Raw genomic sequence first — 72,089 nt, 5'->3', positions numbered from 1 at the left:
ATGACCAGTCCCCCAATCAGTTTGAGAGGACTTTAATTACATGGTTATCATATATATGTGCTATATAACATTCTTTAACCTAGGACCGTGGGACCCAACAAGCAAACTCTTCCATGCAAATCATAACTCGTAAGGGTTCTTGACCTTTGTCACATTTGGTGCTTCTTTGGTCTTAGTTGATGACTTGCATGAATCAAATCTGCAAGGGTCAGCTTCAATCAGCAGCTGAACGACCTTCTTCATGCTCGGGCGCAGCGAAGGCGCCTTGTAGGTGCATCGAACGGCAATGCGAAGAACCTGGATCATCTCCTCCTTGAATGAGTCCGATAATCGCTTGTCCAGCACCTCCGAAGCTCCTTCTTTGGTGTCCACTTTGGTTGAAACCCAATATATGATGTTCTTGTTGTCTCCAAACTCTGCCTCCACTGGCTTCTTCCCTGTTATCAGCTCCATCAAAACTACCCCAAAACTGTAGACGTCACACTTAGTTGTTGCTTTGGATGAATATGCATATTCTGTCGCCAAAAACAAATTAATCAGTTAAATTTAGTTAAACATGATCTGGATTAGTTACTAATTTAAGTCAAAACACAGCTTAGTAAAAGTAAATCAAGATATAGTACTTGTTTAGCCTAAAAAGGTAACAACTACGAGCAACCATCAAAAAGTGGCTGCACAAGAGTTACCAAGGACAAATTTGATACAATAAGTAACACATAATGTGTCTTTTTTTTTTTTCTTTTTTTTTTTTTTTTTATCTAAGTGATATTCTAATCTAATTTAAAACATTAGGAGGGGAATTCAAACTTGGGTGATGACGAGGAAGAGCACTGCTTTAGACAACCTGACTATGCTTAGGTCTACACAATACATAATCTTTTTACTAAAACTGTAAATGTTTAATTAAATCTTTAGAAAGTTGGATCGGGAAATTACCTGGGGCTAAGTAACCATAAGTCCCAGCAATAACAGTGGTGGTGGAATCTTTTCCTGCTCTTGCTTGTAAAACCTTGGCTATGCCAAAATCTGCAACCTTGGGTTGGTTATTGACATCAAGCAGGATGTTGGTAGACTTGATATCTCTGTGAATAATTGGAAGCAATAGATCATGGTGGAGGTATGCCAAACCCTGCGCAATCCCGAGGGCAATCTGGTGACGAGTAGGCCAATCTAGATGGATCCAACCTTTGTGAAGAGCATCCCAAAGGTTACCATTTGGCATATACTCATAAACCAAAAGGTTGCAGTCGGAGCTTGAGAAGTAGCAGTACAATTTGACAATGTTTTTGTGCCTTATACTTCCCAGCGTCTCGACCTCAGCTTTCAACTCCTTGTGTATGAACAGCTGATCTTCCGCAGAATCTTTTGCTTTTCTACTCCACAGCCTCTTCACTGCAATCACATCCCCGCTGCTCAGCTCAATCTTGTACACTGTCCCTGATCCTCCATCGCCTACTATGTTCTTATCAACCATGGCTTCAATGACCTCGCGGTGGTCAAAGCTTATTCGATGGAAGCTCTTTACATCATATGAGAAGAATGATGAGGACAGGATCCCATCATGTTCCACCTCTGCTCTTCTTCCAAACCGGCGCTTTAGGAAGAGCAAAGCTCCAATGAGGAGGAAGACTACTGAAACTGTAACTACCCAGAAAGAATTCAACTTTTTTTTGTTAAGAGATTGTGAACATATGGGAAAATTATTTTGATCTGATGAAACTTTAACACAGAGGCCTGGGTTGCCGGAAAAGCTTTCCACCAACCCGCCTTTTATCAATGAGAGAGGAATTGGACCAGAAAGCTTATTGTTTGTGAAGTTGATGGAGTTTGGTAATAATTCAACGAGACTCTCTGGGATGTTTCCGGTCAAGAGGTTGTCGGAGAGATCAAGAACATTGAGAGATTTTAGTGAAGAAAGAGAATCGGGAATGGAAGAGTTGAGCTTGTTGCCTTGTAACATCAGTAAATTAAGCTTCTTTAAGTTTCCAATTGCAGAAGGAATTGGACCAGAAAGAAGATTATTACTGATGTCAATCTTTACTAGGCTGATTGCTCCAGAGACTGCAGGTGGTAGAACACCTGAAATCTTGTTGCTTTGTATAAACAATTCTGACAAGTTTCTAGCTCTTCCAATTGTATCTGCAATCTGACCACTCAAATTATTGTAACCCAAATCAAAGATCGAAACATGGGGAAGACTAAGAAGTCCTGCAGGTATTGAGCCCTCCAGATGATTATGGCTAAGTCGAAATCGAAGAAGAGACTGGCATTCTGAGTAGCTCTCTGGTATCTCTCCGGATAACTTATTGTCCAGCATAAGAAAGTAGAGTAACTCACCTCCCTTGCAAACCTCCGTTGGCAATGGACCGGAAAAATGGTTCTCGGACAAGTCTAGGACAATCATTGGTGATGAGTGCCCCAGATTTCGAGGAATTTCTCCTGTCAGGAAGTTGTCATAAAGCGACAGCATGCTCAGTGTTTTCGAGTCTGCGATGGCACTTGGGATTTCACCTGAAAGACTGTTGTTGTAAAGCTGAAGGACTTGGAGCTTGGGAAGGCGACAAATAGATTCCGGAATCCTTCCAGTCAGCTTATTGACTGACATGTCTAACTCTACCAGGCCAGTGAGATTTCCAAGCTCCTCGGGTATAGTTCCAACAAGTTGGTTGTAGTAGAGCTCCAACTGTTTCAAATTCTTGAGCAAACCGATCTCAGCCGGAATTTCACCACCCAGGAAATTGCCGCTCAATTCGAGATCAACAAGAGAAGTCATTTTTCCAATTGATGCCGGGATCTTTCCTTCAATCATGCACGTTGTCAAGATCATAGATTTGAGCTTTGTCAGCCGAGTGATGTCCTCCGGAAGCTGCCACAAGTTGAAACCTTCGTTTTCGTTGAAGTTGAGTACCTCAAGATTGGTGAGGTTGAACACTGACATGGGGAACTTGCCTATGAACAAATTGTACGACATGTCAAGAACCTTCAGAGATTTCATGGGTGAAAAATCCGGAAGCGTCTGACTGAGGTACAAATGTTCCATGTTGAGCTCTTCCAAGAATGAGCAGTTGGTGATGCTGTCCACAAAGTCACCCCGGAGATTGTTACGTCCAAAACGGAGAACACGCAACTGAGGCAGGTAAGAGCAGATGCCTGCAGGAAAGTTACCGGAGAGTGACCTACTGGATATATCAAGCTCGACAACATACCCTTCGTTGTTGCAGGTGACACCGGAGAAGTTGCAGTAAGGTTTCCCTCCTTTGACATCCCAATCTGACAGGGAGTTCCCGGCGTTAGCTGAAACAGACTTTATTATGAGCACAAAAAACTCAGACTGGCTAGTATTTGTACGGATGACGGCTTGAGACGGATTAAAAAGCGAGTAAATTATAAGAAAGATAGAAAGGACGAAGGTGGTATGATTATAAGAAGCCATGTTTGAAAAATCAAAGATGGAGAGAGAGAGAGAGAGAAGGTAGTTTTAAAAAACTGGTAGGAATTGTGGCAGGGAAGAGGTATATAAATGTGACAATTGAGGGGATCACTGGGTGCAGCAGTAACATGAAGCCTTGACGGTCAAAAAGGAGGGATTGTTTGTGCACGTGTACATAGTAGTACTGCTGCTGCTGATGTGTGGTGTGTGTGTGTGTGAGAGAGAGAGAGATGGCATATATCTATTTGCATAAAGAATCTTTACGTTTATACTCCACAAAGATGTACATAGTAGGGGAATAACATCGACCAGTGGCAACTGCTTTATACTGAAAGCCACATGCCCCAGATTTTTAAGAGAAATTGTATTCTTCTCCTTGAATCTCATTCTTATTAGAGGGACCCCTACCCCCACCCACCCTCTTCCTGTACCATTCACAAAGTTGGACATCGACGCCCCTGATCGATCTTTATATATAATGTTTTGTTCGATTGTTAGACATAAACCCAATACCCAATACTAATGAGATATAAGATAGACCTTTCTTTTGAAATGGATATCAATTAGCCAGGATATGAATGACACCCAATACATGACAACCTGTTAGTGGTCTTTTTAATAATTGTGACACAAGTGAAGTATGGACTACATGCTGCTTCTTTGGAGTATCCAAACAATTAGGGTGGGCAAACTGGCCGAACCGACCAATTCGAACCGTCGGAAAAAGTTCATTAAGGAAGAAGAGCACAATCAAAAGGCCATTACAAATACAGTACAATCCTTCAGTCACATAAGCAGAGACGGAGCTAGGATCTTTTTTTTCTCTCCGGTGCGCTATAGGTCTAGGCTACATAACCTGTTAAAGGAGTCTCCTATCCTCGACTAAATTATACATAATAGGGAATAATTAAAATCTTTATAAACAAAACTAGACGACAAAAGTGAATTTCATTAGTAAGTAAAAAATATATACCTAGTTAGGGGGCCATAATGAGCCTTCCCTCAAAATGCATACAAAAACATACAACGAAAGCAAGAAAGTAATACGCAATACAAAGATGTACACAATAATCTACTTAAATAATATCTTAACATTATGAGAATACTTCAAATACTCAAACAATGGACACAAAAAATCTTAAAACATAAACAACCTAGTGCGATTCTCAATCGCATAACCTAAATTAAATAAAACACGTGAAGCATTCAAGCAAGAGAGAGGGAGAGAAACAATTGAATTACAAAACAAAAATATAACAGAGAGACTCAACAGCTGAATTTTAAAAAGAGCAACGAAAAATCATCAAAATTCTCATATGTTGAAGAACCGTATCAATGAGGAAATGACTGTAAACTTTTCCAAACAGTTAGGCTTTGCCTTGGTTGAATCCGATGAAACCAAATGATTTTCCCCCAAGGCACTTGGATATCAAAGTTAAGCAAGTGAAAATAAGCCTCTTTAGCTGTAAGAATACCAAAGAGATAGCCAGACCAATATAAAGCGTCTGAAGATATCTACAATGAAAGAGGAGTAGCTGTAATTAAAGTAGCAACTTGAGGAAAAATAGTAATGAAATCCAGTGACAAATTCCAATGAGAATTGCATATAAAGTCTCTCATTGGGACTCTAACCGTACGAGCAAGAGTATCAAGGTTCAAGGATGTCAAGATAGGAAATCAAAGGCCTACCCAACTAAATAACAGAGCAAAAAAAAAAAAAAAAAAAAAAGATATTGAGGACCATCATCCACAATCCAAGTCGAATGTGAAGAGATAATTGGCATAACATTTTTAAAACCCAGCCACACTTAGATTTTTTATAAGTGGAAAGAAGAACCAAACCTCTATGCAAGAAGCAGGCAAGCATGTAGATAGCCACTAGAGATGAAAAATCTACCATATCCCAACAAAGCTTCATAAGTAATGAGCGATTTTGAACACCAAATCCTTTAACCCTAAGCCACCAAGCTGTTTTGGGCGACATCAAACATGCCAAGAAATTAGAGTACCACAAGGCACGAGAGTCCGAATCACCTGATCTGAAAAAATTCCTTATCCAACGTGGAACTTGATTTAAAAGAAGACAAGGCCAAGCGCACACTTGAAAACTATAAATTAGAATGCTTTGGATAACAGACGAGATAAGCTGTAGGAGACTCGCTTGAGAAATCATAAGACGCTTCCAAGCTGAAAATTTACATTTTACTTTATCCGTAATGTATTAAAAGTAACTCCACATAGGCCGGCCTTGGAAGAGGAGAACACCTAATAAATATTTGAATGGAAAATAACCTACTCCAATATCAAGAGATTCCTGATAGATCTATACCTTGATTACGCATATTTACCCAAGAAAACCAAAAATTTTGAATTGTTGACTACTTGAACTGAGTTAAGCCCATATTCCATAATAAATCTCATAAACCGTCCAAGATGAGCGCAGGTGCCTCACAAAAATATCATAATATCATCGGAAAATAAGATAGGAGAAGGGGTACATAGAACGCATTAGGTGCATGCCCATTCCATTCAGTCTGATACCACATGAGACGACAATGTACTTAGGCCCCTGGGTGAAACAGTATGTGAAAGCAAAGCCGTTTGCCCTAAGAAATGCATCCGTGGAAGTTCGAACTCAAATTGGAGATTTCAATCCTTTTCTCACTTTCCACTCTACCAACCCCTTGAGTTTTGCTCTCTGCTATTTAGATTGGTCTGTTCATGTTAAGTGTTATTTATGAAATTTATCGAGTAGCTCACACTTTTACAGTGGAACACTATATTTTATGGTGCATATATATACAAGGTTAATTTCCAATAATTACGTTGCAATTTCTTTATTTTGTCATGTATTTCTTCTTTTAAATATTTATTATATAGTGAATAGTCTAACTCAATCACTCTAATTTCCAAAATAGTGAATAGTATAACAAATGCGCAGACTTTAGCTAGTTGTGGCATACCGACTTCTTGGAGTTATATTCTAAATAAATAATAGCCATTGCCTCAAAGTAATAGCCATTTTCATACTATAATACTTCTTGTATTGTGGGATTGATTCGATCTTGTATACTTTGTTCATCGATAGTTTAGTAGTTCTCGAATCTAGAGTACTACAATATGCTAATAGTTAAGAAAACACTTGCACTACAATATGCTGAGCCTGATACACTGTAAACTTAAATAGTAAGCTAGTCAAATTAATAAATATTAGACTAATCATAACACTGCAGTAGTGCTTAAGCATCACCTGGTCTGATTCTGCTAGTTGGTTTTTGGATGCTTTTTTTTTTTTTTTTTTTTACTGTTTCCAATCACTCGAATTCAGCCGGAAAGAATTAAGTAAGGGGTGTGCTATCCACACATCCCAAATTACTTCTCACACATCCCTTGTTAATTTCTGTATGTTGATCTTCTTTAATTCATCCGATCCGACGGCCGAAAATTAGAAGGGTGTGTGAGAAGTAAAATGGGGTGTGTGGAGATCACACCTCTTAAGTTAAGAGTGTTATTATTGACACTTTAATAATTTATTGTTTACTCATTAAAATTGTAGTTCTCTTTAAATATAGAAAATTTGGATCGCACAATCTATTTTTTTTTTAACAAATGATATTATCTACATTAAGGGGGCATGGTAGTGGGCTAAGCCTTATAATAGGTTAACAATAATGTGGTTCAAATTTAGAGCGCACAATAAATTTAGGGTGGTACTATCTACAAAAGATTTTTCAATATGCTTGAAACATGGACACATATGCTAAATATCATTATACAAGTGGAAGGACACTTTAAGAAAAAAAAATTCTTCTATTTGTATAATAATATAAGACGTACCATTTTGTGTTCCTGACACATTAAAAAAATCTCACACTATCCACATACCTTTTTTACTTTCCACACACTCTATTGATTTCTGTCTTTTAATCTTCTTGAATTCGATCAGACAATCAGCAATTGAAAAAAGTGAGTGAAAGACAAAAAGAAGTGTGAGGATAGCAACACGATAAATTTTTTAAAATGTGAAGAACAACGCCCTTAAGTTAATTCAATAATAAGCATGTTGTGTATGGTAGTACTTTTGAAGCCCTTATGCATGTAGTGTATGGTTGGGACATAACTTATACCCTTTCCCCAACATCCTGAGGGGAAACGAGTATATGTGTCTTAGAAATTAAGGTAATGAAACAGTTATTTGAAGATAAAAAGCAGCACATAATGGCAAACAACCCTTTTTCAAGTGACCATTTTAGACCAATCAAAATCTACATGGTGGAAATCCTACTGTCTACATGTATAAAAAGAATAAAGAAATTAAACGAGTGAAGTTTTATTGAATCTTTTTGTTTGGTTGCAGATATGATTAGTATAATAATCCACAAATATTCCTAATTGGATGGAGGTGGATAAGTTGGGTAGGTGAATTCACACCAGGACAGTACATAAAGGTACCAAGAGAGTGCATCATTGTATTTTTGTCTTACACAACCTACATAGGCCCATTCTTTGAAGAAAAACCTAATCGGTGGACATTGCAAAGTCCTTTTCTTTCGAATGCAAAAGACCTTTCCCTTTTTTGTTTTTTTGTTTTTTTGTTTTTTTCTTCTTTGATATATATATGAGGATACAATAATATAAATAAAAATCCTTACACATTTTGCATGAAGCCAATGTCATTCCATTTTTTTTGCAATTTTAGCTATGTGGTTTTGTTTATTTTGACATGTTTGAAAATGTTTTTAAAATAACTGAAAATGATTTTAGATTATTAAAAGTGTTTTCGTTTACATTTGGCAAAAAAGTTAAAAAGTGTTTTTGTGTAGATGGCCTAAGTCTAAACTAAACATAAAACTTACGTGAACAAAACAAGACATAAAAGAGAAGACAAACACAATCAAATGAGAGCTACAACCGGAGACATAAAGAGAGACCCACACAGACTTAGACCTATAGTCAACAATAAAATTAAAAAAAAAAAAAAAAAAAGCAATAGCTAAACCCTAATTTCCAACAGCCAAACAGCAGCCACTACTGCCGCCGCTGCTTCCTCCGCAAAGGAAGACATCATCCCAAACTAAAAATAGCACCCGAACCAAAAACTAGATTTGAGAGTGTTGCGCAAAATCAATCTACAAAGAACCAAAGCCTCCACAACCACACTTGCAAGGAAGGTCACAAAATGTAAAAAGAGGAGGGGAAGGGCAAAGGGGGTGTGTGAAACACCCATGTTTCGATGTGAATCGTTCCACACTTCGCCTAATTTTTTCGACAAGCCGAATCGCAATGAGGTGTGAGGGTTGGGTCTTGTATCAATATAGCCCTACACTCTAAGATCTAAATCATGATTACGGTTGGAAAAGATGGGGGCAAGGGGGAGGTAGGAAAGAAGGGTGTGATCGGGAGGGGAAATGGGGCAAGCGTGAGCTACATTTGAGTGCGTAAAAGGGATAAAACTAAGATAAAGACTCATATAGCTGAGACAAAGCACGAATTGAAAGACAGATAAAGAAATAGAGTAGAAGACAAGACGGAAGCCAAAGAAAACGGGGGGCTGCCACCGACCCTAAAGCCAAAGGCTAGGGCCAGCTGCTGAGGATGGTTTTTTCCTTCCGGGGCTTATAGAGAAAGGAGAGGGACAAGAAAGTAACGTAGCTGCGCTAGGGTTTTTGGGTTCCTTCCAAAAAAAAATCTTTTTAGATATAGAAAATTTTGAGTGCACAATAAATTTTGGGTGATGCTATCCATACACTTTTTTAACTCTCACACAATTTTTGTTAGTTTCTGTCATTTGATCTTCTTCAATTCATTTGATCTGGCAACCGAAAATTAAAAAAAGTATGTATAATGTAAAAAGAAGTATGTGGATAACACCACCACAAATTTTCAGAGTGTCAAAGAACAACACCCTTAAGTTAGTTTAATAACAAACATATTGGGTATGGTAATAGTTTTGAACCCCTTATCCATGTAGTGTATGGTTGGGAGTCGGGGCATAATTTTTACTCTTTCCCCAGCATGCAAACGGGAAACGAGTATATGTGCTTGGTAATTAAGACAGTGAAACAGTTGTTTGAAGATAAAAAGCAGAACATAATGGCAAACAACCCTTTTTCAAGTGACCATTTTAGGCCAATCAAAATCTACATGGTGGAAAATTCTACCGTCAACATGTTTACAGGAGAGTAAAGAATTTAGACGAGTGATGTTTTTTTTTATCATTGTTTACATTTTGGATCGTTTTTGTTTAGTTGCAGACATGATTAGTATAATAGTCGACAAATATTCCTAATTGGTTGGAGGTGGATAAGCTGGGAATTACAAACATTATAAAATCGCGTTAGGGGAATTCACACCAAGAAAGTAGATAAAGGTACCAAGAGAGGGCACCATTGTAATTTTGTCTTACAAAACCTACGTAGGCTATTCTTTGTTGAAAAATCTGATTGGTTAACAACTTGACATTGCAAAGTTCTTTTCTTTGGAATTCAGAGACCTTTTCCTTTTTTTTCTTATTTTCTTTTTTACTTCTTTAATACATATGAGGATACAATAAGATGAATAAAAATCCTCGCACATTTTGCATGACGCTCATATCATTCCAATTTTTGGCAGTTTTAGCCATGTAGTTATGTTTATTTGATATATTTGAAAGTGTTTTTAAAATAATTGAACATGTTTTAGATTATTAAAAGTTACGAAGTGTTTTTGTATTAAAAAAAACAATTGTATTTTGATTAAAAAATTTGTAGTGCTTTTTTAAAAATGCAATTCCAAAAAAGTCTGTTGTCAACAAGCCAAAATTGTTAAATAAAATAGACAAAATTGTTTTGTTTTGCAATGGTTGCAAAGGCTTTAGACCAACTGACTCATTTTCTACTAAATTTCGTGTGGCTTTGGTAATAAGCTCTAACTATCTTGAAGAGCTTAAAATTCTAAGGGCGTGCTTGGTTGAGATTCTTTTAAAACCCAAGAGGTTTAAATTAAATGAGGAATAAATACACTACAAAACATTAGAAGGGATGAAAGCAAATGACCAGTCATTTGAAAACCTCTTTCATATTGTTTGTTATGCTCATATTCGTAGTGCATTTACGATTCCTCTAACATTTTGTGATCAATTCCTCATTAACCAGACTTCAATCATATATGACCAACCGAAAAAAAAACCTTGGCCTCAATACCGTTGGACTTAACGTCCCTCACCTAACATACACTAAAAGCTACCTTATTAGGTTAGAAGTTTCAAAAGGTTCACCTCCTAATCCATGACTCTAAGTCTACATATCAAACTAAATTTCTAATTAACCTACTCAACAAGGTTGACCTCCTTCCTTCCCTCTCATGCGCGGTTCTAATCATGGCCACAATTTTCATGATTTTGTAATCTTATTTTGAAAAATAAACAATCCTTCCCTCCGTTGTCACCGTGAATTTGTAATATATTTAAAATAAACAAAAGCAATACTAAATATTAATCCCGGTGATCAGCTAACTTTCCCGGTGATCAGCTAACTTTCTATCTACTTACAAAATGAAAAACATCAAGAATACAATGCATATTATAGATCTGTAGGATGCATACTTGGTCAATCGTTTTATGAAGTCTTAAATTTGTTTCCTTTCAGAGACTAATTCATAAAAAATACAGCTACATTTTTCAGTGATAACAGAAAATCACCACAGTGCAAATTATCCATTCAATCTCTGTAAAAAACATAACACAAAATCTCTTGTGTTAACGCTGTATGAGACACAAATAAGTTCTGTCTCTCAAGAACTCTCAAGTGACCAGGAATTTCGAAGAGCTTGAATGTATTGAGGCGGAAGCTAGGGATACATATGTCAAAGATGCGCACCTCTAAGTGTACCGAACTTCTCTTTATCTAAGTAAACAACATATTATGGGAGAATTCATATCTTGGCAGAATTCTGAGAATGACATAAAGAGAACTTTGGTATGATGCAACATTGTCCTTGTATTGTTCCTCCTAAAGGTTATGGTTTAGGGTTTAGGATTTCGTGATTTTACGTAGGCTATGTTGTAGCATGAAATCATTCTCCAAGATATGATGATAGCAACTAAAATATCACATTTCTTTTGGCAAAGCAATCACTTTGTTGTTTATATGTGTAAGTAGAGGTGCCATTTAGCATGCATGCTCGACTCAAATGAGGTAGCTCTTAATTTAGGGAAAAAACCCAATCCAGAGACCTCTTCAACAACAACCACCCAAATGAATAACCATGGCTGATGGAAATCTCAGTTGGGATATAAAGGATCGTACTATTCATACGAGTGCTCAATGAAGAAGCGCAAAGCAAAGATACTTAGATACCCCCACTCTTTAAAATGCTATATACAGCAGTTTTGGATTCGACCAAAAAAACAAGGGCAGTTTTGGGAATCAAATCTGAGTTGGCAATGCCTTATAAGCTTCTTTTGCTTTTCATGACTATCAACTTTCTATTTTCTTGGTGGAGACGCTAACGTGCGCCTGAATCTTGAGCGCAAAATAGCAACTGCATGCTTTGCTTACAAATATATTGGATTTGGACATGCTAGGGTTCTGTAAAAAAGTTACCATCTACATATATATTGGACTTACTTTTCTTTTTGGTGTGTAACAAATTGACAGCCACTTCAAAAGAGTGCTGCAGATGCTCATGGCTGATTGGCTAAATTAATTGAAGCAAATAATTAAATCGCTAATTGAGATAATCAAAGTTGTAATTAAGGCCTGCAAATGGGCACACACATCTGTTTAATATGATCATTCATGCTGCAGCAGGCCGCGTCCCACTGCGTTGAGAAAGTTAATATTCCTCATAATCTTTATATCTTATAGGATAGAATAAAGTCTGCTTTTTTGGTAGTCAATTATCTCTCAATTTTTTTTGCAACGTGATCCTTTTTTATAGGATGGAATATGAAGCAATATAGAATAGAGGTCTGCTATGAACTTTGGAGGATTTGTTTATTATAGTATTCACATTTAGAATGTAATACGAAATAAATCATTACAAGTTCATCATAGCACTCCGCGCACCAATGGCAATATCTCAATTATAAGAAATTAGGATCATTCATAATTTAGGGTAAGTAATTGAATTTTACTAGTGAACAATGTTGGCCTCAAAAATCAAATGGAATTTGATTTAGGTTAACACGTTGCTCTGAGTGTTGCTTTCATTCTCAATGCCACGAGATGACTTCATAAGAAATTAGAGATCATTCATAATTTAGGGTAAGTGATTGAAATTTACTATTGAATGTTGGAGTAAAAAAATAAGATAGAATTCGATTTAGGGCAATACGTGATTTGTTTTGAGCGTTGCTTTCGTTCTCAGTATTAAAACATGATTTGAGTATAAGTATAAGAACACGCTTGTCACTGTTGGAGATTGCCTATAGTCCATGACTGTGTAGTGATATGTAGGATTTGCACTTAGATGTGACTCCTTAATCAAAATGAGTTTGCACACAATGAGACAATGGTTTGGTTAGGTTATTTTTTTTAATACTTCTAAGACACTTGAAATCTAGTGTGATTTGTTTCCCTAAAAATGTAAAGGAAAGAGAAATGAAAGCAAAGAAACCGAGCGTAATCATTTCATGATCGAAGCAAGATTACTAACGTTTAGGAAAGAAACTTGTGGACTGATGAGCCACTTTACAGAACTAGAAAGTATGTTAAAGTAAAGGAGCCAATAAACTAGCAAGATTCAAGCCATAGAAAGCAGGATAATGCTAGGAGAACCTAGCAATATAAGTGATATCGAACTGAAATAGGAAGGAAACATTACCTCAGAGAGGTGATCAGGGGTGGATGGAATGATCTGAACCGAATCATTCTACGGGGTAGTAGAATTGTACGTAAGTGTTTTAGATCTCATGAATCTTAGCAAAGATGCTTTAAAGAAAGCTTTGAGTTGATCTGAAGAGCTTTGGGTTTTTGGTGAAAAGCATTTGAGGGTTTGATTGAAGAATCTCCTGAAATTTGTAATCGTAGAAATTGAATTTGGCGAAGGTCAGCTTGCCTCTGCCTCTGTTTATAGGAGTCCTGGAGAGCATCCTCGATCTCATCACTAAGCTAGAGCGGGGCTAGACTGGTCATTTGGTCCATGACAATAACTACATTTCGCGGTAGGTGGCCTGCCTCTGCGTTTTTTGGCGCTCATACAGTGTTGCATTGTCATCTTCACGTCGAATGACGCGTCCCTTGGTCATTTAAGCAACTGCGAGATTCTTGGACTTCGTCGCTTACATGGAGGTCTCACTTCGGGAACATATGAGTGCGAGCTCCTAAATGGTTGTCACATGTTGGGCCCCAGCTAGGCTTCGCTGTTGGTGAACCGATGTCGCACGCATTTGATAAGATAAAAATTAGATGGCCCCATAACAGGCTTAAGTTTTATTTTAGCCCAAAAAGTGAATAGTGTGTCTGGGGTTAAATGGCCCATATCAATTTAACCGTCAGTGCACTAGATTTCATAAGAAATCTCAATGGCCGACTTTTTTGAAAGGAAAATGAAAAAACAAGGGGAAACTTGATATAGGTTTAATTTTTTGAGCCAATAGTAGAAATAGTCTAATTTATTAAAATAAGTCCAATTCCTTAAATCTTATTATTTTATTATCAATAATTATCTCAATGATAAGATTTATTATAAAAATCAAATTTTTTTTCTAATTATCTCTTTGGTTCTTTATTTATTTATTTATTTTTTTTGTTCTTTCTTGTTCTTTTCCCGTTTTAAACCCCATTTATATATTTTATTTTTTATTTTTATAATCAACCTATATCACAGGTTAATTATATTTATCTACCTATATGACAGATTCTTTTTGATAATCAAGTAAGATTCATGTGTCTTGCATGTAGATATATTATGTTTTTTTTTTCTACCTTTTAGTTAGGTTTCATATCTTACTTATAAGTATGATATACATTCATATATTTGTTATTTGAGTTATGATAGAATGATTTGCAGATAGATTTATGTCAATATATTATTTTTTTTGTTATATGATATTAATTATATTTTTTGGGGTTGAAAATGCATAATATTAGAAGATTTTAATTGATTTTTAATATTTTTAGAAAATATAAAATGAGCATTAAAAATATAAATACATATAATTAGGTAATTGGACTCACTCCTAAAAACCATCTATATTTTTGGACCTAGATCTAAAAGCCAAAAAAACAAATCCAATCCACCTCAACTACCCAACTGTATAGTTTGTAATAATAGTTGAATATTAGAGTGTGCATACCACGATGAACGAACAAATGGATTACAAAACTAGAAATATTATTGATATCAAACACTAAAAAATGGCCAAGACAACTACATAAACTCCAAGATGTTGCATTGTGACTAACTTGTTATTCATATTAGATTATAAGTTATATTTATAGAGAGCAAAACCAAGAAACCCTAATTCTCATAGGCTATGCCTAAACTAACAAGCAAGTCCAAATAATAAAATAATCACAAAATACTAATATTTTCCTACACAAATAACTGGCACAAGGCCACACGTCGTCTCCCTCATTCCTACTACTTCCTTCATCAACTGCTCACCAAATAAGACCTTCATTAATGGCTACTGGAACTCCACATAACCACCCAAATCTGAGCAAATCCAAAGACCACCTGCGCAAAAAATGACCTGGGTTAATTCCACTTTCCACTGGACGAAGGCAAAAATAAAAAGATAGAATACGACGGGTTTGCTGGTGTATAAAGAAAGAATGACACGATCAATACCCCTTAAAGCAAAGAACTATACCTTGACACAAAGATTGTATTTTGTCAATCCACAAAATTCGTATTTTTGTCACATGTATGTATCAAGCATTTTAAACCATTTCTATGAAAACTACCAAATTATACATGTATGCATTTTTGTCCTACTAAATCTGTCCATTGTTAGTACACTAAGGGTGCGTTTGTTGCATCGGACTATTTCGGACTGGACTAACTTCCGGGACTAAGCTAGACTGTCTTGGCTTGGACTAAGCTGGATAAGAATAATGAAGTGTTTGGTGTACTATCGGACTAAATCTCAGACTAAAATATTTTACTATTATTAATACACTTTTTTATCTTAAAAAAAATAAACAAATTACACCTATTTTTATTTGACTCTCTCTCCCCTGTCTCTTTTTTTTCTGCTTTGTTCATTTGCTCTGGTTCTTCACGCCCAGATTTGCTAAACTCAAACCAAAAAGAATAAAACCCATATCTTCTCTTCTTTTCATTTACTTTCTCTTGAATTCAAACCCATATTTATCTTCTTTTAATTTACTTTTCTCTTCAAATCAAACCCATAAAAATCCCCAATTTTTTTTTTTTCAATTTGCAGAGGCTTCATCGATCATCGGATCTGCAAATCGACGAACTTGAGCTTCATTTGGTCCAAAGGGTTGAGCTTTGGCTCCTCCCTGGAACTGAAAACAACCCATTTCTTGAGCCTTAGAAGGAAATTTTGGGTTGTGCAAGAAAGTGAAGGAAGAAGACGAGTGCGAGTGAGAAAGAAGGGGGTAGTGTTGGTGGTGAGGGAGAGAGAGAAACCGTCCATTTCTAGAGAGAGAAGGGAACAGCCAAGCTCATCCGACAAAGATCTGGGTTCTGGGCTTTGGGTTCTCCGCGATTCGAAACGAGCAGACGAAGAACTGGCAATTCTGGGTTCTCCACAATTCGAAACGAGATGACTTGATTCTGGATTCTAGGTTCTCTGCAGTTCTGGGTTTGTGGGTGTAGGTGATGTTGGCAAAGCGAGCAGGCAAGGTCTTAGCAATCCCATGGTATTTGGGGGGTCTCGCTAAGACCTCCTAGTGACGGATATAGTCCACGCGAGTCCGGCTTTATCCCATTAAACTTAGTCCGTGTAAGTAACAAACACAGGATTGCACTAATGTGTAGTCCAATCCAGTCCAGTGAGGGTTAAGGAGCCCAAACAAACGCACCTAAGGGTAATGAAAAGATTGTAAGGGTTCTAAGTTGTAACGCAATTATTGTTGGTTTGCGGTAGCAACATTATTTGGTAATATCTATCAAAACTAGATAATAGCTTTCCTCCTTAGCCATCGGCCTCTGGCTAGGGCTGGGGGACGGTGGTAGCTTCTCCTTCTCCTCCTGGACTTCCTCCATTCTTCTTGTCCTCCCTTTCCTCCTATTCCCCTTTCCCATCCCAGATTTCCCTCGCCTCGCCATCCACGCCCTCTGTTTCTTTACGCCATCTTTCCCAACCCAGTCTTCTCAGTCATCCACATTCCTCTCCCTTCCCGTTTATTTCCCCCAACCTTCAGATCCGAATCTTGCCTTCTCAAGATTTTCTTTGTTATGGCGTCTGTGCTCTGGGTGTAGGGGTGGGTCTGCGAATGCAGATGGGTCTTCTCTCCCACCATTTTGACTTAGTTTTGCGCCTCCCCCAGATCCGGGTTATGCCTTGCTCAATGCCTTTTCCCTGCCTCGGGGTATGACGCGTGATCTGGGCTTGGAATTGCGACTGCAGGGGGGTTGAAGCCACGCTTCGTCACTCTGCTTTGGTGTTGTGGACTTGCTGAAATCCACCCTCGGATTAGAGCGCAATGCCTCTTTGGTGCTGTTGCTTGGGTTTGGGCATGCAAATCTGGCGGTGGCTCTGTTTAGGCTTCTTGTCGGTGGTTGTATCTGGAACCTTTGCCGCCTGCGGTTCGTTGTTGTTGTTCCACTGGATTTGTGGATGTGGTAGTCGGACCCATCTTGTGCCATGGCACCGCTGTGGTACTTACCTGAGGGTCCTATCCTTCCATCGGGTGGTGTCCATTTTGTGGTTCCCTTCTCGGATTAGCTTATTTTAGCTTAGTTCAGTTTATTTTAGGTTAGTTTAGTTTTAACCTAGCTTAGTCTAACTCTATTGTCTCGCCTAGCGAGTGTTGTGGCTACGCCACAACGATGGATGTATTTGGTCTTCACCTTGAGCATTGTATTATGTGGTCTCGTCTACTAACGAGGAATTTATGTGACCTCACTCCTGCGATGACTTTACGTGGCCGCACTATTTGGCGGCGACTGTTTGCAATCACCTATACAAATATGTTATATATCATTTCTGTGACAGGTTTGTAAGGGTGTTGTGGGATGTTCTCATATATGTGGTAGCTGCTTAGGGGTTTATTATGTCTCATTTGCGCAAATTAACCTCCAAATCATTTCTTAGTCATTGGAGGATTGTACCCAATTAACACCTACGTATTGCTCTTAGTTGATTAATGAAATACCAAATATCATTGCTTGTCATAAAAAAAAATTAAAATTAAAAAAAAAAAAAAAAAACTAGAGGTGGAAGTTCAATTGAAAATTCCTAATCAAACCCAAAATTTTCGTTCTGAATCCAAACATTTTTTATTCTGAAAATTTTCTGAAAAAATTGAATGGCAATTGAAATGCACCCAATGTTCTAAAAGACATTAGGCACTAGTCTAACGGCTGGCCAAGGAGTAAGGCCTAGCGCCTAGGTGTTATGCGGTGCCTAAGTGGACTAGACGGATTTAAATATTATATATTGTATAAAGGCTTTTTTTATTAGCACCCCACATAATGTTGAATAAACTCCACATTAAAATTTAATGTTAAATGACTTGTATGCCTTAATATGCAATGGCTATTTCGACCTCATAAGATTATAAAAAATTAAAATAATTCTAAATACACCCCAAATAACACATCCCAATATTATTTATCTTTTTCAACTCTCAAAACCATTCACTCTCCATTGTACGTAGAATAAAACCCTAATCAATAAAACTACAAAGACGCTAACTAAAAAAATTATTCATAAGAGAATCTTAATCCAAAACCAAATACACTTCACATTGATAATTGATATTCAATCAATTAATCCCAATTTTTGTCCCCATTTTCATATTCCTACTTGGGCAATTTCCATCTTTCTGAACCTGATTCCTTTAATCAAATCAATCTTTCATACCAAATCAAGTAACCCTTTAATTAGTCTTATTAGTTGGTTGTTCAGCTCAGAGAAGCAATACAAAGGCCCTCATTTGCAAGTCATGTTTTAAGGATATATGGTTTCCACATATTTTCGAGGAGAGCTCGAAAAGGTTGTCCATTTCTTTTGCATACATATCTTTTAGGTTTCGTAACATTGTCCTGCTTATCCGGGGTTGAAGTCCAAACAAAAAGAAATGGAGGAACTGAAGCACTGGCCCTTCCTTTAAATGTTGTGACCTCAAGTTTTTAATCAAAGCAATGTTACTCTTTAATCAACATTTGGCGTGGCATGGAAGAAGAAGAATAATTGTGGCTGGTTCTTGCCGAAGAAAGGGGAGGGCTAAATTTTTTCTTTTTAAAGATACAAAGAGTGTGGGGTATATGTAGAAAATGTGGGGTGTATGTTAAGGTGTGGGGTGTGAGGGTATTATAGAAAAGTAAGTGGGGTGTATTAAGTTTGTAGGGTGCATTCAACAATACATGGGGTGTTGATAAAATAAGCCTTGTATAAATAAGTGTCTATTTATACGTAAAAAAAACACACATAATTATATTGGGATATATAAATTGCAAAATAAAATGACATATAAATTATAAAGTATTAGAACATATTGAAAACGTGGGGAACAAGCATATAATGAGTGTTCATTCAAGGATTCAACAAGTCTCGTATATTTTATTAAAAAATTAAAATGCAAAATGAAAGTTATCAATTTTCAGTCTAAGCCAACGTCGTGAGCTAGGCGGGTTTAGGTGGCCTAAGTGGGCTAGATAGACGCCTAAGCGGGTCTAGGGCACTTTCTTAACTTTTAAACGCCTAGGGACAAATCGGGACAATGACCAGCTGCTTTAAGCCCGCAGCTAGTGCCTAGGCAAGGTCTAGGCACCTCTAGGCAGGAATTTTTAGAATAGTGAATGCACATATCTGATGGGAAATTCTGCAATTCGGATTCGAAACTTCTCAAACTTATGAAAAAAATATGGATATTCTGATTTCATCATATTAATTGTTATATTTAGATGTGCTTTATTTTGTATTTTGTATTTTTTATGTTTAATCATACTATTATATATTAAAAATGAAGAATGTAACTATACATACGATTTTATCTTGTCTAATAATCGCTCAACGGGATGATCCACAAAGCCATTATAACTATAAGATATAAGAAGTAGAAAAAAAAAATGATTTTATGTCATACACACACATAACTGCCTACAAATGACGCCTATATTGAGAAAACAAAATTAATGGTGGATACGTAAGGGTTTGAACATTTTCAAAGTGTTCCAAAATGTAGGAGATCAGAATTATGTTCCTAAATAAAAGCTATCCCAAAATTTTCAATACTCTGAAATTCTGAATTAGATTATATGGTTCCAAAACTTTTTTGGATTGGCATTGGAATGTTTGTTTCCAAGGAGATCCGAATTATGCTTCAAAAATTTCAAAACAAAATGATTCTAAAAAAAATTCGATAATTCAAAATTCCGAAATTGAAACTAATGTTTGATTCTAAAAGTTTTTTGGATTGACACTCGAATGCGTTTTTGTGATCCAATCTGATCAAAAATCACCTATAATCACAACTGAGCAGTAGTAATAAGTATACTCATACTACTTGAAAATAATAATATTTAATAATTGTTCGAAAGCGTAAGCCTTTGTGACCGACTAATTTCCTAGACAAGTGTAATGTGTAATGTGTTCAATTTACTTGCAGACCTGTTTCTCGCATCCATTATATGCTGCTGGTTTTAAAGCAGGTTTGCTATCTTTTTCCAACAGTATTATGGCAAGGAATTTGTATATATGCAAGAATAGAGGAGTGAAAACCGAGTGAAACATTTTCTTCTAGCATTCATGTCATCATACGAATTGTTCTAGCGTGCAAGCGAACCTTCATGCTCTGAGGTGATCACGTTTCAATCAAGAGGAGACGAAGAAAAGCAAGTACCACTAGAAGAAAAGCAAGTACTATTTTCTAGTCTAAGTACGAACTAAAATTACTCTCCAACTCCGACGTACTTTGATGACCAAGTAATTGTATTAGATATAGCATCCTCCAGGACACGGAATTCACTTGTAGGGCGGTACAAAGATATATTCTCCACTTTGACAACAGTTACCCAAAATTTCCAACAATCAGGACCAAGCACCGTGTGATGAACTTTCACCTCAGGATTTGTTAATTCTATTTCTCCAGTTAAAGACATCAAGACAAATTAAACAAAATCAATTTCATACCTGGGGAGATGATTTGGAAACCTGGTAACTAGAATTGGGAACCTGTTTTACACCATTCTTACTTCTTTGGAGATCTAACTGCCTCCTTGAGATCTATAAAGCCCAAAATCTAACCCACAGGTTGTGCATTTTGTAACTGCCTCATCGGGGACCTAATAACAACAGTAACAAAATAAGAAAGAGGGCCAAACAGGTGTTGATAACAAATTTCAATAAGTTCGCAAAATGAATGATAGAGAGTTCATTAGAGATTATTCATTGAAGGAATACATTTGATATTCATGCACGTTTGCACAGAGAAATCAGCTGGCATTACTTCACAACAAAACACTACCCCTCGTGCAAGTACACTACTCATGCCTATTTGATGAATATGAAATACAGGCCCGCGTCTAAAAGTTCAGGCACATAAGTCAATCTCTGCAGTTTACCACCCTACTCAAAATGAACACATATATAACTGAAACACGAAATGATTAATCCAGCCCACCTTTAGTAATTTTCACATAGAACCAAAGCATCACATACATCTCACAACAAGTTTCAATGTTTATAGATCTCAATAATTTCCAACCTGTACAGTTGCAGCAGCCACTGCATCCAAAAGGGTGTTGGCAGTGTAACTATTTAACTGCAATCTAATACGCCTTAGCTCAATATCCATAGAGCTCTTTGACCAAAAGGTGAAGGTAGATGAGTCGGTTTTTTGCATGAGAAGAAAAATAAACATACAAATTACTTTTACCTCAATACATAAATTAAAAGGTCCTTAACGAATTTGATGCTAAAGTAAAATGAACTTACGTCACATGTTGTAGGGGATATGAGAGAAAACATCGTTCGAATACATGTCAGAAGCTTGTGAAATGGGTTAAATACACAATATGAGAAAGATTCATATTTGAATCATGCCATGCTCAACAAAGTCAATATAGAGTTGAACTGTTGGGGGGTTTCAGTAAACAGTTTGAAAGCATCTTTCTATGTTTCATTATTCTTACATGTGCGGAACAAAATTGTTGATTTTCTAGCTTTAAGTTTCAATGTATTTCATATATTCAAATGTACAAGTGATAGGGTATATATGAGAGAAGAGAAGAGGAAGAGGACCGGATAGTTAGCTGCAACAAGCAGCTAACTAGAAGAAAGAAAAAAAGGTTGTCTATCACAGCCAACAAGATCTAACCCACTTTACCCAATCAGTCACCTTCGTTAGATTAAGGAAAAGAGTTTTATCTACTTTACATTAATCAGTCACTTCCCTTAAATTAAGGAAAAGCTGATTTACAACAATATGGCCTTAAGCTTACCCTAGAGATACACCTATGGTAGTTGACCCTAGAAGCTAACCCTAAACCTATCAGAACACACTTCATTTTTTCAACAAAAATGTTACTAGAGAAATCCTTCTTCTTAACAGAAATCCCAGGAAGAAAGGCAAAAGCCAAGGGGAGAAATTAATACCAGCATTCACAGAATCTAATGTACCTTGCCTATGAAACCTGCTGAACCACCAAGTCTTGCGACTCCAACAACGACATTAGCAGGAGCACCACCAGGAGCTTTCTTAAAAACAGGTGCTTCACCAAGTGAAACTCCACCAACGGTGGGCACAAAGTCAATTAGCATTTCCCCAAAGCAAACAACCAGGGACTTTTCATCTTATGACCCTCCTTTTTTTATGGGAGGATGCATCTTTAGAATCTTCATGCAAAACCAATTTTTTGTCCAGAGCTGCAGTCACATCATTTAAGCAGTATTAATCAAATTGCAAAATAGTTCAACAAGCTATGTCTACGCCTCAATGTTGCATATGCAATAGTTCGCCATGGACATATGTGACAGCCCGTCTCGGACTTTTCGTACCGTAGGGGTGAAATGACGATTTTGCCCCTATCGTGTTTGTTTTATTGTGTGGTTGTTTTTGGATTTTGTTTGGCTGGTTTTGGACCACACACACTCTCCCATACCCCCTCACCCTTTTCCCTGTCCCGTATCCCTGTCTCTTTCCCTCTGTCTCTTCCATTTCTATCCCCATATGTACGGACACACCCAAAAACCATTGAAACCTTCACAGATCGAGGAAACAAATTACATATTCATGCTCGTGAGGTCCGTAGGAGTTCAACCATACCCATTTCAGATAAGGATACCTTCGTTTTCACGTCAAACTTGGGATACCCCGATTTGGTTACTGTTCATGCACACGTTAATTCTTGTGTTTTTGGGAATTTCAAGCTTGTAGGAAGCTTGGTGAGGTCCTTAAGAGACTCGGGGTGGTTCGTTTGAAGGTTTTGGACGTCGGGATCGTGAGTTACAAGCTTGGCCGGAGTTGGTGGTGTTTTTCCGGTGAGATTTCGTGGGTTTTGTGCTTGAAAGTGGTATGGATTTGTTCCTCTTGTTGTAAGCTTCATTTTGGTACCAATTTTGTGAAATTTGGTTGAAAAACGAAGAAGATACAAGGTTTTAAAGTTTTCTCGGTTTTCCGGCGCCGGAGTTTGGCCGGAGAAGATGACGGAATATTCCGTCAATTTGAACGGAATATTCCTAACGGCGTTAACGGCATCATTTAGATTTAACGGAATATTCCTGACGGCGTTAACTGACGCCGTCAGTGTGCCAGGCACGTGCCTGCGCGTGGGCGGCGCGTGTGGCCGTGCCTTGGCCGGCGCGTGGGGGCGCGTGCGGCATCGGAAAATTTTTCTAAAAATATGGGGATGTTCCTGAGGTTGAGTAGATCACGTTGGTGTATTCATACACCCCATTTGAGCATTGTATGAGAAGTTATTTCGTGATGTTGGTTATGTGTTTTAAAATTAACGTTTCTATAGTTGTTTCGCATATAGGTGAGACCTATCCCGAGGACGAGCGCGGTCACTTGAGGCAAAGGGATTACGATCCTTCTACATACCAGTGAGTGGGCTTTTGGTTTTCCGTATATACCTATATACTTACATTTTTCCCAGAAAGTGAATGGAAACGTTTATACATTTATATGCCATGCATTATGTTTGCCATTTGTTTATGTATTATTAGTAGCATATATATGTTTGTATGTTGGTGCTGCGAGCGCACAGTGCCAGGTGAGTATGGTTTATGCTTATGTTCAGTAATGATTTGAGATGCATAGAGAGCTCATAACCTGCACCCCCGGTGTTAGTGTTCCCGCCCAGAGTTGGGCACAGTCCTTCACGTGATGTTCACTTCCCGCACCACACGCTCATCTTGGATCCAAGTTAGGTGCACAGTCATGTCATACAGACCACTTTAGGTGGTTCCGACTCGTAGGTGACCCGCGATTACTCGCCCAGCCTTCACGTGATCGTAGCACTTGAGCGTACTTATTATACACCCAGTCCTGTCGTACAGACCACTCTAGGTGGTTCCGACTCGTGTGCAGGTATAGTTAGTGAGTTGGAGATTTGAGCTCTAGGTTCAACCGTACAGGTCACGTTAGGTGACTGTGGCTGATAGATTACATGGCATTGATTTGACATTTCCCGAGCATTTGCATTCTATTTAGAGACCTTTGACATGGCATATTTCCGAGCATGATTTATATATATATATATGTATATATCCTATTTTTCTGGGAAGTATATAGGTTTTACGGCGAGGGGTTAGAACTTTGTTTATGCAATGGTTTTTGAAAAACTTTGTTTTTGCCCACTCACACTTTCCGTTTTGCGCCCCTCCAGGTTCTAGTTGGCTAGCACTTTTGGTGGCTCCCCAAAGGATTTCCCGGCATATCTGACAGATTATCACCAGTGTAGGACCACCTTTGGGTGTGTTTTTGTAGCGTTGTTTCTCCCGGACTGCATTAGGTCTTCATGCTCTGAACTTTGTTTTCACACTTACGCTTGCACATGTATTTTGCACTTGTAGTTCTTACGTTGTCTATAGCTGGTTTTTATTTATTCGTACTTTTATTATTATTTTATTAGCTTTCGCACTGTGCACATGGTTACGTCACTTCCACGTGACGACCAACATGCCCTGATCTCGGTCGGGGTGTGTCAACATACATTTAACGTTAATTAATACGATAATTTTATCATCGTCTATGCAATTAAGTAAGCTAAAAAACACACAATTGCTCCAACTGGGACTATGTTAGAATCAATTCACCTTCTTTTATCCAATTTTGGTACTAAAACTAAAACTACAGATTAACTGATTCAGAAACTCGAAAATGCATGTTTAGTAAACAAAAATTGTTCGTCTTTACAAAGCATCTGTTACTCGACTAATCCTTTATTGTTTTAATCGTGATTTTTCAAACAGATAACAGATCAACTACCAAACACACGTGCAATGTAAATCGTAACACACAGTGAATCCATACGAAGCAAGAAACAATATTTTTGTTGGAGAACAATTTAGAAACAATAAAATAACAGATGTACAAAACTAAAATACTTATACTTTATTATTCACAAATACTTGCAATATAGAATGCAATAACACAATAATTACAAAAATTAATTTGATACTAACTTGAATGAATTGAAGGTAGAGGCTAGCGCAAACGCTATGTCCTTCGAACAGTATTTCCGTCTCACTCGTGTGCTTGTGGTTCTACAACGTCTGCTCGACCAGGATACAACTACCTAATTCTACAACCCGCACTGGATTATAGAACTCTAGCAAATTGCTTTGTGTGTTTACTCTCTGGAAAGTTTATACGGAAGATGAGGAGGAAGAAGAAAAGATAATGATTGATGGAAATGAGGACTCCAGTTATATAGGCTCTTTCATATCTCTTCAAACACCTTTTGGATGTATCTGAAGCTATACAGCTCTTTCCAAAAAGATACAACTCTTTCCAAAGAGTTGTATCTATCAATCAAAACGTTTTTAATTAATTTAATTAAAAACTTAATTCGAAATTAAAACTAATTGATTTAATTAAAACGTCTTTCCCAAGGCCCTTGTCTTGATTAATTAATATTAATTAATATTAATATTATAGTATAATCATCAAGCCTAATCCACACAACTATAAGGCCCAAGCCTTCAATCCATTTCCAAATGGTCCAAGTTCTAATTACTAAAAAAAATGAATAAGCCTATATAAAGGCCAGTGAGAAAAATATTGTTGACCAATGTGGGACAAGAGGGTTTCAAACTCCAACAATTTCGAATACAATAAGATTCCGAATCACATACTAGAAAGCATATAGAGCCATAATAGGAATTTTTCACTTGAAAGAAGTTAATTTTTAAGAGAGATTCACAAGTGAGTAAACTTTGTAACAGAGATTTGATCAAACACGTAAAGAAAAAGATTGATTGCTGCTAAAGATAGATATAAAATACAGAAACCCAATACAAAGAAATGCCCGAGAATTTAGAAATCATCAATATTTTCTGCAAATCAATGATCTTTCAGCTAAAAAATGTAACTCGAAGAACCCAAATGTGAAACCGCCCAATATAATACTAATGGATTGAAATCCAAAAATTTAATCAGGACGTATGTATATGATCAGAAGCACCGTATACAATCAAAACATGGAAGGAAGATTTAACGAACCTGGGGCTAGATTATTAGCCATTGCAGGAATGGAATTATCACCTCCGTAAGCATAAACACCGTCGCCATACTCGTATCGAAACCTCCATCAAATTGCTTCCCATATGGATCCGAACCGAAATCGAATCGGCTTTGGTTGTATCCACCATACCTATCATCTAAATAGGAGCCGCCGGAGCCACCACCGTGATCGATTTTCAGATAATTTTCGTATGGATTTTCATATCCAGAACACATACATGAGCATATTGGAACAAGCTTTACCTTACAAAATAAGCCGCGGACTTGGGTGCGCAGTCGACGGAAGGGAGGACGAGTTCGCGAGGAACTCGCCGAGTTTGCAATTAGAGATGGTTTTGTTTCTAATTCCGAAAAGGTGGAATTGGGCTCAGGTTTGCAAAGGTGGAGGCGTTTAGAAATTTCTAAAGAGGAAAGGCAGAGAAGCTGCGAGAGAGAAATGAAAATAAGGAGGGAGAGATTTTGGGCGCTATAATTTGGGCAGCCCTCCAAATTTTTAATATTCCGCGCTCCTCCAAATGTTTTCAATTACGAAGATAAAATTAAAAACATCCACCACGGGTCAAAGGCATGGTGAATTTACAAAAGAGAATGTGGTAGTTTGAAGTAACTACTACGAGCATATCTGGTGGTAATTATGATATTTCATCACAAATATAAATGTCCGTTATAGATTATTCGCTTTTAACAGACTAAAATTTGACCGTAGTGGATTAATGTTATCTACCACGAGTTAAACTTTTGGTTAAAAGACATGATGTTTACTCAAATTGCATGAGTAGAATTAAAAGATATAATTAGTCAATATTTATTTTTTGAAAATATTAAATAGAAGATATGTCTTTTGGGTCAACACTATTAAGAAGGATTGTATATCTTCAACTAAAATGAAAGGGTTTGATGAACGAGTGTTTTAATGCCTATAAATACCTATTGTGGCATAATGTTTCACACACAATTTCATAAATTTATTTCTACATTCCGTGCTCTCTTTTCTCTCCATCACATTCATACAATTTCTTTCTAGTTATTTCTAAGGGAATATAATTCGGTTTTGCTAGTCGAATATTTCATACTTTGTTGTATCCTATAAGTGATTTGCCAAGAACCCTTTAGCAAACTCATTCGAGTGTGGGCAAATAACATTTTAAGGAAATGATTCAAGTCGTACTTCAAAGTCATCATTTGAATTATTCTCTATAATTCTATATTTACTCTAACATGGAATGGAATGGACGGAAAGAGAGATTGATGTAGGCCTCAAATATTTCTTCTAGTCGAAAGATTGATCCTCTTAGCCCAAATTCTTGAACTCTTGTGGTCAAATGTCCGTGTAGGTTGATTTGTATGTTTTTGGTGTTCTTGTTTATGTGGTGCAATTGAATGTAAAGGTAAAATATGAAGAACTCGAATATTAACAACACTGAAGTGCAAAGAAAAATAGGCTTACGTGTAACTACACCCTTTCAAACTTCATTTTGATCTCACTTTGCCTTTGTAAGTCAAAGTCACCACTTTACTTTCTAAAACTCAAAATTCATTTCACTTTGACATGTAGACTCTCTTTCCTCACTAAAACATATACGTCGCCTCCTAAAACATATGTGGGGCCCAACACCCTATTAGATTATGTCACATGTGCAATAAATTTGATTATAAATCTTTATTATGCGTTAGCATTCAACAACAGAGAATATTAAGTGTAAAAATAAATAAATAAATAAAACTAAAGAGATAAAAATATAAAAAAGAAATTGATTAGCCTGACGCACCTAAATCAAACCCACATTAAAATTAACATATCTAAGGCAATGTGAACCAAATTTTGAGTTTTATAGAGACGACTTTCAAGTTTAGGAGGCAAAATGATATCAAAATTGAGTTCCAGAGGGCAAAGTGAAGCGAATTTTGAGTTTCAGGGAGTAGAATGGTGACTTTTGAGTTACAAGAAGCAAAATGAAATTAAAATCGAGTTCCATAACCATAGCTAAAATAACCCTGAAAATTACAGATCAGCTAAAAATAAGGCTGAAAATTAAAGGTCCGTAAATTAAAGAACAATGAACAAAAAAACTTGAATAAAATGAAAGTGGAAGTGCTTTAAAAAAAATTAGAATCTAAAGTGCTTGAAGGATGAAGTCTAGTCAATAGATTTGTTCATAAGATAAATAATTAAGAGCTCGTTTCGATGTGATTTTAAAATGATTGAAAGCACTTTTGGTGAAAATATTTTTGGAACTAATCCTTAGTAAAAATGCAAGTAAATTCTGGAAAAACACTTAAAATGCTTCTTGAAAGAAGCACATAACTAGTGCTTCTTGCAGAAAGCACTTTAAGTGTTTTTGAAACCAAAAAATATTTTCTCTTTATACGCTTTCAATCATTTTAAAAGAATATCCAAACGAACTCTAATACTACGGTCTATAGTCCGGTAATATTTTTCTGGTGAAAATTTAGAAATGGGCATTGGGGGAAAAATTGCTTTTTGTACTTTGAATACTAGAATCCAGGCCGGCTTATGAGACCATGTTAAAGTCTCCTCTAAGCCCATCCAATCGCCAACTTCATGAGAATTTGCAGATGAACAAAATAATAGAATGACAATGACAGGAGTGCATGATGAAATATTTTGAAATGTTAATAACAACTTTAATAGTTGTCTACATGAACTTATTACGGTATATATGCATTTGGATCGTTTCGTTTATTTTTATAATATATGGAATGTGATGTTATTGATGCTCTAAGTGCAGAATTTTGATAGAAATTTTCACTTTATGTTTTTATACCAGAAGATGTGCGTATGATGATTTTTTTTAAATGCCAAGAACAGTAATATTTATCTAATGAAACTGTGTTTTTCATTTCCCATGAGTGTCTCTACTTGCTTCCTATGTCGGCCAGAAAACTAAAAACAAAAAGGGCAAAAAAGCATGGCTGTTGACCTAAATTTGGAGTCTACCACTCCAACCCAGGGTCGTCTCTAAGATTTTAGAGGTCATGTGCGAAATTTATAAAATGGCCACTACTTAAGATAATTTTAAAAAATATAGGACAATGTATTGACGCTAGAAAGTAATCACTTAAATCAAAACAAAGTTTAGCACTCAGTGATTGCAAGTTTAAAAATGTCAATAATAATGAGTAAAAAGAGCTACAAACATAACATTCAGTAAATAATAAAAAGCAGTTTAATCTTAAACAACCAAACAAGAAAAAAAAAACTTCAAAAAATCTAACTTTAAAGTTTCACCTGAATAAATAACATTATTATATAATAAATTTGGAAAAAAAAATACCCTTTTTAAGGTGTTATTATTGCCATTAAAAATATCTCATTATACTCCAAATTTTTATATTTACAAAGGAAAAAAAATTAAGCTTATAAGGAGTGCACGATGAGATTTAAAGCACTAACAAAAATAATTTTTAAATATAGAACATTATTACATAACAAAAATAATTTTTAAATATAGAACATTATTACATATAAATATTAGGTGACAAAAATTTTGGAGGCCCCCTTCAAATTTAGAGCCCTGTGTGACCGCTCCTTTTGCTCCTCCTGAACGCCCCCTCAGCTCCAACCACCATGCTGTTTTACACTAAACAAATCAAATTCTTGTTACAGCAACCAAGCAATTAGGCTGCTAGCTCAAGACCAATATACCATTAAATATCTTAAGATCTACCTCAAATATGCTACCACCCAGCTACTTGAACCTTGCAGTTCATGACCCAAAATCGGATTCGGACAGTCGCAGTCAAGGTCACACTTGTATTGGAGCCACCGCGTTTGTGAACGACTGTTTCTAGTAAAATTCATTCACCAAACTCTTACACTGATGCAAACCTTGCTTATTATACAAGTTCCAATTGCCCAACAAAAACAAATTACAGTAGCCTTCCTTTCAGTTAGGCTCGAGAGTTCGAAAATTACAGTAGCCTGAAGGGAACAAAGGGACTAACTAGTAGTAGCCAGTCGGAGATACATATATCAGACAAAAAGTCCTGCAACTATTTTACATCCACAAAACTGCAAACATATATATATCTATATATAATCTATATGCAATCTGCAGGCTCTGGCTAATATGTTACAAGCAATCTGAGCTCTCGTAATTGGGCTGCTTCGACCAATTAATTTTCAAAGCGCGGCTGGAGTCTTGATTAGTTTCAATTCTCTATACCCTTCGCTAGTTCCATTTTCTTATTACCAGCGGCATCATCTTTGCCGATAACAATTTTGAGCAATTTAAACGTCTCGTGAGCCTCTTCTAGCATTTGAACCACACTTCTCATGGAGGGTCTTAGCTCCGGCAACCTAGCCGTGCACAGAACTGCAATTCTTAACACCTTGATAGCCTCTTCCTTGTACACCTCTGGAATAAATGAGTCCACCATACTTAATATGCTCTCTCTACTCTTGAGCATGCTGCTTACCCAGCTCACTATGTCCTTGTTCTCCCCGAACTCTGGCTCTATCGGCCTTTTCCCCGTCACTAGCTCCATTAGTACCACTCCGAAGCTGTACACATCACTCTTCTCGTTCACTTTGTAAGTGTATCCATATTCTGCATATTTAAAAATCACATTAGCCACAACTAATAACAAATTAATGAACTCAAAAGTCCTAAAATATTTCCATGAATGGAGTATTTGACTAACCAGGAGCAATATAGCCGTGTGTTCCGGCAATAACGTGAGTAGAGTCCTTGCCTGCAGTGGCCTGAACAATCTTGGCAAGCCCAAAATCCGCAATTCTAGGCTTCAAAAACTCATCCAATAAAATGTTACTAGACTTGACATCTCTGTGTATCACCAGCCTCTCCAAGCCATGATGTAAATACTCCAACCCTTTGGCTGCTCCCACTGCTATCTCATGCCTTGTCTCCCAATCAAGCTTCATCTTCTGGCATGTATGAAGCCGATCCCACAAGCTTCCATTCGGCATGTACTCATACACCAACAAGCTCGAATCCTCGCTGGTAATGCTGCAGTACAACTTCACCACATTCACATGCCTAATTGAGCTCAACGTCTGCACCTCAGCGTCGAATTCCTTGGACTTCCCACCTCGTTTTGCAAGCATTGGGCTCGTGCTCTTGAACCTTTTCCTGCCACTTGGATTGGTATTCCATATATGTTTTACGGCGAGTTCTTTGCCATTCGCAAGTAAAACTCTATAAACATTTCCGGAACCTCCTTTTCCGATAAGATTCTCTTGCTTAATGGAATCAAGAATCTCACCCTCAGTGAAGCTCATCACATGGAAAGACTTCACATCCCAAGATTCCTCCTTTAATGAACGGTCTTCGTCCTTTTCTCCCTTCTTTAAGAACAAGAAGCATGTGAGGGACGCAAGCAGGATTGCTAAACCTACCGAGAAGCAAATAATTAGCGTCCGCACATCCTTGGACATCCCCGATCGAGAAGAACACCGCGGGAATGAGGTTATGTCCGTGCTGCAGAGACCGGAGTTACCAGAAAAGCTACCGTTGTAAGCTGCAATCGACAGAGATTTTGGTATGGCGCCGGTGAGCCTGTTGTGTGATAGGTCAAGAAGGCTTAGCCTTAGAGATCCTATGCTCTTCGGGATTTCACCAGAAAGTTGATTTCGCGACAAATTCAGAGAGTTCAAGGTTGGAAGAGAGCCTAACGATGATGGGATGTCACCGGAAAGCGAGTTTTCAGCAATGTTTAAGTCACTCAGAAAATCACAGCTTCCTAAAGACTTTGGTATCGAAGCAGAGAACATGTTGCTCTGCAAATACAGAGTCCCCAGACTCTTCAAGTCACCGATAGTCCCCGGGATTTTCCCCGAAAACCTATTGTTGTTCAAAACAATCGACAACAAAGATGTTGCTTTGGAAATCTCATCCGGCAGCTCACCAGATAACTGATTGTAACTGACGAACAACTGCGCAAGCGTCTTCGCGTTACCGATGTCAGAAGTAATCGGGCCTTGGAATTGATTGGAAGTAAGGTCGATGATTTCCGCGTTCGGCAACCCCCAAACTCCAGGAGGAACAACACCGGACAGCGAGTTGATGTTAACTCTGAACCGCTTCAACGTCGAACACTTTGCGTAATTCGCCGGAATTTCGCCGGTAAAGTTGTTCTGGAGCAAGAACAAGCCTCTCATCGTCCCCATCTTGCACATATCCGGCGGAATACTCCCCGTCAGTAGATTCTCAGAGACATCAATGAAATCAGTCTTGGACCAAGAGCCAAGTTTCTGAGGCAGAGGACCGGTCAGCTTGTTCGTGTACAAGGACAGATTGACAAGCTTCTTGAATTCCCCGAACTCGGCAGGTATTTCTCCGGTGAAATTGTTCTCGTAGAATTGGAGGGTAACTGAGTTCTCCAAAAATCTCAGCTCCGACAAATCGCCTTCGAGTCGATTCTCGGAGGCGTCAAAGTTTTCGAGGTTGGTGAGGTTTCTTAGGCCGGAAGGAAGCCTCCCGGTGAGCTTGTTGCCGTAGAGCTCGAGCTGCCAGAGCTTGTTGAGCTTTGTAATCTCGGATGGGATTTCTCCATCCATACTGTTTTGGGATAACTCCAAGTTGATAAGCTCCGTGAGGTTTCCGATTCCTTTAGGAATCGGTCCTCCGAGGCTGCAATTCGCCAAGTAAAGCCAGTTGAGTTTCTTGAGATTCAACAACTCGGTTGGGAATAGGCTTTGATCAAAAGGGTTGTCTCCCAAGCTCAGTCGAATCAAACCCGTCATGTTCGCCAATGATTTCCATGGAAAAGTACCTGAAAATCCGCTGTTGTTGAGATTAAGATGTTCTAACCGGGACAGGGATGATATGTCGGGGAAAGATCCTGAGAACGAGTTGTGGCCCAAGTCCAAGTACTTCAAATTTAAGCAGTTGTTCAAGTCCTCTTTGATTGTCCCGTCCAAGAAGTTGAACCCCAAGGAAAGCGTTTCCAACGATTCGAGCTGGCATATTGCGTCCGCCGCAAGAAACCCGGATAGGTTCTGATTCGAAAGATCGATATCTCGAACGAATCGGTTTTCGTTGCAGGCAATTCCGGTGAAGCTGCAAACGGGATTGGTGGAGTTCCATGAGTTGAATATGTTGTTGGTGTTTGAAACTTGGAACGCGGATTTGAGTGTGAGAAGAATCTGAAGCTCGTCGGCCGCCGCGGCGGAGAGGAGGCAGAGGAGGAGGTAGAGGGGGAGATGAAAATTTCTCTGGTCTGTCGATGACGACATTTTTGTGGGGTTGACGGGAGAGTGGACTTTGGGGAGTGCGGGGATTTTTGAAGAGAGAAGGGTGGAAGTTAGTCTTAAGAGAGTACCATTTTTAACCTATGAGATGAATGAGTGGTTGTAATCATTAACCACTTGTCGATTGTGTTTCAAAGTGTAGTGTCTTTTTAAATTATTAAAAAAAAAAATTTAACTCTCAATCGTCATATATAGTGGTTGCAAACGTGATTTCTCTAACATTTTTTCTTTTTACATAAGACTAAATTAGAAGATGTCACTTAATACTACGGTCTAGTGATATTTCTCTTCATTTGTAAGTGAGAGGATTTAGGTTCAATTCTCTTTAAAGACGAATTTGAACCACATTATTGCTAGCTCATTGTGAAACTAAGCGTACCCTATCTCCTTTGGTTTCCCTTAATGTAGACTAGCATTTGACAATACACTTTATGTGTAAGAACATATTTTTTTTTTTTTAGAAAATGAGAAGGAGAGAGGGAGTGGGAGGTTTTTGGTGTTTTTTTTTTTTTGTTTTTTAAATATTTGAGGTATATTAACATCACCAGTTGGTGAAGCTTCAATAAAAAAAAGTAAAATTTGGACATGTGAAATTACATTATTGCCAATCATTTTTTTTTTTTTTTTGTGATAGAAGACTAAGTTGTATTTTTACCCTTTTTTGGTTGATAAAAATGATTTCATTAATTAGTAGAGATAATATCGTTTGGTCCAAAAGAAAAAGACAAAATTAGAAGAGGAAGCCTCGAAAGCATTAACAAATTTGCAAAATTTACAGACCGACTGATGTGACCTATTGGAATTTGGAAGTGCTCACGTTTCATTAACTTGAGTGGTAAAACACTTCCATTTTCAGATTTTTACCAAAAATCTTTGAGCAAAATCAATTGGAAGTTGTTTCTTTAAATAACATCCTCCATAGAAGTAAACAACACACTTTTCATAAACGCTATCAAACACTCTACTGCGATGTTTGATAACTATTTCATTTTAACCGCTTTTTGTTTGCAAATATTTGAAAAATTGATAGTAATTACGAAACAAGTTTTTTTTAAAAGAAAGCGAAAGCTAAAAATAAAAAACTAAAAATGAAAAAGTTTATCAAACAATCCCAATATAAACTCTTCTTTTTTGTCAGAAAATGTTGTTTTCATCATTCTAAAAACACAGTCAAAAGAGATTTTTATCTATCGAAAAATTAATTATTTAAAAAAAAAAAAAAAAAAAAAGGTGTGAGAATGAGCTTTGTTTCAGCACGTAAACCACTTTCTAATCAAGGTCGGTTTGTCGTGATTATGTAAAATTAATTTGGAAGCATTCTGCTTTCCAAACTTATCTGTATTTCACATATAAATGTATTTTATTGGCTTTGTTTGTTGGCCTTAGTCTCTGAACCGCATTATTTAACCCAGTTATGGTACCTTGTCTTGTGGTGGTTGTACTATTAATATTATTAATATGATAATAATTATTATTATTTTCATCTTGTTAATTATTGGGAATATTCCAACTTGTATTTTTGTCTGATCGGCTTAAAATCTATGTATGTGAATAATATTGCTGGAAAGGAGATCTTGTGTACCAGCACCACTTTTTGCCTCTGCTCTCCACTTCTTTTTGTTGTATGAGGTGAGTTGTGTGCCACTTTTAGTTGTTGGTCGAAGACGTAGCGGAAGCAACTGAGAAGGACGTAGCTAAATAAGCAGGAGACATGGCATGGAAGGGGGTCATCTCAATTTGACTTGAAGTTAACAAGAGCTAAATGCAATGACTCTAACGAAATGCATCTACACTTGTCACATACAACAAGAGAAGGCAAAAATTAGTAGTCAAGCTCATCACAAGCTAGCAAGTTGGTCCCACATTTTGAATGGGAGATACTATATGCTTGATACAGTTCGACAAAGTTGATAAGAGCGTTTACTCTTGCATTCAAAGTTTTAAGTTTGATTATATCCTACCGACTATAAGATATGATAGGTTTGTTTTGTTTAAGGGATTTTTTTTTTTTTTTTTTTTTTTGGAGAAATATCAATCTTATTGCCCATGCTGTTGCTTTGTATGCCGCCTAGCACGGTGGTTCTTTATGGGACGAGATTGGTCCAAATTTCTTTTTTTAATGTTCTTGATGAAGATGTAAACCTTACTATTAGATTATAAAAAATTCTATCCCTTTATAAATAAATAAAAAATTAAAATGATGACAATAGTTGTTTTTATTTTCCAAAAAGAAATATACAAAATTTATAGGACGCTTCAAAATATTGGATCTTCATTTTAACAGTTCAACTTTATAAACAAAATTTAAGGGTTAATATATCTAAAATATTGTATGGGACCACGAATATCTAATCAAACAAATGGAACACCATCATGCGATTCACCACCAATAAGAATTGAACCCACCATATATCTTATGGAAAAAAAACTTGAAATTCGTCCTCAACTATTGGATTACCCCGTAGTAATTGATAGCTTTGTTTTGCCTAAGGGATTTTCTTTTTCATTTTTTGAGAAAGGAGGCAAATGATGAAAACAACTATTTTTGTTTTCGAAACAGAAAAATACAAAATTTTATGACGCTTCAAAGCTTGGAACATTCGTTTTAACCGTTAAATTTTATATTTTTATAAACAAAGTTTAAGGGTTAATATATCTGAAATATTGTGGGGACCGCGACTTCCTAATCAAACAAATGGAGAATATGGGTGAAGCACGGCAGCGTGAAGCCGCCCTTCTTGACCTTTAAAAATCGTTCACACAAAAACGTGGAAAATGTTGACCGATCAACTGCCCCCACTCCACGCGCTTCAATAGGCACGATCTTGACATTTATCATTCATTTATTATTCTTCCAGAGTCAGAAAGAAATAGTTGTAGCACTCTGCAATTAGAATAAAATTCTCTTCTCTTTTAATTTCTTTTTTTTTTTACCTTTTTTATAATTTCTTTTTATTTTATCTTTTTTTATTTAAACGATTTTGATTACAGTATTTTATTTTTAAAATTTTTATATAAAAATAAAACGAAAAAATATGAGATGATAATAGAATGAGGAAAAATCCTACTTCCGCGCGCACACCTCGATGAAGATTTATTAATTAATATTTTGTCATTCTTCGAGGAAGATTCAATGCACTCAGTCTATGTGTCCCAAGGTGACACGTGGGCTCCACCTTCTGGAAGATTGATATGATTGTCGTACATAACAGTGATATCTTTTGAGAAACGTTGAAGAAGACTCTGAATTTAACCCTTTAGTCATCAATCCCGAGACCCACCCCTGTTGAAAATTATTCATATTTTCTAGTGGGTAAAGTCCAAACAAGTGTAATTTTCTTTGAGAGGTGGACAAAAAAGGAACCAGGTCATCTCTTGAACTCTAGGAATTCTCATGAAAAGCACATTCAGATCATTCAAATTTGATCCAACGATTGTAATTATTATAATTTTTAAAGTGATTTTTTGTTTGGAGTTGTTAGATCAAAATTCAACTGTCCGAATAATTGTTAAGAAGAATCTCCATTCTAAGCTCAGGAGGGGATCCAGTTCCGACAAAAAATTGTTTGTGAACGAAGTCCAAGTGATTGGAACTTTCTCCTTTTTTGTCCTCGACATTTGAAACATCCCAAAGAAAATTTGGGACGGAGTTGTTTGTTAATATTAATCCATGCCATAGTTTTCCACGCAACTGTGTTTGCTAATTATGCAGTCCCATTATTTGAGCTAGAGGAAATTCAACAATACGATAAGACACAAAAATCACAATTGCCTCACCCTTTCTAGCAGTCGTAGTACGATTATTGTAATATCTCACATCGTTCAGGAACGTGGATCTTGTAAGGCTTATATGTATATTCTCATCTCTACATAGCACAAGGTCTTTTGAGAATTCACTGACTTCAGGTTTCATAGGAACTTCGAAGTTAAGCGAGGAAGGGGTCAGAGCATTCCCAAGATGGGTGACCCACTAGGAAGTTCTGCTCGCGTGAGTTCTCAGAAACAAAACCGTGAGGGTGTGGTCGGGGCCCAAAGCGAACAATATCGTGCTACGGTGGAGTTGAGCCCGGGATGTGGTGAGGGCCCGGGCTGGGATGTGACAATTTGGTATCAGAGCCAATCCTTGGCCGGAAGTGTGCCAACGAGGACGTTGGGTCCCTAAGGGGGGTGGATTGTAACATCCCACATCACCCAGGGGAGTGGATCCTGAAAGCCTTATATGTATATTCCCATCTCTACATAGCACGAGGCCTTTTGAGAACTTACTGGCTTCGGGTTCCATCGGAACTCCGAAGTTAAGCGAGAAAGGGGCCATAGCATTCCCAGGATAGGTGACCCATTGGGAAGTTCTGCTTACGTGAGTTCCTAGAAACAAAACCGTGAGGGTGTGGTTAGTGCCCAAAGCGGACAATATCGTGCTATGGTGGAGTCGAGCCTGAGATATGGTAGGGGCCAGGCAGGGATGTGACAATTATCATATATAAGATTTTTTCTTGAGTTAGGCAATCTCCAACCCAAAAATATGTGAAATTCTAAATTTTGTACTGCATCTGCAGCTTCTGATGTCATGTAATTGCTGAACTAATTTGTGAGATTCACTTCCTTTTTAGCATGGTGCCATTGCTTTATGACCTATTTTTGGATTTAGATTAAGGCTCCTGTTAGGGAAGAAATGGTGCTAGAAAACAAATTTTAAGTTTTAGCATCAGTGTTGGAGATGGTCTTACAATTTGAAATATATATCGAGCCAAAAGCAATTGACAAACGTTCATACTATATGTGAATCTTAACATAAACAACAACAAAAGTTTTCTGAAATATTCATGTAATTATGAATGTGTACAATATCTCTTGTACCAAGTCTGGACACGAGTCATATGCTTGACTACCATCTCTTCTCCAATATCGCTAGTAAAAAGGTAAATAATATTAAAAGGTGCAAATAAGCTCTGAGACACACTTTGTTATTTAAAATGTCATCAAAACAAAACAATGCCATCTAGAAGGACATGCACGGCATTCTTCTGCATGGTTTATTATCAGATTAATAATGCCATCTAGAAGGCAGAAGAGTTCATGAAAATTACTTCATCAAACCAAACCAAACTTCATTTCATTTATATATATATATATATATATATATTTTTTTTTTTTTTAGTATATCGATATTTTAATACTAAGGAGATGGGGGAGTTTGGTTAAGTCACACAATGAGCAGCCTAATTTGGTATTGAATTTTCCATCCATGAGATTTGAACCTAAAACCTCCCAATTCCAAATGAAAATGAATGTCACCAGACCGTAGTACTGAGTGATATTTTTATATTATTTATTTATTACTATTAACTTGTTCTTTATATTATTACCTAAAGTGTTGTTGTTGTGGACTAATTTGTACCGCACCCGCTGGAAAGTTCTTGTCACAGGAATCTGATCAAGTCCGGGGTGTGTCCTAAACCTAACTAGTCATCGACTTTATTTACAGGGCAGCTACGTAATCTACAGTTTAATCAGCATATACCAGTCTTATTTAATAATTTAATTCTGATTCTATAAGAACGACAGATGAATTACACATAATTTACAACTTAGATAAAGAGAGTGCAAAAGAACGAAAAGCTAAAAGCCAAAAAGTGATTACGACTTTTTTAAGGGCCATACATAGCTAGACACTCAACACACAATGAGTCAAGTCCGTGCTGGTGCACAATGGTGACGATGTATATTATCAGATGCCATTATGTAATCATTGATGTAGGATAGGGCTATTACACATTAATTTTTACTTTTTACATATTTTTCTCAATTTTCAAATGCCAAATCGAATAAATTGAAGAAACTCATTGTTAACAAATTAAAAAGGGATGAAAACAAAGAATCAACTTATACCAAGATATAACACCAAATTCTGCATGTGACGAATGTAATATGACACAATTATTTATCTATAACAAAGTTACAAAGTTATAATTTATTTTTTCTATTGAAAGGGAATTTGAGTCATTTGATACTATTATCCATCTTTGAAAATTATTTATCATCATTATCTACTTATAAATACAAATATATTAAACATCATTGTCTATTCATAGATAAAATTTGAAAGCAACTTTCTACTTATAACAAAGATGAAATCGAAATTACTCGTGAAATTTTTTTTTTTTTATTGAACTCTATAAAATATGGAAATTGAAGGAAATAGTAACCTTGTAAAAGAATTTTCAAAACCTATATGGGCAAAAGAATTATGTACCTAAAGTATGTCTCAATAATGATTTAGGAAGATAATACCGCATGTATCGACTAAATTAAGAACGGATATATCAAAAGAGACAACATCAAGTATATTACATCAAAGTTCTTCTTTTCACATCAACAGCAAGAGCATTAAAAGATTTAAGTCAAGCAGATTTGATCCATAGATAACCTTTCGACCACTTCACGAAGTCATTGTAAAAGTCTACTTTTCATAAGCTTGTTCAAGGAATTGGTATGCGTAAATTATCTGATTTGCAATGCTTGTAGTTCTCATTTAGGATTTTTTTCAAACTCAAGGGGAGTATCCTGAAATATACTCATTTGACCTTAAGTACATTTTTCCCTACGATCAGGACCATTTTGTCCTGTTGGTTTTTGTTGCCTTAAAGGTTTTGATAAGGCTCCTACTCTAGGTTGGTCATACCCTTAGGTGTGTTTTACTTGTGCCATGAAGGTATTTAGTTTTAACTTATTGCATTTACTCAATTTTCTCCTTAGACTATGGATTTTGTCCTACCTTGAGTTTTACCATAGCCATATTTTGTGAGGTTTATCCCTAGATGCATATTTTTTTTCTTATCCTACGACTCGCATTTGCTACTTATGCTAACCAAACGAGACGACTTCATCAGTTGCTTCTATATCATCCTTGAAGAGCTAATGCAACATTTACTTGAGTATTTATACACTCAATGGGGAATGATTAACATTATAACACACGAGTGATTGCACAAATCCTAGTAAATTGTATTTAGGATTCTTATGTAATCTATAACTTAGGCTTTCTTACTTGTAGGAAAAGTAAGTCCGTTATGTTTACTATAAATAAGGGTACAAGGTAAGGGAAAGAGCATAGAATTTTCCTACATTTCTCTTTCTCTCTCTTTACCGTTGCATCTCTCTCTCCTTTAGTTAAATTTAGGCCACAACAGTTTTTAGTTTTTATGCAATTAATCTAGCCAAGTAGATGTACTTACCCAACAAGTCGAATAATCGTAATAAAATTTCATCCGTAGACACGATTTAAAACTTTAAAAAATAACATGTTTTCGAGCATTGCCTTGCTCCTTGCATAATGAGCCATTGCTGCGTACACTAAAAGAGAAGTTTAAATTATTGGACTCAGAGCTCGACCAGAGGCACTGAACGCAGTGAAGTGGGCACATGTAATAATCAGAACTTTTTAATAGAAAAAAAAAGGGTATACAAAACTTTTTGGAACACTTTTTCCGATAACCCTAATTAATATTGTGGTTTATTATCAGCCTAAACATTCTGCTATTCCAGCGCTCATGGTATAAGCCTAAGGAATGCCGGAGCATGCATGCATATCTGTTGTTTCCAAACCACGTAATGCATCAGAACCAACACAAACGGGATTAAATTCTAACACAACATAACTAATTATTTTAAAGAATATATATGTTCACACATTAGACATAAGGAAATGTGCTATAAAATCCCAGTCATCACTACTAGAAATTACTATTTGTGCGACGGAAAACTTATATTCGTCAGACAAAACCAATCAACGTTGTTTGAATGACAAGAAAATAAAAAATTAATTTTATAAGAGTTGTATAACTTAAGTAGCGAATTCTGTAAGTAATCTCCACTCATGTCAGAATATGAATTCCTCCTTTCATAACATTTGTTATAACAAAAAGAGAAAGGTAGATTGATTTTTGTTTACAAACACAGTATAAAGTGCACTGATTAATGTTTCTTCATTTAACCGCATGCAAATCCTATCGGATCCCTCAAAATTACAGACAAATCAAAAGGGGAAAAGGAAACAAAAAATTACAAGAAAAGTAGATGAGTCAGCTGCGAGATGCAACCAATAATTTGAGCCTAACTTGTCATTTCATGTGGAGACATAATGGCCGTAGTAGTCGACTCAGAAGGCATTTCTAGCACCCATGCATGCACATTTTGCACAATCCATGCATAATTGCGCATACTTTTTTAATTAATTCAAATAGAAGATAAGGGAATATTAGCTTTTCGGAGTACGAAGACGGAGGTTGTGAAAAATGTCCACCTACCCAAAAGCAAAGGATCCTGCATGCACTGTCTGGGAACCCACCGCGCATATAACATATCTTTTCAATCCCGTCCATCGATCAAGAAGTTATCATTCATTTCTGTTTTTTTCTTTTGGTATTAACGATCCAGTCCATTCAACGCAATCTGGTCTTTTGATCGATCATCCATCAAATATCTACAATCTTCTTCTTCCTCATCTCCTCAATTAATATAATTGCAGCACAAGAGGGGGTGTGTGTGCGCCCTTTCTCTTCCTAGTGGAGCCAGTCCAAGCCATTGACCCAGGCTTTTTGTTGGGTCCTGACCTCCTTTTGAGCCTCAAAGTTTGTGAACGTCACACAAGTGTATGCTGTGTCATTACTCACGAATGATAATTGATAAAGCAAGTGATCATTTGCTTTCTTCACCAATCATATTTCTGCCTACTAACCCACTCAATCCCACAAATTTGACTAACTATTCCCTTCAGCTAGAACTTTTGTTTCTGACCCACAGAGTTCATGTGTTCGGCCCTTCCTATCCATAGCTAGTTTATTTTAAAGGGGCATATATGCCTAGTAACTTTTGCATGACCGGTTAACTAGACATGAAATTATACAAAAATAACAGGTTTCGAGTCAATCCGTTAACGAAATAGGTCGTTATTGGATTACCTGTTAAGATCTAGACATTAAGCGTATAATTTCTTACATAACTTGTTAACCTAACACGAAACGACTAACAAAGCGGGTTGATCAGATCGCATATAGTCGTTATCGGGTCCATTATTAAGAATCTATTAGGATAACGAGTATGACACGAAAAAAGCACGAGCACGATAAACACGACTTGTTGGTCAGGTCGCGTATAATTGTTTCTTTCCTTACAGTTTATAAATAAGGAGATATAGATATATAGGCTTAATATTATAAAATATGATTTAGGTAAATTGATTCAAAGTAACTTTTAGAAGACGAAGTGAGACTCATAAACACCGGCCGACAGAGTTAAAACGTGCGTAGAAGTACACAAACGAAGAGTAATAACTCACTGCTCGCAGGTTTTAGCATTTCCCTTTACAAACTTCCATTTGAGAAACGGTGTCGAATTTCAACATTCCTATAACTATCAAAATTCTGTAAAGTTTATTTTATATTTATGTTTACTAACTAATGGTTTGAGATAAAACTTTGATTTTCACGATATTCTACAAATTTATTTAAATTATAATAAAGAGATTCAAACTTAGGTGCAGACGAAAATCATACTGTTCTAACCAGTTTAACGGATCAGTTAAAGAATTTTTATACTCAATTCAAATACATGCATGTTTGACTGTGGAGAAGTTTACCATGCCAATTCCAATTTTTGTTTCTCTTTTCTAGAAAGCTCGATGTTAGCAGCCAGTTCATTGTCCTAATGCTACGGCTATAGCATTACATCATTGCAGCTGGTTGCTTCCGAGTGGAGCATATCAAACCACATCACCAAATTATGAAAAGGCATATACATCCTCCTTCAAAGTTCAACCCACTAAGCAAGTGACGTAGTACCCAACGCCCTCCCACTCGCCCATTTGATCCTTAGCCATACTTCTTGCTTTGCTAGTAGTAAATAGTAAGCGACACTCATGCAAAACGTCATTTCTTTAATCATGTTGGAACATAATATCACCTCCAATCAAGTAGGGATTGAGTTTAGCACTAAACCTAATAGTGATTATTGTGGATGTAAATTTCTTCCTCCTTGTTTTTGGACAAAATTGCATCTACAAAACAATAACACCTTAGGTTAAGGCCAAGAGCCTCACGCACCCACGATGAATGGGGGTGCTTTAGCCGAAGAACCTCCTATGCCAAAGTTAGAATTTTGAGGGAAAAGTGTTTGGAGAATTTTGAGTGTTTAGCAAGAGTGAAGAACTCATTTTTTAGAGAAAATGAGGTAGAATATATAAGGCATGGCCGGCCTCCTTGGGAGAGAATGTGACCGGCCTCTTGTGTGTTTTTTGGGTGTAATTGGTAGTTTAATTAGCCATTAATAGATTAATTAGGTAATAAATCCATTAATTAGCTAATTAATTAATTAGGTTATAAATAAGGAATGTTTTGGGGTTACCTTGTGGAGAAGATATGATGAGGGATGGATAAAATAGGTTATAAATAAATACCTATCTGGGCATTTTTGACTTGATTGAGGGATGATTGTCCACTGCTCGCAAGTAGGAATTCCGATGTGCATCGAGAGTAATTTTGTCATTTTTACCCAAAAATCCACGTGTCGCCTCTTGATTATTTTTGACTCCACATTTACCAACTTGATTTATGCATTTTGTTAGTGTTATATATGATTACAAGCTACAGACCTTTTATCTATATGTTAATCGATGATTTTTGTTTGAAATAAGTGTTGAACTAGTGCTTTCACGCGACCAATTCCTAGCATAAATTGTTACTTCTTTTTTTTTTTTTTTTTTTTTTTTTTCTGATTCAACATGAAGCAAAAGGATTACTAACGTCAATCCTTGAAGAACCGATAATCTGGAATCCACCAGTTTTTGGAGGGTAATCCCAAAATAGTTTTGATTCATTGATATGATGATTTACATTGATAACATCAACGACTTAAATAAGTCATTTACAACTCTGTTGGACAACTCAAAAGCTTAGGAAATTAAAACGACATTAATCGGACAGAAATTGAGTGGTCTGATTTTTATTGCAGAAATTAAAACTGCATTTTGGAGGCTGAAACTACCTCGAATGGTTAAAATCCCACTAATATCATAGCGAAGCCGTGTGTTTGAACTGCGGCATCGTTTTCTTTCTGAAAAGTATCATGGGCCCAAATCGGAGCTCGTAAGCCAAATCTGTAAATTCCTACTACATCCTTTTATCTTCCGACTTTCCATTTTCTCATCATCCACCAACCATTTGTTCTGCATCATTTTCTTTTTTATTTCTTGATTGGGCACTTGTTCATGAAAATCGTAGCTTACATTGTGACTTACATTAAAAGTCATCAATTCCTTCGTATGAGATTAAAAAAAAAATTGAAAACAATGGAGACCACAAAATGTAGTGCATTGATATTTTAGTATGGATGGGACATGTTAATTCGGAACAAGCCTAGCTTGCCAAATATCTGCGGCACATGATGGGCCAAGCTGGGGTGAATAACTTAACAGATTGGGTTATGAACTTCTAAATTTTCATTGGGCTCAAGGGAAATACCCTTCTCGTGGGTGATAAGTCAAGTCTTTATTTAACTAGAAAAAACATTTTGTTAGTTTTGGTCCAACAGTTTCTCATACTCAATTGCCATATGAACTAAAGAGTTAATTGGTTAAATGAATGAATTAAATTGTGCAAGTATGGAAAAATAAATCAACACTAGTTAATTAGTTGTTAAATTATTGGACCGAATCGGGTATAGTCCTTAGGGCTGTGACGTAGGACATAATTGTTGTTATTTTAGGTGCGGGAAAATTAATAGAATGCCTCATTTAATCAACAAAAGTGATTGGAGAATTGGTAATTTACAAGCTCAAAAGCGGTTAGTTGCTATTAGCATATCCCAAAAGTGGCTGCAAATAGGAAAGAAATTAGACAGACAACAAAATATCAAAACAAATCTTAAAATATTAAAATCTCGTTTTAAACATGGTAAACAAAATAATCCGTCCAAATTCTGACTTCTATGCAATGAGTCATGTAGATCTCGTCATTTTCTTCGAATCCATTTTGTAATGTACCAAAAACGGACATTCCAAATGAAAGTTACGTTAATATGAACAACATGAAAAGTCCAAAACATCCACTTCCGGAATATGCTAGCATCAAATAACCTTTTAACCCATGAATTACCAATTCTCCAATCACTTTTATTGATTAAATGCCGCCTCCTTCTTTTAATTTTTCCGTACCTAAAACAACACCAATTTTGTTCTACGTCAGATTGGGTCATGGATCGGTTTATGAGCCAACTCATACCCTAATATGCAAGGTTCATGCCCTAATCATTTTGAAAAATGGCCCAATAAAGTCCAGCATTCATTATTGGGCCGAACCGTGACCCTAAAAAATAGAGCCGACTCGAGTCAGCCCCAATTACAAGTTCATAAACCCGATCAGTTATTGAATTCAACCTGGGTTGGCCCATCGTGTGCTACAAAGATTTGGTAAGCTAAGGCTTTTTGTACATTCACACAAGAATGAAGAATTGCCAATGCCTCCGAAGTCCGAACGAGCCCGATACTGCAATTTGGGTTGTAGTTGTTGTAGTTTGAAGACGTGGTGTTGTTTACTATCGAAAATTTAAGAGATAGCATATGCCGATTTGGTGTGGCCGACATGAACAAATATCCAATGTTGTCCTTTACCCACCAAAAAAAAAAAAAAAAAATCCGATGTTGTCCTGTACCGGCGAAGGTCAATTAAGAATTGTACCAAATACTAATAAACAGAATTTTCTCCCTCTCTCTCTTCTCTCTCTCTAATAAGACAACTCCTATGATTCTCTCCTCTCCTTTTTTCATCCACCTTTCATCATCTCCTCTCACATTCTCTTATTTCGTCTTTCTTTTGCCATAAAAAATTAATATAAGATGTTGATATGGTTTAACCGTGAAGGTTCAATTAGGAGGGGAGGGAAAAAAAAAGGGGAGAGAATCCTACTCCTTTGTTTATATAAGATAGGGCATCTCACAAAGCGTACTTCCTCTACCTCCAAACCCCTTACTTGAGGGCAAGTATCACATCTTTATCAACTTATTTGACAAGAGTATATTAGTGTATATATTTAGTGAGAACATCTTAACTACATATCGGTGTATACATCTAACTAATGATAGAAAACAATCGTTCTTAAACTTGTAATTCACATGAGTAGTACTAAATGCATCAAAAACAAAATTCTAAAATTCTATATGCTTAAAGATCAAATGATTTATTCTTCTCAATCGTAGAGAAAAAGATGTAGGTATTCACGAAAACGTAAGAACTATTACAAATTTCAAAATTACACTTCTAAATTGGTGTATAGGGATCACTTAAGAAACAAGATTTTGTTAACCGATGAGTCATCGCATTAGGCATTCAATAGATATAATTAAGATCAGAATATGCGTAAATTGAGCAACACTCATATAAGAGTAATTGGATTTTGATTGTTCTGATTTACTCTAGTTATTAAAACTTATTACTTTTGACAAACAAGATATTGTAATTTTATCTGTTACGTTATTTAGGTAATTACTTATTTTACCTTAATATCAATCCGACAATCATCATCGGTCCTTAAAATGTAGTCCGACTCGTCTGTAATCTTTTACATCAATTTATATACCCATTTTGCCTACAAAATTTATAAATATACACCATCAAACAGCTAGCAAACCAACGGTCTGGATTCATTTGTGTCGTTTACCTGATACAAATGTCGGAAGCAGTTTAAGCCTTTCGGTGCAACCTTCCACTTGTCCGGACTCAGTCGACCTCCAGAAAACCAAAATTCCACACCGACTTTGCCCTCACTTCCAATCATAATTTGCCACTCCAAACTCCAATCATCAACCTCCCCTGAATTCCCGCTTTTATCCACTTCCAGGGCACTTTCGTAAAATTAAATAACATGCAAGGGCATTTCCGTCTCCCAATCACTGACTTCACACCTGACGTTCCCGCGGCCAAACAAAAAGCCGCCACCTTCTCTCTCTTCGCGCCATTTCCCACAGTTCTTGAGAGAGAAGGAAGGAATATATTCGAGAGTTCTAGAGAGAGAGGGGACCGATCGCCATGCCAACTCCAGACGGAGACCGCCACCGGGTCAGGGCTCGACCGGCGGTCCGAACCCGAGTCCCACTCCGGCAACTCCTCCGAGTGGCATCGGTCGCGTGTGGAATCCAATTCGGTTGGGCCCTACAGCTCTCGCTCTTGACTCCGTACGTTCAAGAGCTCGGAATCCCTCACGCTTGGGCCAGCGTCATATGGCTCTGTGGGCCTTTATCGGGCCTTGTGGTCCAGCCCCTTGTGGGCCACATGAGCGACCGCTGCACAAGCCGATACGGTCGTCGGCGCCCATTCATCGTGGTCGGAGCGGCCTGTATCGCCGTCTCCGTTCTAATCATCGGTTTCTCCGCTGATATCGGGTGGTTGCTAGGCGACAGAGGCGGCGGCGTCAGGCCCAGAGCCATCGCCGTGTTCGTGTTCGGGTTTTGGATTCTGGACGTGGCCAATAATGTGACTCAGGGTCCTTGTAGAGCTCTCCTCGCTGATCTCACTGGTATGAACCTTCAATTTGAACAATTTGCGAACTTTTTTATGATCAAATAATATATTTACATTAAGCGGTAGGGGAATAAATTGGTATCGAATGAAATTCAAACAGACAATAAACTTCTTAGGAATACCGCTAGACCGTAGTAAGTAACAATTCAATCCATTGACCTTAGTCAACTTCTAGTCAATTTTGGAATGAGTTTTGATGAATTTTGTGGTTGTTTATAACTTCTAATATGTATTAATATTCTGTGAAAAATGCTGTTGAAAACTCATCATAAATTAGGTGATGTATGATCTGCTGGAGACTGAAAGTGTAAACATTTTCCTAATTTTGGAACTTTGGTATTGATAATCCACCCTAATACGTTAAGCTGTGCATGCTGCAGTAAACCCGAGAGTTTAGAACTCGAGATCCTTTATAAGTTAGGGGTCAGTACTTGGTATGGTCCGTATGGATGTTTGAATGCAATACAGAATAATGGCTACTATTGTAGCAAGAAAGCTATTTATATTTGCCTACGTGCGAGATGAACATTGAACAGACCTCCCGAACAACTATTGAGTAGAGACTGTTTCTGCAAATGCTAGAATTTTGATTGCTTGCAGAGGTCTTATAATTCCAAAAATGAATGCCAAAGTGGCAGAGGTTTAAACCATGCCTTGATTATCTTGCAAGAGATTATCTTCACCTCAAAGTAGGTCATTGTGATTTGTTATTGATTTCACAGAATGGAGAGAGATTAATGACCACATCGCTATGGAATCACTTTTTTTATGTGAAGTTCTCAAAGACAACTAGAAATTATTGATGCATGGAACATTGTTGATTCTTTTGAGGAACATTGGTTAGCTGCCAATGCGCTGAAAAGATCAAATGTGCTGAAAGATCAACGTGTCAAAATAAATACCAGTAACACTTTTTTTCTTTGTAATTTCTCTCTTGCTAGAAAAGGATTATCGAAGAACTCGAGTGGCAAACGCTTATTTCTCTCTGTTTATGGCGGTTGGCAATGTTCTTGGATATGCAACTGGATCAATAAGTTACTTGTTCAAGGTTTTTCCATTTTCAATTACCCCAGCATGCAATGTTAACTGTGCAAACCTCAAGTCTGCTTTCTTCGTCGACACTGCCTTCATTGCAATTACTACATGGATAAGCATATCAGCAGCTCAGGAAACACCTCTGGGTTCAAGTAACAGAACTACACCCTTTGCTGATGAAGTGCCAGGACAGTCAAGTCATATTGAAGAAGCTTTTCTCTGGGAGCTGTTTGGGACTTTTAGATATTTCCCAGGGTCTGTATGGTTAATCCTACTTGTTATTGCTCTAAACTGGATTGGGTGGTTTCCATTTCTTCTCTTTGATACTGATTGGATGGGTCGAGAGATTTATGGTGGCAAGCCAAATGAAGGGATAAATTATAGTACTGGTGTTAGAATGGGAGCTCTTGGTTTGATGTTGAATTCGGTTCTTCTTGGTATAACCTCGGTGCTTATGGAGAAGCTTTGCAGGAAATGGGGGGCTGGCTTTGTGTGGGGAATTTCAAGCATTCTCATGACTCTTTGCTTTTTCGCAATGCTTGTTATTACATTTGTGAACAAGAGTATTGGCGTTGGGGGCCATGATTTACCTCCAGATGGCATTGTGATAGCTGCACTGGTTGTTTTTGCAGTTCTCGGTATTCCATTGGCGGTAAGCTTTTATTTCTGGTTGAATGTGATGCATGCTTTCTATTTGGCAATGTATGTTTCACTGTTCGAAGGCAAACAGGGGCTAAATTTTATGAGCAGGGAATGTTGGAAGTTGCTTACGACCAATCTTTTTCTTTTGGTAACTAATGATGGATCAAGCATACCATAATGGTTATTTTACACCAAAAGAATATAAAAAATTACTTCAGAACAAAAAGGGTTAATCTCATCCATTTGACCTCAAAATATGCTGCTGTGGGAAGGAAGGGGGTGTCAAGTTGGGGATCTTCTCTGTAAGAATTTGACCTATCAAGTAATAATTTTTTATTTGAGGAGAAGTCATCTTCACTTTTCTCTCTTGTTTTTGAAAAACTTTGGGTGGATTTGAAAGTTATTTTATCGTTTTTGGAGAAGGGCCTTTTCACCATGCGGTTATTATGGAATGTCTACGCTTTGTGTGTGAACTTGGTCTATGAATGGAATTTAAATTACCGGAATATTTGTTGCAGATCACATACAGTGTTCCGTATGCTTTGGTTTCTTCTCGAATCGAGTCTTTGGGACTTGGCCAAGGTTGGAATTTCTTTAACAGAATGTTTTCGTTGGAGTTTTAGCTGTAGGGTTTCTTACATTGATGTTTGGTTCTTGTAGGTTTATCAATGGGTGTACTGAATCTGGCAATAGTAATCCCGCAGGTAAGAACACTCATTTCCTTTTAGCAATGCATGTGACGCTTCTGTGTTGAAACTAAATTAACACGAAATACATTACTGGTATAAGGTTATAATACACTTGTACAGTCATCAACCAAAAGTGAAGAGATACATGCACATATGACACCTGCACCTTGTCCCAACTTTGGGGTTGGCTATATACATCCTAATTCTTTTGTCATGTCCCATCGTTGGTTAAATTTTCATTTTAAGTCATGTTTTGATTATAATTCCTAATTACCACTAAGTTGTTGTTGGCCTTAGTCTTCCCGTAGCACCACCGTCCGTGTATTTATGTATACATGAAAATAAGTCTATTCATGTTGAGCATGTCCTCTCCTGGGACATGAAGGCACTAACTAATTGATTGATCAAGAAAAAACGCTTTTAAACTCTGCACCTTTCCATTGTTTTATTATGTGAAACATAGTCGAAACTGCTTTCTACTATCACATTTTGGGACGAATTACTGAAACCACCCAAGAAACAATACCCTGTTTGACAAAACCCCTTAAACTGCTACTAGGATGTGATGGTTCAGCCGTTCAGGTATGGGTTGATGCCTTATGCAAATCATCGATGCTTGAGTTGAAGAGCATGCTTTGAAAAGAATCATATTTGTGTATTTATTTTCCCTTGTTATAACAATTACTTGATTATTGCAAGTGGTGGATAGCCTTGTTGGTTAGGGCCTTCCTCTTCAACATACTGCGTCTCGGGTTCAAACCCTCCTCACTCCCCTTAGTGTGGTTGATTAGTGTATAATATCGCATGTAATCAACAATTACTCCATTAATAGTTGTTTTGTATTGAGCCAATATTACCTGATTGAACTCCCATGGACTTCTCTGTGAATGACATTTATCATCTTTATTATATTGATTTTGGTCATGAATATTTGTTGTTTGAGAACAGGTGATCGTATCACTAGGAAGTGGACCGTGGGATCAGCTATTTGGTGGTGGAAATGCTCCAGCCTTTGCCGTGGCAGCAGTTGCATCCTTAGCCAGCGGCCTGGTGGCCATCTTGGCAATTCCACGTTCTGCTGCTCCTAAGCCCGGAGCTGTCGCATGAGGTATTTTGTTGTATCTACTTTCCACTGAACTTTTTTGTCACCGAAATGGTAAAATCTCAATAATTAGTGAAAATCTGTGAATAGCTGTTACTTGCTATACAGTCAATCAGTTGAAGTTACTTGTGTTCAAATAATTTAAAGGCCTGGCAACGAGTATGTGGATGTTGAACTCAATTTCCACGTGCAGTGCTTCGATTCAGCAAATTATACATCTGAGTTTCTACAATTTATTCAATTCCTGCTGGGCACTTGGTGAAATCCCTATGTGGGAATCACATATTTGTTTAGACATGGGAAATCCATGTGGAATGGGTGATTTTAGACACTGCTATTTTTAAAAGTGTCGTGGGAAACAAGATTGTCATAAAGCGATAGCTTTCCGCAGACGCTGGCTACGAAAATATGTTGATGTAATGGAAGTCAGTTAGTGCCCGGTGAGACAAGTTATCTACAACTAGTGGAGAATTTCTTGAATGAAAAAACCAGTCCCATCTGCAGGATTGTGGCAAATTGCCATGGAAAAGTAGGTGCAGCCTCCTCAGCTGTAGATTCCGGAATTAATCCGAGACTAGTTTGCTACCAACCAAAGATAAGATGTTGCGGCTGTTCGAGAATAATTCGTCTTGAAAATATTATGTTTTCCTTTCGGGTAAAGCTTCGATTGGGCGATGGTGGTTCGGCTATGAGGTATTGGAATCTCATGCGTTTTGTTCATGGATTTTGTTGTATGAATATGGTGGCCAGCAGTGAATATGTGAAATGTACTGATCGAAACCTTGATGGAGACCATGCCTTTTTATTCTCTCTGATTTTTTTTTTTGGTTCTCTCTTTTGTTGCAAAGTTTTATTCTTGTGATGGCTTTTGCGTTTATTCTCTTTTCTTCCGCTTTTTTTTTTTAATTATATATTAAAATATTAATTAGTTTAAGTAAAATTTATTTTATTCTTTGTGTCTGGACATTGGAATAAATTCTTGCCTTAATTGCTATAATAACCATCTATGAAAGTCTGTCTGCTTTTAATCCTCCCATGCTTGTTTGCTAGACAGGCTTCTAGAAGTATTGGAAAGAAAAGAAAGGGAAAAAATTAAATCAAATCTCTCGGGTAACGTTCACTATTTCTATTGAAGAATGCTTGGATTAGTTGCTTGTGCGTGAGTGCGTCAAATAGTCAAGAATTGCCCACTCATGCATTGACGACAAAATTCATTTTGCTGAGTGGTATGGGGAACATAGTGGGTTCCGGAAATACGAGAAGAAACATGCATAGTACATGTCACAAGGCTTTTACACTAGTAGAAGAGAGATTAGTGACACATTGTTTTTTAGATAGATTTAAGGCATATCAGACATCTCCAGGAAAGGCAAGGGAAAGGCTCTTTCTGCCGGGACGGGAATATGTGAATTTGTTCGTGTATTTTTAAGAGGAATATTTATTTTATTTTATTATTAGTGTCAAATCCCAAAAGGTCCTATCGTTGCATATGTCCTCTTCCCAAAACAGGCCTTGGATATTTATTTTGTTATAATATGTTGATGGAGTTTCATTTTTCGGGAAATAGATCATCTTCGGATTCTTTCCACCAAATCAAAGAATCGGGACTTTTGAAATTTGATTCAACGGTTACAAACAGGAGACCTTTTTAAAAATTATAATAACTTTAGCCGTTTGATCAAATTTCAAGGGTTTGGATCCCTTGATTTGGTGGATTTGGTGGAAAGGATTTGGAGAGGATCCCTTTCCCATTTTTTGTCGTCACTCACCTTTTTATTTATTTTTTATTTGATATAAAAAAAATTGAGAGTATCTTCGATGCAAGAACTCAAATTCGCTACTTATATTTTTGTAAGGAGATAATTTTCACATAACTTCTTCTCATACTCTTCTTTATTTATCGGATTAAATAAATAAAAGGAAAAAAATTAATATTAAATTGGAGTATGTGAGAGCATAAAACTGATATACATTTATCATTTCTCATTTTATATTTGGGTCCCAAAAAGTTGCTACATATATGTATTTTGGTTATTTTTTCAAATGCAAATACTCAAATCTTAAGACTCATCTTGAGTTTTAATATTTGAGTCTTTGTATTGAAGGAGAAAGCATTGGACGCAAAACATGTGTTTTAACAATTTAGTTATGTCCATTGAAGATGATTGGACTCAAAATACAAATTTCATTTTTCTTGGTTGAATAACATTATTCCTAATTTGACACTCCACCTTGAACTCAATTCTCATATTGAAACTCAAATTTGAATCCCAACTTCGTCGGAAAGTTATACATGAACTTTAAGTCTCTGGAGCATTGAAGAACCTTAGACTCAAATTAAAATAGTGTTATTTATTTTGTTTTGATTTCCACAGATTAAAATATCAACACGTCTATTTCTAATATCAAATCTACAACTACAAGTGAGTGAGTGAGTGATCATACATTTGCGCATTTATGTCATTGATACCCCAAAAAAATTCTGAAATTCTGGATTGAGTGCAAGCATATAAGCATAAAACCCCCACTATAACAACAACTTGGGTTGATACAAACCGGTGGAAATTGCATTTTGGGTGAGAGTGAATGAGACCCCACTTCCCAATTAAGATGCTAAATTCGAATTCTTTTTTTTTTTTTCTTTCTTTTCTTTTGCATTTTCATTTGGAAGGAAAACTATTTTTTGTGTATGAATTACCATTCGTGCATGAATAATGTAACCCTAAAAATAATGACCCGTGAATCCTTTTCATTTTTTATATCAAAGATTACAAAATGTGTGACAGAAGAATGTGACAAAAAACTCTAGTTGTAAGGGAAAATATCAAAACATATATACTTTTTTAGACATGATTGATTGGTAAAGTAGCAGTTGGGGAAATCTGTGCATAATTTTTTTATTTCAATTTTCAGTTTTTCGCTCGTTTTGGTCCATTGGTTTTGTTACTTTTGACACGCACCTCTCAAAACTCATCTGTCTCTACAGAAAAATACTCATTGAGCTCGATACACATGGAGTATCTGACAAGGGCGGGGGTTATGGGTTTCTGGGACGCGATAAAATCTCTTCGGTACAACTCTTTAAGCTTTTCTTCCTCTTCGGAGTCACTCAAATGGGAAGATGAACTATCATGCAACGGGATTGTCATTCTGTCAATGTATGTACCAACATAATTACGTAGTGTTATATAAAAAAATTAAAACACATGATAGTATATGGTTGATTTGAAATACCGAAACAGTGAATCTCATATTACATGTGCCGTTCACGTTGTAACTCGAGATACTAAAGTAACCGTGTCTTAAAATGGGAGGAGGGAAAAAGTTTTACTTGCTAGTATCACTGCTTGTTTGGGATGGTGGTAGTAGGCACAGAGGCAGAGGTGCAGAGCAGGAAACAGAAGCAGAAACACAGAGAGAGAGAGAGACAGAGAAGAAAGAGCCAAGGCTCTCTCCCACAGAGAGACAGCCTCCCTCTGTTGTGTTAATAGGGATACAAATTAAACGGTTGTAAGTGGAGCACGTAATTGTCTATCAGTGTTCCCTTTCTCCCATCTGCCTACCTCTTCTCCAAGCATGCACACACAGTCATCTCTCTCTCTCTCTCTCTCATCCCATTACAATCCATTTCTCAGTGGTCCCATTCCATCACACAATACCTACCTCCAACGTACCCATCAACATATCATATATATCCCTATTAAAAAATATGGTGAAAAAAATGGTGCAACAAAAGATGAGTTTAGATTTGCCACACATTTTCCTCACTTGTACAAAACCCTTAAACCAAAATCCCACTTGTTTAGATAAATTAGGTTAAGCCCCAATTTACCAGCAAACTAAGCAAATCTTAATTTGATACTCAATCTTTCTGGTGGTTGATACTTTTGCGAGTCTCAAGTCTCAATTTCTTGTTTAATTACGTCCAAAACCAGCGACCTCATCTATCTGGCTTGGGTTTGAGTGTGCATGACAAATTTTGAGCAACGTCTCTCAATAGAGTGATCAATGAATAAGGTACAATTGTCTTGTTTCATGTTTGGTGAACTTAATAATGGCGAGACTAACCCCCTTAAACAACACACTAGAGAAAACAAGTACCCTTTACAAATGTGGGAATTTGAGAGACATAACTGAATTCGATCCCATCCTGACCCTCGCACGAAACGAGGCCCTAGTTAGGGCCATCGGAAGTACGAGGGTTTTTATTTACTAGTAAAATGACTACTATTTTCCATATGCGATTAGGATCTTAACAAATAGATCGTGAAATCAAAGCCACTTTAAAAGGAAACAAACTTTACCACAAGTTAAAATATTTGATTGACCTCAAAACCCATGTCTCACTTTAAATCCTCCTAAGTGGAGTGGGGAGGACCAAAAGCAGGTTGTAAGCTTTGGCACCTCTCAAATTGAGCTATCTATAGCAACCTAGTGATGTGTTGATTTATTCTAATCAAGTGGTTGAAGAGACAGCAAAGAGCTTTGCTGAGATTGGGTAATGTTGCTAAACGTGTTTTGTGCCAAGATGCAGACATATGCATGGTCAAAAAGTTCAAATATGCAAACATGTTTGCTGCCCACAAGTTAGCTAGCAGTTCCAGTTGTTGCCCATATTCTCAAAGACTGCAACAATACACAACAAACTAATAGGCTCTTGTCATTTCTCAAGCAAGCAAGCAACAAATTAATTAATTAAAATGCTGTGTAGCACTACTCACAAATTAAAATGCTTTTTTACTACCAATTCCACTCGGCAATGGCATCCTAATTTAAGATAAACTTGTTTTACTTTTTTGGTATAGAAAAACAGATCCGAATGCAGTCTATAGATTGGGGGGAGGGGTTTAAAAAAGATTATCTACTTAAGCGAAAAGGTTTAACCATGAACTCATCAACACCAAGTTAATCCCACTACCGACAAAGTGCCAAAATTGGGCCACAATTACGATTTTCCGATAATCAAATATAGAATATTGCTTATGCGGTTAAAATCGACCAATAATCTTTCGGGGCTTTCACTTGTTTCATTTTTTTTTTTTAAGTTTCTCCACCCACACCCTTTCAAACTTTCATACCACCATATGAAAACAAAATGAAGTGACTTAACCTAATATTTAGAAAGAGAGAGAGAGAGAGAGAGAGAGGTAAAAATTAGGGACGAATGGAAGGTCGGCCCCCACACAACCTCCCCATGAACCATTTTCTTTTAGGTTTTATCTTTTCCCCTTTTCATCTTTCTGGCTGAATGAATCCTTTCAAAGCATTTTCGGGAGGACACTTTCCCTATGAGGGTTCTCTCTTGGATATATTGACACGTGCATGAAGCAAATTGTGGGACCCAATTTCTTCCATGTGTATATAAAACCCTCCTCACCCTACTTCCCTTCTCACATTCAAAATCCTCCAACCAAACACAAAAAGACCCAACAAAAAACAGGGTCCTTCCTAATTCTATTTCTTCTCTCACTTTGTTCTTTAAAATTGTTGTTTTCTTAATCCAAACATCATTAGCTTTAGCTTTAGCAAATTAAGCTAATCAATCATGTGCAACCCAAAGCCTTCTTCTCCCTCCTCATTTCTCTCGACCAACAAAACCCTCTTAATCAAAACCTCCAATAAAACCATGGACGACCTTCACTCTTCTGATGTTTTTGTTGACGATGACGATCAAGAGCTCCATAGATGGCCTACTCTCTCCGAGGTACTTAACAACAAAACCCCAACAATCATTTTCATGATACAACAAAACCAACCATATAAAAAAAAGTTTATATGCTTCTTGTTTTTGATTAATTAATAATGTTTGGACGGCGTTTCGAAGTAAACAATTAATTAACATGTGTTAATTCTTGGTATCTTTCTGTTTTTTTGCATTTTCAGGCTGTACAAGAATTCAAGGCCATAGGGAAGATCTCAGGTCCATCAACCATGACAGGCCTACTTCTCTACTCAAGAGCCATGATCTCCATGCTTTTTCTGGGATACCTCGGTGAGCTTCAGCTCGCCGGAGGCTCCCTTTCAATTGGGTTTGCCAACATCACAGGCTACTCCGTCATCTCCGGCCTCGCCATGGGAATGGAACCCATCTGCGGGCAAGCGTACGGCGCCAAACAGTTGAAGCTCCTCGGCCTAACCCTTCAGAGAACCATCCTCCTCCTCCTCTCCACCTCCCTACCCATCTCCTTCATGTGGCTCAACATGAAGAGAGTCCTCCTCTGGTGCGGCCAGGACGAAGAGATTTCCTCCGTCGCCCACACTTTCACCCTCTTCTCCATTCCCGACCTCTTCTTTCTCTCCCTTCTCCACCCCCTCAGAATTTATCTGCGCACCCAAAACATCACATTGCCAGTGACCTACTGCTCCGCCATCTCCGTCCTCCTCCACATCCCTCTAAACTTCCTCCTCGTTGTCAAATTCCAAATGGGGATTTCCGGGGTGGCCATAGCCATGGTTTGGACTAATCTCAACCTCTTCATCCTACTCTTTTCCTTCACGTACTTCTCCAATGTTTACAAGGACACGTGGGTTTGTCCCAGCGCTGATTGCCTCCGCGGCTGGTCGTCTTTGCTTGCGCTCTCTATCCCGACCTGCATCTCCGTTTGCCTCGAGTGGTGGTGGTACGAGTTCATGATAATGCTCTGCGGACTGTTAGCCAACCCAAAAGCCACCATTGCTTCAATGGGAATACTAATCCAGACCACCTCTCTTGTCTACGTGTTCCCTTCATCGCTCAGCCTCGGCGTCTCCACGAGAGTTGGGAACTTATTGGGCGCTAAGCGACCCTCAAAAGCGCGCATTTCTATGATCGTCTCGCTCGTTTGCGCGGTGGCTTTAGGCCTTTTAGCCATGTTGTTCACAACATTGATGAGGCACCAATGGGGGAGATTCTTCACTAATGACGCGGAAATACTCAAGCTCACGGCGATTGCATTGCCGATAGCAGGGTTGTGTGAGCTCGGAAACTGCCCGCAAACCACCGCCTGCGGTGTTTTAAGGGGAAGCGCGAGACCTACGGTTGGAGCCAACATAAACTTGGGGTCATTTTACTTGGTGGGAATGCCGGTGGCGATGCTGATGGGGTTCGTGGTGAAAATGGGGTTTGCAGGGCTGTGGCTTGGATTGCTTGCAGCTCAAGGCTCTTGTGCTTTGCTCATGTTCTATGTCGTTTGCACAACAGATTGGAATCTTCAGGTCAAAAGATCAAAGGATCTCACCCAAGCTACTTCTGCAGCTTCTACAACTTCTTCGATATTACCAATATCATCCGCACCACCACCAAGTTCTGATCATAAGGATCCCAACTTGGAAGATGATGAGGTTGTCAAATCATCGGAAGCGCTGGAAACAGACCCACTTATTGTATGATCATCATATCTATCACATCATCAGCTACTACAAAAAGTTAACACTAGCAATGTGCATTAACTAAATATATATAATCATCACAGCTAATTAAGTTAGTTTCACCCTAGCTAGTTAGCTTCCCCATTTTTTATTTCCCCTTTTGAGGAACTGTATGTGATTCGCAAAGCCGCCCACATCATATCTGAGCTACTGTATAAGAGTCTTCTTTTATATTTTCTCTTTATATATATAATTAGTCTACTTTTTTTTTCTTTTCTTTTTTTTTTTTTTTTGTATTTTTCTTTTCCTAGTTGTATTAATCAAACATTGTATTTTAATTATTAATCAGTTTTTCATGTGTTGGATACGTGTGTTGAAAGAGAGAGAGAGAGAGAGAGAGAAGGGTTTAATTGTCGGTTGCTTTTGAACCATGATAAGATCTGTGCCTACCCTTCTTCTTGGTCGATTCCAAATTAGGCAAAAACGTTGCTGTCCTAAAAGCGAAATTACACATTATTACATACAATTTCTTTGCAGATACTAACCTTTTACACATTCTTCACATTATTACATACAATTTCTTTGCAGATACTAACCTTTTACACATTCTTTCTGTTCAAAGACCTAATTTAATGGAACACGCATTGTTTGGATCATAAATATAAGTAACACTCTCTAAAATATTTACATTAACTAATTAACACCTAAGTTCAACTTCACCAGTTCATATATAAAATATCGCTTGTCTAAAAAAGAAATGTAAAACAACACATGCATAATGTGAGTTAATCCAATTGGCCAGAACAACTTTTGCAGCCTTGGTTTAATGTCTTCGGGGATTAAAGTAGTTTACAAGCATGCGAAATTGCTCAGTTCACTATTTAAGAGACTTGTAATCTGGTCTGCTAATTCTTTTTTCTCTTGTTATAGTGCTTGAAATCATTTTCAAGCATGCAAAAATCTTTCTCACATGCATGCATCTGGTTTGTTTGATATTATTTTATGTGCTCATGAGGAGCTTCTTTTGTTGATATTTTTTTATCTGAAAGGGTTTCAATTTGAAATTATCAATATCTATATATAATAAGTGGCTGTCCTTCTAGGCTTCAGCTCAGCACACTTTGCTAGCATCATGAAGCAATTATACCAAGTTGAAAAGTAAACAAAAACCAAATTTGAAAATACAGAAGTTAGTTCAAAAACAAAAATACATATACATATCTGTATAACTACTTGAGAGAGAGAGAGAGAAAGTAAAATGATGACAATAATTGACAGTAGAGAAGTATCTATAGAAGGAGACATTTTTCAAAGTCATGAGAACATGATTTGGTACATCAATTATCATAATATAATTAGTTGAGTTTTCATTTATTTTTCAAATTTCTAAACCAATTGTATTGTTATACTTGAAATACCGGTCGTTTTTCCGAGACATTAAAAATTTTCTCTACACAAGAGGGGGCATTGAATGAAGTGTGAAGGGCCCTAGATTCTAATTGAAGAAACAAAATCCAGCTATTATTGCCTCCGTCTACTTCTCAGATGACAGCAATTGGAGCAGCTCTGCATTACTAGTTTCCCACTCCACACAACCCATCATAACCCTGCCTAGCTACTTCCCTCCATTTTTCTCATGAATAAAAGTCCAATTTTGTATTCCATATTTAATTCATGTCTTGTAAATATATAATGTCTTTTGTGGTAGTAAAAATTTGTTGTCTCAGTCTTGACAAAATTATACGTACAAATAATTAAACACCTTAAATCGATGACCAAACCCACATGCCCAAAGAGTTGGAGGGGGAGTTTGGCTACTGAATCTTCGATGCCTAAGTTAGTTTTTCTTAAAAGAGAGATTTAGGGTTAAGTTGTGCATAGTAACTTCCACTTACTTGAGAAGTGTATAAAATGGGGTATTTATTAGGAGATAGTCGGTCACATGTGTAAGGATTGTCATGCCATGGGTCAACATCCAGTTGGCTAATGTGTGACATCTCCTTAAATGTAGTAGGAAAGTATCTTTAAGATGCTGGAATATCTTAAGGATACTAGAAAATAATCCTTAGGGTATTATGAAATCAATAATAGTATTTAAGAATTATACTTAGAAAAGTCTCAATTGGATGTAATTGTGCTTCCTTGAATACAAGAATATGCCTTCAATGAAGAAAGCCTCAAGGTATGAATTGGTTATTAATTCTACCTTTAATTACCTTGCCTTATCTCCTTGCCATGTGCAAAAAAGCTTGGAGAAGTTGTAGTTAGCAGCTCAGGTCTTCTTGGTTGTTGAATTATGTGGAACGGATGAGGGCCTCACCTATTTAATGAGGGCATTTTCATCTCTTGTAGGTAAAAGTCCATGTGCTAACTCCATAATTTTCTAGATTATTTTTTACTCTACATCTTTAACATATAAACAATATAAGGAAAGGTCATTTCAGCATTTAATTTAATTATTATTGTTGTTATTATTATTACTACTACTGTTGATGTACAAAATCAGGTAGACTTTGGAACAATGTAAAGTGTCAAGGTGTGAACTTCACAAGGTTGCTCCGGTCATTAAGTGTAGGTAAATATGTAGAAAGATAGAGATAGGGAAGCAGACACAAGATGTATGTGGTTCACCCTAAGTCGGGCTACATCCACGAGGGTAGAAGAATTCTCATTAATAATGTAGAGTGTACATGATAGAGAGGTTTAAGCATAATCATCATTAGTGAGTTCTAATAATGAATTCATTATAATAATGGCATTAGAGATTAATTGTGGAAGAATGATCTCCTATTATAGTGGAGGAGAGTCGCACGCTCTCATCCTCAGTCGATGTGGAACTCTAAAAAGCTTTATTCTGATGTTGACATGTCTCGCGTTGTGATTGGCCTCCTGGTTGGAGAGAAACTCTTATGCTTTGGCAGGGGTTCCTGAACATGAATCCTTCAGCGGGTCTTTGAAGGTATAAAGTTGACTGGTGCTCGGTATTTTCAGGATTGATGAAATATAATACAAACAGTGCTCCCCAAGTTCCCGAGTAAGGAAAGTTTCTTAGTTGGGTACTTGCAAAACCCAAGTAAGTGAGTTATCACGAAGCTTCCGAGTGCCCAAGTGTAATAGCATATAGTGGTTGTCTCCCAAGTCACCAAGCGAGGAGGATAGCCAAAGGAGGTGGCTTGATTTTTGTCAAGTTGCCGAGGGACCAAAGTCCTACCCTTTTCTTTTCTTTGCTTTTTTTTTTTTTTTTTTGTAACATTTCCATTTTTTTAGGACCAGGAACAAAAAAATGTGGGAGGGACCGCATAGATGGATTTTGCTTCGCACACTCTTGAGCAAAAGTGTGCTAGGTTTTATTGAGTTTAGTAATAAGCAAAGGTATGCGAAGCTTCACACTTGCATAGGTATGTGAGGCTTCCACCCTTCATATATATGTGGAGCTTTGCACTTGTAGCCCCCCCTACATGGGTGTGTGAAGCTTCACACTTGTAGCTTCCCCCCTTCGTGAGTATGAAACTTTGCACTTACCTAGCTTGATTTCATGCCAAGGTGGTGGAAGCTAACATAGGACTCATAAGTTAATTTTGCTTCACACACTTGTGAGCAAGAGTGTGCGAGGCTATCTACATGTTGTAGTTCTTGAAGGCTTGAATGAAACATATAATATGATTTTGCTTCGCAAACTTGTGAGCAAGAGTATGCAGGCTATTTACGTTTTGTAATTGTGAAGGTTCAGAGGAACCATATAATATGATTTTGCTTCGCACACTTGTGACCAAGAGTATGCGAGGCTATCTAGGATAGAGATAGGGAAATATCATTAAGTGTAGGTAAATATGTAAAGGTATAGGGATAGGGAAGCAACCATAAGATGGTGGTTCACCTTAAGTTAGGCTACGTCCACAAGGGTAGAGGAGTACTCATTAATAATGTAAAGTGTACATGATAGAGAGGTTTAAGCATAATCATCATTAGTGAGTTCTAATAATGAATGAAGTACAATAACGGCATTTGGGAATAATTGTAGGAGAATGATTTCCTTTTATAGTTGAGGAGAGTCACACACTTTTGTATGCGGTTGATGTGGGACTCTAAGCGCTTTATTCTAATATTGACATGTGTCGCATTGTGATTTGTCCTCTAGTTGGAGAGAAACTCTTATGCTTCGGCAAAAGTTCCTTAACATGAATCCTTCAGTGGGTCTCTGAATGTATAAAGTTGATTGGTGCTCGGTAGTTATAGAATTGGTGAAGTATGGTACAAACTACAAACAATTATTATTATTATTATTATTATTATTATTACTATTATTATTTATTTATTTATTTAAAAAATAGTTGATTTTTAATTTGATTAATTGGAATTGGATTAAAACAAAAAAATTTGGATAAAATCATGAGATTCTTCGAACCATACGATGCCAAGCAAAACAAGCTAAATGGTTAACAACAAAATTAGTTTCATAGCAAGCACAAAGATTAAGTAGCGATATATTTAAAGGAAAATTCTACAGTACCTTTTAATTAAAAAAAGAGTATTGTTATCATTTAATTTAACGTTGGCAATGTATGTAATGCAATCACTTCCAAATATAATATCTTACGTTTATAGTATAACATGAATATAGTTATGGTTATAATTAGAAATACAAATGATCTAATTATTACTATAACATGGTTGGTAGTTATGATTATAGGTTGCCACTTAGTACTATGGTATAGTGGTATTCTTCTTTACTTGTAAGTGAGAGGTTTTAGGTTCGATTCTAGCTAAAGGCGCATTTGAAACAAATTATTATGGTCAGCCTATAGTGAAATTTAACCTATTCTCACAACCCTTAATTAGTGTAGATAATATAGAATGTATTAAAAAAATGGTTGGTAGTTACGTTGTAGATGTCTAATTACACTGTCAAGATAAGTTATTATTCTTTGACGTGATTGCATTACTTTACCCATGTTGATAATTACATCATAGACGTCTTATTATAGTGCAGACTGAAACATTAATTATATTTATATAAATGTTGCCTAAGTGTTATATAAATGATTTCCCAAATTATATATGTAAGCCATCAAGGGTGGTCCAGTGGTCGAAGATGAATTTCAGGCTCATATTCCACATAACATGTTATGGGTTCGATTCCTGGTGCTAGTGCATCACACGATGGTGGTCAGGAAGATGTTGAAATGCCTCTATGAATCTTTCACTCCTAAAATGATGGACTGTCATGGCAAAGCCACCAGTTGATACTTTAAAATATATGTGGAAGAAAATTTCTTCCTTTTTGTTCTTAGACAAAATTGCACCTACAAGACAAATAACACCTTAGGTCAAGGCCAAGAGCCTCATGCTCCCACGATGAATGGGGGGGGGTGGGGCTTTGGCTGAAGAACCTCAGATGCCAAAGTTAGAATTTAGAGAGAAAAGTGTTTGGAGAGCTTTTGGAAGTTTTGGAAGAGTGTGGAACCTCTCTTTTCAAAGAAAATCGAGTCCTATTTATAGAGCGTGGCTGGCCCTCTTTGGAAGAGAGAGTGGCCGGCCCTTGGATGTTTTTTGGGGTGTAATGGTGATTAATTTGGTGATTAATGGATTAATTAGGAATTAATCCATTAATTAGCCTAATTAATTTAATTTATATGGAATGTTTTGAAGGTTATGGAATGATTTCCTTGTATAGGATATGGAGTAAAGATGGATGAGATAAATTTGAACTTGTTACCTATTTTGGGCACTCTTGACTCAGTTGATGGATGATTCTCCACTGCTCGCGTGTAGAAAACTCGGTGTGTCTCGAGGGTAATTTTATCCTCTTCATCTAAAAATCCACATGTTGCCTCTTGATTATTTTTGATTCCACAATATATATATATATATATATATGTGTGTGTGTGTGTGTGTGTATTTATTTTTATATTTACTCATTTAGTTTTTGCATATTCAAATTTCCTGGACGTAGTGCTTGAAGCCCACTTCTCTCATCAGATTTCCTTATCTTCTTTTTGTGATCGAATTGATATATAATATCTACTTATCTCTATCTAGCCATCCTAGTACTACTCCATGAACACCATGCATTTGTGGCAAATAATTGTCTTTATAATGGGTAATACTAGTATACCATGTATCCATATTTCCTAGATTACCCTGCATCCCAATTGGGTTACTATTACAGGTTGTGTTATGTTGCAACTTGCAAGCGCATAATTATTTTATTCTGTCTTTTTCCTTATTTTAAATGCAACAGGAAATTTTATTTTGAGTGATTTCAAATTAGTCTTAACCTTTTAAAATATTTCAAACAATACTAAAGTTGTTAGGTTATTGTTAGGTCACCGGTGTTAAGTGATGACTTTACCAACATTAAGTAATGCTTCTAGCACTAAATGATGAGGTGGACCAATACTAAAGTTGCTCTTAACTAATCGTCATCTTTGGAGCTCTAATTTCTCAAATAGACTCCTTTTAGCCAAGTTAAGACATAAATTTGCTTATCTAAAATGCGTCGATTTGGAGATTGAAAACACCGTAAATGCCTTGAGGGTAAAAACTGGCTTTAATAATTGTCCACGTTATCACTTAATGCTAGTGAACTTAACAAATGCCTACTTTCAAAATGTTAAGTAATTATTTGAAATATTTTAAAATTAAAGTTAAGATCAATTTGGAATCAATCCTAAAATTTGAATAGCTATTATAAATAAATAAATAAATAAATAATTACATGCACCGTTCCTCGGACACCTAATTAAACTTGAATTTTTTAGGTTTTGGTGGATGATACCCTCGTAAACTTGGTAAAGTCTTTAAAAGTGTTCTACCTATATTCGGTAGCCAACAACCATGAATCAATTTTATTAAAATGTTATATGAAATAGTGGGGAGTAAATTGCATTAAAAAATTATGAAAAGACAAAAACAAAATTAGGTATATAAATAAAAGAGACTAGCAGCGCGTTTGGAACTCAAGTGATTAATGAAAAACCATTCCCACGAATTCCATCATCTTATGTACCACTCTCTTTCCAAAAGTAGGTATATTTAGATACTGATCAATTTCCAAGAATATTTCATGCTTTGATCTTTGATTAGGCGGAAGACTTGGCCTTCAACGAAAATCAATCTCATAAATATGTGGATGTTTCGTTTCAAGTTTTTCAATTCATTGAATGCACGAGATTTGGGCGCACGTTATCAGGGTCAAATAAAACTATGAAGCAAGGATTGATTGCGCGGAATTTGGAAAAAAAGCCAAATCTTTTCGAGAAGAAATTTAACGATTGAAATTCTTGTGCTAAGTGTGGAATGGAGATACAAGTACCTGATAGTATACAAACGGAAGGTAGAATTTATGTTCATCTGATATTATAACCTGGATATGGGTGTGATAACATAAACATAGCATTGTCAGGATGGCCGAGTGGTCTAAGGCGCCAGACTCAAGTTCTGGTCCTCTAACGAGGGCGTGGGTTCAAATCCCACTTCTGACAAATCTTGCTTTTAATTTTTTAATTTTTTTTTTTTATTTCTTTTCTTTTCTTTATATCTAGATGGGATTCCAAAGACATAAATGACTAATTGTCATGCGAAAATAATGCATGATGATAATTTTCGAGAGCTAACAGCTATAGCAAGAAATAAGTTTTCGATTAATGTACAAAAATTACTCTAATGTTGGGATTTTCTTTCTTAAATAATGCTCCCAATGCTATTTAGTACAATAGTTTAATGACATTTTTCTTCATTTGTAAGTAAGAAGTTTTAGGTTCGATTCTCACCAAAGATGAATTTGAATCACCTTATTGTTAGCCATTGTGGGGCTAAATTTACCCCCTTCTACCTTATTGTTAGCTTATTGTGAGATTAAATCCACCTGCTCCTACTTAGCTTAGAAAATATCGTTTTTTCCAAAAAAAAAAAAAAAAAAAAAAAAAAAGAGCTGCAAATAATTAACACATAGTCGTTTGTAGGATGTATTAGAATTTCATTATTTTTCATATTTTTGTTATCTCACTTTGGCCGCATTAAAGTTGAACCCCTTACATAACGAATAAGAAGATACCAAAAAACCTATTTTAAATTTTTTGCTGATGTTGCATTTTGAAGCCTAAAAATTGACATACAATTGTTTACATTATTTCTATGGCTATCTCCAATCTAGAAGGCAAAAGTTAGAGTTACATGTGTGGAGATATAAATTAACCACATCCAATAGAAGGAGACATGGATAATACGCTCAATACGATAGTTTTACCCTTGATGTCATGAGTAGAGCGCACAAAATTACCTAAAAGGAATAAGATGTAGTTTGCCCTAGGTAATGAGCTTTTATGCCAGTAATGAGTCATGAGCTCTCCGAGCTGTCCATGGTATGGGTCACGGATTTCTGAGCCACCTATGGCATATATTATGGGCTTCTGGGGATGCCCATAATACGTCTTGCCATCAAGCCATACCGGTCTAATTATGGTAGTAAGGCACCGACTCTCCGCGATCACCGTTAGATGTCAGGCGCATATGTGCTCTTACCAACATGGACCTTCAAAATTGTTAGCTGGTAGGACTGCGCCTGCATCATCAAGGACTACCTAATATATATGCTCTGCAACCTCTCCTCCTAACTGTCTGCTAGGTTTTATTTATTTTTATTTGTTGGCTATAAATAGCCGGGTCAAATAAAGGGAATCATAATCGTCACTAACTACTCAAAACTCTCTCAAGTTCTATTGTTCTCCTTGCTACTTTTTTGACTTAGGCACCGGGGACCATTTGGTGGACACCCTCCACCTTTTTTCAGGGTATTCATTTATTAGGCTAATGGTGTTTGTTTTCTTGTAGGTGGAATTTCGTTAAATCAATCATGTACGAAATTTGCATCCACAATATGTGACTTCAATTGTGGCGGTGTAGGTTGTAATATCCTTAATGCTTGCGGAGTCAAATTTGAATTTTTAACTCTCATGCATTATAGAGGGATTAAATCAATTTTAGAGGGCTTCTTTTTTTTTTTTTTTTTTTTGAACAAATGATATTATCTACACTAAAGGGGAGGGGGTAAGATTAGGGTTTAGGGTTTAGGCACCGGGGGTCATTTGGTGGACACCCTCCACCTTTCTGATTTAACGAAATTCCACCTACAAGAAATTCCACCTACCCTGAAAAAAGGTGGAGGGTGTCCACCAAATGGCCCCCGGTACCCTAAGATTAGCCTCACAATGGGTTAGCAATAATGTGGTTCAAATTCACTTTTGGCGAGAATTTAACCTAAAATCTCATTTACAAGTAAAGAGGAATACCATTAAACTGTATATAATACTAAATGGCAAATCAATTTTAGATTTAAATATAATATTTGTAGCTTCGAAAGGTGTGGATCCTACTTTTAACTTTTAGTGTTGTACCCAAAGTCAACTTTCTTTAAGGTTAATCCTTGTAACATCGGTACAGTGTGAGCCAAGTGATTTCTGATGTAGTGAAGGGAATGAATAGGGAAATGATAGACATACACACTTTCTTCTCCTCCTACATGCTTATGTTTAATTTTTTTTCATTGTTTTTGTTTGATTTATGCAATTTGACAATTAAAGATAAAGAGGGGTACGCAAATGGCTGTTTGAAACTCTGCTTCCAGATGCATAAGCAAGTTCTAGGGTTTCTAGGTCATGAAACCATTACCTCTACATGGACAATAATATCACGCCTTAATATAGTGACAAGTTTGAACTTGAAAATGATTAATTAAGGTACGCGTGGTTACGTGTTTCGCTAATTTGAAGATTCAGAATAAACCTAGCTAGATCCATTATCTTAGACTAGTTTTGACTTACAAATAAAAAATGGAGTCACAGATATCATGGCTAACAAAGCAATTAAGGTTATACAACATAAAACGGTCATCCGGTCATCCGGTCATCCAGTCATCCTGGATCCTATGCAACTAGATTTCTCTTTTAAACTTGTCAACTGATCAAAATTTTAGGTTTTCTAACTTTCATACTTTTCATCCGAAGTTTACATTAGTTTTCTCAAACATAAAATTTAGGTCTTCTTATCCTCATCATCTAGATTGCCACATCAGCTGAACAAGTTTTCACCGTCATTACATATATACAATATTGATCTCTGTACAAAACGGAAGGATTAAGTGTTGTGCTTTCCTTAAACTAGTATTATCTTCAACAAGCATGCACGTGTTCCTCAATAAAATGAACACTCGATATCTATCTTTTAAACCTTTTGGAAATGGTTATTAGTTCTTTTCCCAACAAATATTTTTGCTGGTTTAACGTGGAAGCTGCAACAAATATATCAATCAAAACCATCATTGTCCCCTGCCTCTACTAATTAACGTGGAAGTTGGAATCGAACAAATTCATGCCACGTGTTGTGTCATGCTGAGGATTTGACACGTGTGTGTCATCTCAAACTACTTTAGTTAACTTAAATATGCAATCCACCAATGGTGCATCATATTGTGCGCTAAAAGAACCATTTTTCAATGGGGTTTTAAAAAGACTTGAGAAACATGACAAAATCGCACCGCCCCAGTTGGTGAAATTAGTGGTAGGGTTTGCGTTACAACAAAGAACTAATTCAACAAAAAGTAACACCAAAAGGTAAAAAGTTGGTGTAAACAAAGATTAAGTAAGGATATATAATTTGCTTAATTAAGTCTCCAGCCAGAGGGGTGGCTAAATGTGGCAAAATTCCCTCCCTGTAACGTCTTATCAAAAGCCACCCTGCTCCCATAAACAGATAGAAAAAGAGAAAGAGAGGGCATGCATTGCAGTTGGTAATGGTGGCCCTTATCTCGTCCATAGCGACAGACGAGTGCATATACGATGCAGTTGGTGGCCATTGTGCATGCATTGATGCATATGCCTTAATCATAACTAGTATTGAGGAATGAGGACCTTCTACTCTAGGCAAAGCAAGGCATGCAAAAGAATGGCTTTAAAGTCTGTAAACACCAATTCATACGGTACGTATGTCGATTCCATTTTTCTCCTTTTTATATATGTATTTTTTATTTTTATATTTGCTTCTTGTAGGCCAATATGAACAAACAAAATAAATCTATTTTTTACACTGAAAATAAATTACAACGAGAATCTTCGGTAGACTCTATTTCTAAAAAGGGCAACCTTTAACCTATACATGAGTGGTGATATGTCGGATTGGGAGTATGTGCTGATATCTGATCCGTTAATAATCATGGACAATTGATCAAATATTCCTACACACATTGATCGCTTTTTTAAAACCCTAAATAAAAATAAATTTTAGAATCTCTTTAAGTGTCTGTCGAATAACCAAAAAACTTCAGCCTACAACACAAAAGTGACTAGATATGGGAACAAAATATATAAATGGTATGTTGTGTTGTATTAAGTGATCCCCATGCATCGATGAGGATGACCCACCCCGACCCCGCAGTTTATGTCTCCACCTGGAAAACACTTCCTGAAACTCGTGATTTACAGTAGAACTTTGTGTACCTTTAGCTATCCTGATTCTTATCCATTGACAAATGTACTGCAGCCGAAGCCACCTTTAACTTGTATGGATACATTCATTGCCATTGTTGTTGTCTGCTTTAGATACTTTTAGAGTAAGGTACTTAGCTTGTTCTTTCTGAACTAGATCAATTAATTTTTGCCTTAACCATCTAGACAAGCACTGATCAACTCCAAAACTATAAGCTGGGCAGGAGCTACAATGTGCATCTAGTACATGGAGAGACAAACAAACATATAGGTGCAACTTCACTCCGAAATCTGTAAACCAAAAAGAAAGTGAAGAATTAATATTAAATCAAAGTGAAGAATTAGTATGAAATCTCGTGCAAAGAAGATATGAAACCATGTTAGACAGACAACTACTGGTCTAAAAGATTTAAGTTCTTACAGAATAGGCAATGTAAATCAAGCTTATAAAGAAAGAGGTAATATTTTTTTTATCTTTGTAAATTTTAGAAAAGATTTCATGAAGAAAATGTAAGATTGCCTCACGTGAGTGTGTTTGCCACATCATATTTGTCTTATATTAAATAAGAAATAGAATTATACATGTATTAGGAAATAAATAATATTATGTTTTTATATTTTCGTGGGAATAGAACTCTGAAGGAGTGGTTTTAAACCAGTCACATCGTGGATGACAATAACCTTAATAGGAGGAAATTTTCAACTGTTGTAGATATATATGTTGGTCTCCTCTCAGGATCTATCGTTCATATTGAAAAGTTCGTCCTATTAAAAATTGAACACGAGATTGTAGAGAGGAGAAGGCTAACTCTAAATTGGAATGATGAATTCTTCAAGTAAGTTTTACTGATTGTTTCCGTAGAACCAATTCTATATATGATTATGATATTAATTGTAGTTACTTGTATTTAATTGCTTTAAATTCTTAATTGAAAACACTTACAGAAAAATTAGCCAATTATCGATCCAAATTTATTATAAATTTTAGGAGAATGGTACATATTTAAAATGATGATCAATTAGTGAGAAAATGCTACATATTATTTGGAGGTGATGATGAAAGACATCTCTATGAAAGAAAATACGTTCATAGTTACCGTGACATTGTAGTTCAATAAGTTAACAAACAAGAATATATATGCATGTGTACGACTCTCTATATGACTTCACATTATTATATTAAAACACCATGATGATTCTGAATTCATTTCATATAAGTTATTTACAAATTAGCATCCATTTTTCAAAATGGCCTATATATCTCTATATTTAAAAAGTGAAAAAACGAAAAGTTCCAATAAATAAAGGGGATGAAGTGGAGCCCCACCCGTGCACTCTCCACTCTCTTCCTGTGGAAGAGTGCAAATATCACCCACAACCCTAGCCCATATAAATACGACTCATATCCTTTGACAGACTAGCACAATAGCATTTCCGTGCTGACCAGAAGTATCCTACTAGTATCGAAAGAGAAAAAAATATCGATCATGCAACCATTCAAAGATACCAATCGAGTGTCGTGCATACAGTCTCTCTCACAAGGACAGGCTGCAGTGCCGTAGTGGCTTTTCCATAGGGGTCCCCTGCATGCATGGTGCTCTTGCATGGACCATTTTTATTTTTATTTTTATTTTTCACTCCGAACATCCACTAGAGTACTTACAAGTTGTACGGTTTTGTTCTAGTGGGTCATGATATACAACTTAAAAGGGAACAAATATAGTCATTTGTAGGGCAAATATTGTGATC

The 72,089-nt window shown here is 36.8% G+C and overlaps 4 protein-coding genes and 1 non-coding gene across 9 annotated transcripts; 3 read left to right on the top strand and 2 right to left on the bottom strand.

The window, feature by feature from the left end:
• Position 1: 1 nt before the first annotated feature.
• LOC137716535 (receptor protein-tyrosine kinase CEPR1-like) lies at positions 2-3,483 on the bottom strand. Its single transcript, XM_068455991.1, has 2 exons — positions 937-3,483; positions 2-515 (listed from the first exon to the last, which is right to left on the bottom strand). Exons 1-2 carry the CDS (start codon positions 3,431-3,433, stop codon positions 121-123), a joined length of 2,892 nt encoding a protein of 963 aa, XP_068312092.1. The 5' UTR covers positions 3,434-3,483; the 3' UTR covers positions 2-120.
• Positions 3,484-30,081: 26,598 nt separating this feature from the next.
• On the bottom strand, positions 30,082-33,568 carry LOC137709292 (receptor-like protein kinase 7). Its single transcript, XM_068448381.1, has 2 exons — positions 30,907-33,568; positions 30,082-30,812 (listed from the first exon to the last, which is right to left on the bottom strand). Exons 1-2 carry the CDS (start codon positions 33,458-33,460, stop codon positions 30,415-30,417), a joined length of 2,952 nt encoding a protein of 983 aa, XP_068304482.1. The 5' UTR covers positions 33,461-33,568; the 3' UTR covers positions 30,082-30,414.
• Positions 33,569-47,440: 13,872 nt separating this feature from the next.
• Positions 47,441-53,001, top strand: LOC137709247 (sucrose transport protein SUC4-like). Of its 5 annotated transcripts, none has more exons than XM_068448343.1 (6): positions 47,441-48,040; positions 48,987-49,732; positions 50,241-50,304; positions 50,383-50,426; positions 51,360-51,519; positions 52,568-53,001. In XM_068448343.1, exons 1-5 carry the CDS (start codon positions 47,554-47,556, stop codon positions 51,516-51,518), a joined length of 1,500 nt encoding a protein of 499 aa, XP_068304444.1. In that variant the 5' UTR covers positions 47,441-47,553; the 3' UTR covers position 51,519; positions 52,568-53,001. The 5 variants fall into 5 exon arrangements, with proteins under 5 accessions (XP_068304444.1, XP_068304451.1, XP_068304461.1 ...); XM_068448350.1 differs by having other exon boundaries at positions 52,564-53,001; XM_068448360.1 differs by lacking the exon at positions 52,568-53,001 and adding an exon at positions 51,707-52,328.
• Positions 53,002-56,928: 3,927 nt separating this feature from the next.
• Positions 56,929-59,061, top strand: LOC137728907 (protein DETOXIFICATION 48-like). Its single transcript, XM_068467707.1, has 2 exons — positions 56,929-57,217; positions 57,397-59,061. Exons 1-2 carry the CDS (start codon positions 57,059-57,061, stop codon positions 58,879-58,881), a joined length of 1,644 nt encoding a protein of 547 aa, XP_068323808.1. The 5' UTR covers positions 56,929-57,058; the 3' UTR covers positions 58,882-59,061.
• Positions 59,062-66,260: 7,199 nt separating this feature from the next.
• TRNAL-CAA (transfer RNA leucine (anticodon CAA)) lies at positions 66,261-66,344 on the top strand. The gene has a single exon. It is a non-coding gene; the product is annotated as a tRNA-Leu (tRNA).
• The last annotated feature ends 5,745 nt before the right edge of the window (positions 66,345-72,089 follow it).

This window comes from Pyrus communis, chromosome 1 (genome assembly GCF_963583255.1).
Source record: "Pyrus communis chromosome 1, drPyrComm1.1, whole genome shotgun sequence".
NCBI classification, from domain to species: Eukaryota; Viridiplantae; Streptophyta; class Magnoliopsida; order Rosales; family Rosaceae; genus Pyrus; species Pyrus communis.
Note: the sequence above shows the minus strand (reverse complement) of the source record. Positions and strands in the feature narration are given on the sequence as shown.

What these genes read in the sequence shown, in the direction of transcription:
- LOC137728907 (XM_068467707.1), top strand. Translation starts at nt 57,059, where the DNA reads ATGTGCAACCCAAAGCCTTCTTCTCCCTCCTCATTTCTCTCGACCAAC. An exon ending in GATGGCCTACTCTCTCCGAG is followed by an intron (nt 57,218 to 57,396) that starts GTACTTAACAAC and finishes TTGCATTTTCAG; the next exon opens with GCTGTACAAGAATTCAAGGC.
- LOC137709292 (XM_068448381.1), bottom strand. Translation starts at nt 33,460, where the DNA reads ATGTCGTCATCGACAGACCAGAGAAATTTTCATCTCCCCCTCTACCTC. An exon ending in ACACGGCTATATTGCTCCTG is followed by an intron (nt 30,813 to 30,906) that starts GTTAGTCAAATA and finishes TTAAATATGCAG; the next exon opens with AATATGGATACACTTACAAA.
- LOC137716535 (XM_068455991.1), bottom strand. Translation starts at nt 3,433, where the DNA reads ATGGCTTCTTATAATCATACCACCTTCGTCCTTTCTATCTTTCTTATA. An exon ending in TTATGGTTACTTAGCCCCAG is followed by an intron (nt 516 to 936) that starts GTAATTTCCCGA and finishes TTTTGGCGACAG; the next exon opens with AATATGCATATTCATCCAAA.
- LOC137709247 (XM_068448343.1), top strand. Translation starts at nt 47,554, where the DNA reads ATGCCAACTCCAGACGGAGACCGCCACCGGGTCAGGGCTCGACCGGCG. An exon ending in GTCTTTGGGACTTGGCCAAG is followed by an intron (nt 50,305 to 50,382) that starts GTTGGAATTTCT and finishes TGGTTCTTGTAG; the next exon opens with GTTTATCAATGGGTGTACTG. An exon ending in TGGCAATAGTAATCCCGCAG is followed by an intron (nt 50,427 to 51,359) that starts GTAAGAACACTC and finishes GTTTGAGAACAG; the next exon opens with GTGATCGTATCACTAGGAAG.